The sequence below is a fragment of the Salmo trutta genome, chromosome 31, assembly GCF_901001165.1.
Source record: "Salmo trutta chromosome 31, fSalTru1.1, whole genome shotgun sequence".
Classification (NCBI taxonomy): domain Eukaryota; kingdom Metazoa; phylum Chordata; class Actinopteri; order Salmoniformes; family Salmonidae; genus Salmo; species Salmo trutta.
In genome coordinates this window covers 9712906-9773853 of record NC_042987.1, presented here as the reverse complement: position 1 = coordinate 9773853, position 60948 = coordinate 9712906, and the positions used below count along the sequence as shown (strand labels likewise).

Genomic DNA, 60948 nt, shown 5'->3' with positions numbered 1-60948 from the left:
CCCTCTGTAGTTCAGCTGAATGGCCTGCTATTGCTTCCAAGACCGTTCCTATCTTAACATCGATCTCTTTAGTAATGTTATCCGTCTTCTTTTCAATCACCTTCCTTATTGTCCTATCGAGATTCTGGGAGGGGTGTAGTTTTCCAACCAGCAATGACCTGAGTGAGGATGTTGAGGACCTCTGGGAAGTGGGACCAGTGGTCATCTGGTCTTTTCATGGGTGGCGGATGGCTGGATGTTGGACTTAATCCTGATAGCCTCCCAGCCCTCAGGGAAGAGCTCCATGTGTTTCTTGAAACCATTTTTATCAGCATCATGGTTTTTTAAATCACTACTTGCTGGCTGAGAGGCAGATTCTTTCTGCATCGATGCCACCAAATACCCAGCCCAGCGCACTTTCAACCACCCACTTGAAGGTCTGCTCCTTATAAAGGCCAAACTGCATCTTATGCTGACCCAGCAAATGTGCTCTGCTTGCTGGGTTGCCACCTCTGAGCAGTACAGCCCTCCTGGCTGAATCCACCACTTTGTCTGGAGACAGCCCTGCTCCATGCTCTTTTAGTAGTTTTAGTCCTCTAACTCCTGCAATCCTTACTGTCCTTTAAGACAAGGATTCCATTTGGCAGTTTTCTGAAGCTGGACTCCATGTCTGCTGTGAAAATAAAGGGGAAAGTTTGTATTTAATAAGCATAAACATAAAATAATCACAGTGAGCAGATTAGATTAATATATGGAACAATACGATGAAGTGTATAAACTCTAGCTACCTCTAGCTACTTGCTAAAGGACATTTCTACTACAAACAGACACACCAACATAAGCAAGAGCATAGGATATCGCTCGTGCCTTTTAATTCATAATGAACACGATGACCCTATAAAAACAGTATTTACGCTATATTCGTGACCAAGTAAAGCTTTATTAATGCATTTTTCTCGCGTAAATGTATGGTTTCCCTGGTGGTCTAGTGGTTAGGATTCGGCGCTCTCACCGCCGCGGCCCGGGTTCGATTCCCGGTCAGGGAACAGCTTTTTGATTTTGACCCCCTCAGCTGAAAATACCGTTTTTAAGTGTTTGGGATTATTTAAAAAAGTAATAGGTTTATTCCCCACTGAACAATTTATGGTTACAAGGCTTTTTCATCGTGTTTCACCTTGTTAACTGTGAATGACAATGAACAACTTTGATGGCCATGTTAACTGTTTTTCTTCATGTTAACAAAGTCGGTAGAGCAAAGGTGCAGACGCTCGGAAGTACTACAGCGCTGCTTTGGGCTAATTGCCGACGTGCTGTGAGCTTTCCGGTGCCCTGTTGAAAATGTCAGATACATTAATTTGCTTGACCATGCTGTAGGAAAATGCTTTGTGGACTTCACCAGACAGATGTTGCGTTACATTTATTCTGACACTGTGTCTTGTTATTGTCTCGGATTTAGGCCTATATATCATGGTGGCTAGGCCTATGAGCTAACAGGTTACAGAGCAAACAACGCAATAATCCCAACACATATGGCTTTTTTTTAACGGATTGGCTTCCCCAGTGATTTTACCCTCACACCGATACTGCAGAGTTTTGCTCGCCGTGTGCTCCCCTCGTAAAAGCCAAGTGTGAGTACATTAAGTTAGCCGGTGTTGCTGTCCAATCGGACAAATGTGTACTTTGTGTAATATATGTCATGTCACTTGTTGGCGCTACAAATGTCGTTTCCCTGGTGGTCTAGTGGTTAGGATTCGGCGCTCTCACCGCCGCGGCCCGGGTTCGATTCCCGGTCAGGGAACTACCCTTTTGCGAACTCAATCGAAAGTACTGTTTTTGACTGCTTGGAAGTATTCAAAAGCTCATAGGCTTATTCCCCACTGAACAACTTCTGGTTGCAAGGATCTTGCATAGTTTATTTTTACAGTTACCATGGTGAAAAACAATGAAAAACTTTGATGGTCACCATGGACCTGCCATTCATTAATTGTTTATGGTTCATTGAACAAGCATGGGAAACAGTGTTTAAACCCTTTACAATGAAGATCTGTGAAGTTATTGGGATTTGTACAAATTATCTTTGAAAGACAGGGTTCTGAAAAAGGGACGTTTCTTTTTTTGCTGACACAGCTGTCCATTTTTTGGTCCTTAAATGAAACTGGTATATATTTTATTCATCACAATTTTATTTAACCAATTTTGTTCTTTAATGTAGGGCCGACAGACAAGTTCCTTACTTTTTCCCCCTTCCATTTTTGTGGTAATGCTGCAATTAGTTGGTTGCAATTTTGGTTAGAGCAGACATTTCCATATATTTGTGTTAGCTGCATGTGTGACATAACTCCACCAGTGTCACGTCCTGACCATAGTGAGTGTTATTTTCTATGGTAGATTAGGTCATGGCGTGACGGGGTGTTTGTCTGGTTTTTGTATGTCTATGTTTGGGTTCTAGGTTTGTATTTCTATGTTGGTGTTATTTGGCATGACCTCCAATTAGAGGCAGCAGGTTGTCGTTGTCTCTAATTGGAGGTCCTATTCAAGTTTAGGTTTGTCCCACAGGTGTTTGTGGGTGATTGTTCTTCGTGAGGTTTATGTTCCTCCAGTGTCACGGTTTGTTGTTTTGTATTTACTTAAAGTGTTAATTGTTGCATTCGGTTTCACTGATTTAAAAAAACATGTGGAACTATGAAAACGCTGCATCTTGGTCCGCTCTTTCAAACAGCCGTGACAACCAGTCCTATTTATGATATCATTTACAAAGACTATACTTGATTTTTTTTTAAATGTTATCAAATTTTTATCAATGAGTATATTTGTGTTTAACCACAATATTTGTTGTATTATTTGTTCTGTATTTTCTGGTGGATTAAACTGAAATTGCAACCAACCTTCTATGGCTTGTTTAAAAAATAACGATAATTTGGAGATTATTTCGTTTTCAAATAACCAAAAGTGAGCGTTTGTAGTCTGAATAAAGGGAAAAAGGCCATTCTTGAACATGGGGTGAGACATTCTTACTAGGAGAACCAGTTCGGATAAAAGTACAACTCTGGTATGACTGATGCCTTTAGTGAGAGGTCTGCTTTAATATTTAATCATTTCTGCCCACCGAATTCATATTCATTATATAAATAAACCCTTTTAATTTTGTCTGGCTTGCCATTCCAAATAAAATTGTATATTTTTTGCTCACATAATTTAAAAAACAGGTTGCTAGGTGTAGGCAAAACCATAAGCAAATAGTTCAACTGTGATATGACTACAGAGTTAATTGGGGTGATTTTATTTTTTCTATTTCATCCAACTTTCTATTCAAATGTATTGGAGTGAGATCATTTCTTTCTTTCGGGATATGTATACCGAGTATGTTCACATCCTGTCAGACCATTTTCTTGGTACACTACACGGTAATGTAATTATTTTTTTGTGATCCAATTCATAATAAAGTATCATAAATTTATCATAATTTGGTTTTAATCCAGAGAGGTTAGAAAAAGTATCTAGATCCTCAATGAGGCTGTGGAGGGATTCTAATTGTGGATTTAATTAAAAGAAAACATGAATCATCAGCGTACAATGACACCTTTGTTTTTAAGCCCTAGATTTGTAATCCCTTAATATTGTTGTTGGATCTGATTTTAACAGCTAACAATTCAATGGCAATAATAAATAGATATGCCGATAGTGGACAACCTTGTTTTACTCCTCTTGACAGTTTAAAACTTTCTGAGATGTAGCCATTATTTACTATTTTACACCTAGGGTTACTATACATAACTTTAACCCATTTTATAAGAAATTCTCCAAAATTTGAATATTCAAGGCATTTATATATAAACTCTAGTCGTACTTTATCAAAGGCCTTTTCAAAGTCGGCTATGAATACCAGGCCTGGTTTCCCAGATATTTCATAGTGTTCTATTGTTTCCAGTACTTGTTTTATATTATCTCCAATGTATTGTCCATATAAAAACACCTGTCTGATTAGGATGAATAATATATGAGAAAACATTTTTAATTCCATGCGCTAAGTGTAACCGATGTGAAATGGCTAGTTAGTTAGCGGTGGTGCGCGCTAATAGCGTTTCAATTGGGTGACGTCACTCGCTCTGAGACCTGAAGTAGTTGTTCACTGGTTCAAGCCCAGGTTGGGGCGAGGAGAGGGATGGAAGCTATACTGTTACATAAGCATTTAGCTAGAATTTTTGCATCACGACACTGAAGTGTAATGGACTGGATCTTTATATTTACCACTTGGATCCTGTTTCAGTAAACAAAAATGTATTATAATATCCCACCATAATAAAAGAGTCTTGTGTTGCTTGAAGGGTTGATCAATTATTTTATATATTTTCAAAGAAGCGTGGATCATCATTATTTGGACTGTATAGGTTAATAAGCCATATCTGTTTATGGCCAATAACATATTTAAAATCATCCATCTACCTTGAGGATCTGTTCGGACAATTTGAACATTTGGATCAAAATTCCTTTTAATTAATACCATCAGCCCTTTTGAATTTCTTTGCCCATGGAAGAAATATACACTGCTCAAAAAAATAAAGGGAACACTTAAACAACACAATGTAACTCCAAGTCAATCACACTTCTGTGAAATCAAACTGTCCACTTAGGAAGCAACACTGATTGACAATAAATTTCACATGCTGTTGTGCAAATGGAATAGACAACAGGTGGAAATTATAGGCAATTAGCAAGACACCCCCAATAAAGGAGTGGTTCTGCAGGTGGGGACCACAGACCACTTCTCTTTTCCTATGCTTCCTGGCTGATGTTTTGGTCACTTTTGAATGCTGGCGGTGCTTTCACTCTAGTGGTAGCATGAGACGGAGTCTACAACCCACACAAGTGGCTCAGGTAGTGCAGCTCATCCAGGATGGAACATCAATGCGAGCTGTGGCAAGAAGGTTTGCTGTGTCTGTCAGCGTAGTGTCCAGAGCATGGAGGCGCTACCAGGAGACAGGCCAGTACATCAGGAGACGTGGAGGAGGCCGTAGGAGGGCAACAACCCAGCAGCAGGACCGCTACCTCCGCCTTTGTGCAAGGAGGAGCAGGAGAAGCACTGCCAGAGCCCTGCAAAATGACCTCCAGCAGGCCACAAATGTGCATGTGTCTGCTCAAACGGTCAGAAACAGACTCCATGAGGGTGGTATGAGGGCCCGACGTCCACAGGTGGGGGTTGTGCTTACAGCCCAACACCGTGCAGGACGTTTGGCATTTGCCAGAGAACACCAAGATTGGCAAATTCGCCACGGCGCCCTGTGCTCTTCACAGATGAAAGCAGGTTCACACTGAGCACATGTGACAGACGTGACAGAGTCTGGAGACGCCGTGGAGAACGTTCTGCTGCCTGCAACATCCTCCAGCATGACCGGTTTGGCAGTGGGTCAGTCATGGTGTGGGGTGGCATTTCTTTGGGGGGGCGCACAGCCCTCCATGTGCTCGCCAGAGGTAGCCTGACTGCCATTAGGTACCGAGATGAGATCCTCAGACACCTTGTGAGACCATATGCTGGTGCGGTTGGCCCTGGGTTCCTCCTAATGCAGACAATGCTAGACCTCATGTGGCTGGAGTGTGTCAGCAGTTCCTGCAAGAGGAAGGTATTGATGCTATGGACTGGCCCGCCCGTTCCCCAGACCTGAATCCAATTGAGCACATCTGGGACATCCTGTCTCGCTCCATCCACCAACGCCACGTTGCACCACAGACTGTCCAGGAGTTGGCGGATGCTTTAGTCCAGGTCTGGGAGGAGATCCCTCAGGAGACCATCCGCCACCTCATCAGGAGCATGCCCAGGCGTTGTAGGGAGGTCATACAGGCACGTGGAGGCCACACACACTACTGAGCCTCATTTTGACTTGTTTTAAGGACATTACATCAAAGTTGGATCAGCCTGTAGTGTGGTTTTCCACTTTAATTTTGAGTGTGACTCCAAATCCAGACCTCCATGGGTTGATAAATTGGATTTCCATTGATTATTTTTGTGTGATTTTGTTGTCAGCACATTCAACTATGTAAAGAAAAAAGTATTGAATAAGATTATTTCTTTCATTCAGATCTAGGATGTGTTGTTTAAGTGTTCCCTTTATTTTTTTGAGTAGTATATTTCACCCCCGCCCCCCAGATTGTTTTCAACAAAAATTATAAAAAAATTGTTGAATGAGTTTCTTGTAAACAATATATATTATATTCCTTCTATTGTTGCCAGTTAAATACTGACCGTATTTTCTTATTATCTGCTCAGCCATTACAATTATAACTGGCTATACTTATTTCACCGCTGGTGATTTGCATTCAAAGTTGGGAAAAGTTTATATTTTTTCACCACCTCCCACGCCGCCCAAAGTTGAATGGGAAGTGGGTACCATCTGCAAGTGAACACGGGGCATGAGGAACTTCTTCTTTCTATTGGATACCACCAGTAAATACTGGATTTTCTCTCATGGATCTAGTCTATGTTATAACCCACCCGTTTGTGAAGTGCTAATATTTAGTCTAATTTACCGATATTGAATATTACTTTTTTTTATCTTGAGGTGATCTACAGTGTTCAGTCCGCCATTTTTTCAGAATTCCTTGTGTTGTTTTATTGTTTCCGTGATATTTAGGCCTAAGGCCGAGACAATAAAACAACACAGGGAATTCTGAAAAGATGGCGGAACTAACGGGTTATAGAGCAATTATCACAACATAGGTTGTAATATGGCTTCCCCGGTGATTTTACCCACACTGCTACTGTGATTTGCTCGCCGTGCGCTTCCTTCAGGAAAGCCACCTTTGAGTACCTTAATTTAGGTACAGTCCAATCGGACAAAGTCGTCATCACGCAACCAATAACTTGGCGTACGTAGTGTAAAGATACAGTATATTCTGTCACTTTTCTCCATAATATGCAAGGTTTCCTGGTGGTCTAGTGCAAGTGCTTCCCACCCTTTTTTCGGTTACTGTACCACCAAGTACACTTTGCTTTGCTCGGAATACCCCTGAAGTACCCCCTCGTGAATTTTACCAGTAGGCCTATGGTCTAATGAGTTTTCTCAAGTACCCCTTGTGGAATGTCGTCACGGTATCTCTGTGCATTCAAATTGCCATCATAAAATGCAATTCTGTTCGTTGTCCGTAGCTTATGCTTGCCCATACTATAACCCCACCGCCACCATGGGGTTCTCTGTTTACAATGTTGACATAGGCAAAACGCTCACCCACACAACGCCATACACAGCGGTTGTGAGGCTGGTGGGACGTAGTGCCAAATTCTGAAAAATGACATTGGACGTGGCTTATGGTAGAGAAATGAACATTCAATTCTCTGGCAACTGCTCTGGTGGACATTCCTGCAGTCAGCATGCCAATTGCGAGCTCCCTCAACTTGAGACGTCTGTGGCATTGTGTTGTGACAACTGCACATTTTAGTGACCTTTTATTGCCCCCCGAACAAGGTGCAACTGTGTAATGATTATGCTGTTTAATCAGCTTCTTGATATGCCACACCTGTCAGGTGGATGGATTATCTTGTCAGTGGAGAAATGCTCACTAATTGGGATGTAAACTCATTAATGCACAAAATTTGAGAGAAATAAGCTTTTATGTGCGTACGGAACATTTCTGGGATCTATTATTTCAGCTCATGAAACATGGAAACAAGACTTTACATGTTGAGTTTATATTTTCAATCAGTGTAGATACTAAACCTAATACCTTAGGCCTTGCTGTAGGCCTAATTCAAATAAAAACAAGCATTGTTCATACCCAAATCAAAGTTGATTGGTCGTGTACACAGATTTTGATGTTTTTGCAGGTGCAGTGAAGTGCTTGTGTTTCTACCTCCAACAGTGCTTTAATAATACCTAGAGAACAATACGCACATCATCCAACATTTGAGATCTGACAGAATTTCTATAACGTCCTTTTGTACCCTTCTTCCTCCATTTTTGAAGTAACCACTGACGTGACGTAGTTGGATAGGTGAAAGTAAAAGGCTACATAGGCTACAGTATGGATCTTGGTGAAAAAATAGCTTTCATGGGTCCTGTCACAGAGCAGTTAGTAGGCTAGGCCTACTTCCAGCAGAGGTGCGTGGGTAAAATCACTGGGGAAGCCAATCCAGGAAAAAAATGCTACCTGTGTGTTGTGATAATTGTAATTTGCTCTATAACCTGTTAGTTCATATGCCTTGCCACTGTGATATATACTGCTCAAAAAAATAAAGGGAACACTTAAACAACACATCCTAGATCTGAATGAAAGAAATAATCTTATTCAATACTTTTTTCTTTACATAGTTGAATGTGCTGACAACAAAATCACACAAAAATAATCAATGGAAATCCAATTTATCAACCCATGGAGGTCTGGATTTGGAGTCACACTCAAAATTAAAGTGGAAAACCACACTACAGGCTGATCCAACTTTGATGTAATGTCCTTAAAACAAGTCAAAATGAGGCTCAGTAGTGTGTGTGGCCTCCACGTGCCTGTATGACCTCCCTACAATGCCTGGGCATGCTCCTGATGAGGTGGCGGATGGTCTCCTGAGGGATCTCCTCCCAGACCTGGACTAAAGCATCCGCCAACTCCTGGACAGTCTGTGGTGCAACGCGGCGTTGGTGGATGGAGCGAGACATGATGTCCCAGATGTGCTCAATTGGATTCAGGTCTGGGGAACGGGCGGGCCAGTCCATAGCATCAATGCCTTCCTCTTGCAGGAACTGCTGACACACTCCAGCCACATGAGGTCTAGCATTGTCTTGCATTAGGAGGAACCCAGGGCCAACCGCACCAGCATATGGTCTCACAAGGTGTCTGAGGATCCCATCTCGGTACCTAATGGCAGTCTGGCTACCTCTGGCGAGCACATGGAGGGCTGTGCGGCCCCCCAAAGAAATGCCACCCCACACCATGACTGACCCACCGCCAAACCGGTCATGCTGGAGGATGTTGCAGGCAGCAGAACGTTCTCCACGGCGTCTCCAGACTCTGTCACGTCTGTCACATGTGCTCAGTGTGAACCTGCTTTCATCTGTGAAGAGCACAGGGCGCCAGTGGCGAATTTGCCAATCTTGGTGTTCTCTGGCAAATGCCAAACGTCCTGCACGGTGTTGGGCTGTAAGCACAACCCCCACCTGTGGACGTCGGGCCCTCATACCACCCTCATGGAGTCTGTTTCTCACCGTTTGAGCAGACAAATGCACATTTGTGGCCTGCTGGAGGTCATTTTGCAGGGCTCTGGCAGTGCTTCTCCTGCTCCTTCTTGCACAAAGGCGGAGGTAGCGGTCCTGCTGCTGGGTTGTTGCCCTCCTACGGCCTCCTCCACGTCTCCTGATGTACTGGCCTGTCTCCTGGTAGCGCCTCCATGCTCTGGACACTACGCTGACAGACACAGCAAACCTTCTTGCCACAGCTCGCATTGATGTGCCATCCTGGATGAGCGCCACTACCTGAGCCACTTGTGTGGGTTGTAGACTCCGTCTCATGCTACCACTAGAGTGAAAGCACCGCCAGCATTCAAAAGTGACCAAAACATCAGCCAGGAAGCATAGGAACTGAGAAGTGGTCTATGGTCCCCACCTGCAGAACCACTCCTTTATTGGGGGTGTCTTGCTAATTGCCTATAATTTCCACCTGTTGTCTATTCCATTTGCACAACAGCATGTGAAATTTATTGTCAATCAGTGTTGCTTCCTAAGTGGACAGTTTGATTTCACAGAAGTGTGATTGACTTGGAGTTAGATTGTGTTGTTTAAGTGTTCCCTTTATTTTTTTGAGCAGTGTATACAACTCAGCAAAAAAAGAAACGTCCCTTTTTCAGGACCCTGTCTTTGAAAGATAATTCGTAAAAATCAAAATAACTTCACAGATCTTCATTGTAAAGGGTTTTAACAGTTTCCCATGCTTGTTCAATGAACCATAAACAATTTATGATCATGCACCTGTGGAATGGTCATTAAGACACTAACAGCTTACAAACGGTAGGCAATTAAGGTCACAGTTATGAAAACTTAGGACACTAAAGAGGCCTTTCTACTGACTCTGAAAAACACCAAAAGAAATATGGCCAGGGTCCTTGCTCATCTGCGTGAACGTGCCTTAGGCATGCTGCAAGGAGGCATGAGGACTCCAGATGTGGCCAAGGCAATAAATTGCAATGTCCGTACTGTGAGACACCTAAGACAGAGCTACAGGGAGACAGGACGGACAGCTGATCGTCCTCGCAGTGGCAGACCACGTGTAACAACACCTGCACAGGATCGGTACATCCGAACATCACACCTGCAGGACAGGTACAGGATGGCAACAGCAACTGCCCGAGTTACACCAGGAACGCACAATCCCTCCATCAGTGCTCAGACTGTCCGCAATAGGCTGAGAGAGGCTGGACTGAGGGCTTGTAGGCCTGTTGTAAGGCAGGTCCTCACCAGACATCACCGGCAACAACATCGCCTATGGGCACAAACCCACCGTTGCGTGACCAGACACGACTGGCAAAAAGTGCTCTTCACTGACGAGTCGCGATTTTGTCTCACCAGGGGTGATGGTCGGATTCCCATTTATCGTTGAAGGAATGAGCGTTATACCGAGGCCTGTACTCTGGAGCGGGATCGATTTGGAGGTTGAGGGTCCGTCATGGTCTGGGGCGGTGTGTCACAGCATCATCGGATTGAGCTTGTTGTCATTGCAGGCAATCTCAACACTGTGCGTTACAGGGAAGACATCCTCCTCCCTCATGTGGTACCCTTCCTGCAGGCTCATCCTGACATGACCCTCCAGCATGACAATGCCACCAGCCATACTGCTCGTTCTCTGCATGATTTCCTGCAAGACAAGAATGTCAGTGTTCTTCCATGGCCAGCGAAGAGCCCATATCTCAATCCCATTGAGCACATCTGGGACTGTTACGTGAATTAAGTTATCAATGTTCTTAATCCGAACTTCAATTAAACTACTCAGTCTGCCCCACCCCCAGAGTGTGCAAGATTCTGGTTGAATGAAGCTGACGGAGAACCAGCCTACAATGGTCAAAACGTTTATTTATGAGAGCTCTAAAATCCATACAATGCACAAAGCCTTTTATATTACCACACACACCCAAATGAACTCGCATCAGTAGAGAACTCCACCCCGCTTTAGGCGGCTGTATTTTTCCACAGTACACATACATTCATTATCAAACCTTGCAACCTGTCTTCTAATCTCCTGCCAGCTAAGCCGTTCTCAGGCCGTTGTTTCTCTCCCTAACTTAGGGAGGCCTCTTCTCCTGTTCCTTTCCCAAGGTCGTCTTATCAACTCTACCCTGCTCATTTTGAAGTAGTAACAGTGTCCTTGTCTTAGAAACTCTACTCACACACAGCATTGGATTATAGTCTTTAACACATTATTATAGCCTTATAATTTCTAATACATTTCAACGGGTTATATGGTTTCTGAGTGAAATCATTTAGTCAAACCTTTAATCATATAATTTCCATTACAGGGACCTGTTGGATCGGAGGGTGAGGGCTAGGGCCATTCCCCCCCAGAAATATCCGGGAACTTGCAGGTGCTTTGGTGGAAGAGTGGGGTAACATTTCACAGAAAGAACTGACAGATCTGGTGCAGTCCATGAGGAGGAGACGCACTGCAGTACTTAATGCAGCTGGTGGCCACACCAGATACTGACTGTTACTTTTGATTTTAACCACCTCTTTGTTCAGGGACACATTATTCAATTTCTGTTAGTCGTATGTCTGTGGAACTTGTTCAGTTTATGTCTCAGTTGTTGAATCTTGTTATGTTCATACAAATATTTACACATGTTTACACACAGTTTGCTGAAAATACATTTTGTTTTGAATATACTTAAGTATCAAAAGTATAAACAATTCAAATTCCTTATATTAAGCAAACCAGACTCACAATATTCTATTTTTTTTAATTTACGGATAGCCAGGGGCACACTAACACTTAGACATAATTTACAAACAAAGCATTTGTGTTTGTGAGTCCACCAGATCAGATGCAGTAGGGATGACCAGGGATTTTCTCTTTAAATGCGTGAATTAGACCATTTTCCTGTCCTGCTAAGCATTCAAAATGTAACGAGTACTTTTTTATGTAGTAGAAAGCACATTGTTTTCTTTAGGAATGTAGAGAAGTAAAAGTTGTCAAAAATAGAAATTGTAAAGTACAGATGCCACAAAAAACTACTGAAGTTGTACTTCAAAGTATTTCTACTTAATACACCACTGGTTGTAGTTTCCTGTCTATCAACCTTCCAGTAATGAGTAATGTCACATTTCCCTCCAGAGGCAGTCAGTGTGTGTGTGACAACACTCTTTCTGCTGACACTAGACGGCATCAAGACCAGACGGAGGAAGATACTCAGTGAAACACAACGGTATTTTACTTGTATCTTGATATGAGACCATCATTCTAACCTCTCTACTTTATTAACACTCAAGCCTAACATGTCTTGTGCTGTTTTGAACTTTTGATATGCCCAATGTTAAGGGGACAATTTAGTGTTTTGTGTTTCTCAACTGTCTAAAACCCATGACTGTATATCATCAAGTTTCCCTTAGATGTTGATGCAAAGTCAGTCTGGTTTGTACTGGATAGGGGAAGGATTTCATGTAGTTAAGCTGGTCTTCAAAATCTAATTTTATTTGTTACATGTGCCGAATACAACAGTCATTCCTTAGAATGAAATGCTTACTTACAAGCCCTTAACCAACAATGCGGTTTTAAGAAAGAAAATAATTAAAGAGCAGCAGTAAATAACAACAGCAGGGCTATATACAGGGGGCACTGGTGTCTTACTGTAGATCTATACCTTAGAGAAGCCTCTACCAGAAGCTATAAAGCCCATGGAATGACATGATTAAAGAACGACTCCAGGCGACACTCTTAAACCTGGTAGAAATAAGTAAAACGTGTGACCCTCTGAATTTTGAAGTTCTGATGTGCCTTGAGTTTTTTGGAAATGTTATTAGGATCCCCATTAGCTGTTGCAAAAGCAGCAGCTACTCTTCCTGGGGTCCACATGAAACATAATACAGAATGACATAATACAGAACATAAATGGACAAGAACAGCTCAAGGACAAAACTACATACATTTTTTAAAAGGCACACGTAGCCTACATATCAGTGCATACACACAAACTATCTAGATAAAATGGGGGAGAGGCGTTGTGTTCTGCAAGCTGTTGCTTTATCTGTTTTTTGAAACCAGGTTTGCTGTTTATTTGAGCAATATGAGATGGATGGAAGGAAGTTCTATGCAATAAGGGCTCTATATAATACTGTACGCTTTCTTGAATTTGTTCTGGATTTGGGAGCTGTAAAAGACCCCTGGTGGGATAAGTGTGTGTCAGAGCTGTGTGTAAGTTGACTATGCAAACAATTTGGGATTTTCAACACATTTTTTCTTATAAAAATAAGTGATGCAGTCAGTCTCAACTCTTCGCCAAGAGAGACTGGCATGCACAGTATTTATATCAGCCCTCTGATTACAATTAAGAGCAAAACGTGCCGCTCTGTTCTGGGCCAGCTGCAGCTAAACTAGGTCTTTCCCTGCAGCCCCGGACCACACGACTGGACAATAATCAAGATTAGACAAAACTAAAGCCTGCAGAACTTGCTTTTTGGAGTGTGGTGTCAAAAAAGCAGAGCATCTCTTTAATACGAACAGACCCCTCCCCATCTTTATAACCGTTGAATCTATATGTTTTGACCATGACAGTTTACAATCTAAGGTAACACCAAGTAATTTAGTCTCAACTTGTTCAACAGCCACATCATTCATTACCAGATTTAGCTGAGGTCTTGAACTTAAGGAGTCATTTGTACCAAATACATTTTTTTTTTTTATGTATTTTTAATTTCACTATTATTTAACCAGGTAGGCCAGTTGAGAACAAGTTCTCATTTACAACTGCGAGCTGGCCAAGATAAAGCAAAGCATTGCGACAAAAACAACAACACAGAGTTACACATAAACAAACATGCAGTCAATAACAGAAAAGAAAAATAGAAAAATCTGTGTGCAAATGTAGAAGAGTAGGGAGGTAGGCAGTACATAGGTCCTAGAGGTGAAAATAATTACAGTTTAGCATTAATACTGGAGTGATAGAATGTGCAAATGATGACGTGCAAGTAGAGATACTGGGGTGCAAAAGAGCAAGAGGGTAAGTAATAATATGGGGATGAGGTAGTTGGGTGTGCTATTTACAGATTGGCTGTGTACAGGTACAGTGATCGGTAAGCTGCTCAGACTGCTGATGCTTAAAATTAGAGAGGGAGAAAAAAGACTCTAGCTTCAGAGATTTTTGCAATTCTTTGCTGCAGGGGGTGCTGAGATGTTGGCCAGGGTAGGGGTAGCCAGGTGGAAAGCATGGCCAGCCGTGGAAAAATGCTTATTGAAATGATCGATTATCGTATATTTATCAGTGGTGACAGTTTCCTATCCTCAGTGCCGTGGGCAGCTGGGAGGAGGTGCTCTTATTCTCCATGGACTTTACAGTGTCCAAGAACTTTTTGGAATTAGTGCTACAGGAAACAAATTTCTGTTTGTAAAAGCTAGCCTTAGCTAGTATATTGGTTCCTGACTTCCCTGAAAAGTTGCATATCGCGGGGGCTATTCGATGCTAATGCAGTACGCCACAGGAAGTTTTTGTTTTGGTCAAGGGCAGTCAAGTCTAGGGTGAACCAAGGGCTATATCTGTTCTTAGTTCTACATTTTTTGAATGGGGCATTCTTATTTTAGATGGAGAGGAAAGCACTTTTGAAGCGCAACCAGGCATCCTCTACTGACGGGATGAGGTCAATATCCTTCCAGGATACCCGGGCCAGGTCGATTAGAAAGGCCTGCTCGCTGAAGTGTTTTAGGGAGCGTTTGACAGTGATGAGGGGTGGTCGTTTGACCGCGGACCCATTACGCACGCAGGCAATGAGGCAGTGATTTCTGAGATCCTGGTTGAAGACAGCAGAGGTGTATTTAGAGGGCAGGTTGGTCAGGATGATATCTAAGAGGGTGCCCATGGTTACGGATTTAGGGTTGTACCTGGTAGGTTCCTTGATGATTTGTGTGAGATTGAGGGCATCTATCTTAGGTTGTAGGACGGCTGGGGTGTTAAGCATGTCCCAGTTTAGGTCACCTAACAGTACGAACTCTGAAGATAGATGGGGGGCGATCAATTCACATATGGTGTCCAGGGCACAGCTGGGGGCTGAGGGGGGGTCTATAACAAGCGGCAACGGTGAGAGACTTGTTTCTGGAAAGGTGGATTTTTAAAGTAGAAGCTCGAATTGTTCGGGCACAGACCTGGATAGTATGACAGAACTGTGAAGACTATCTCTGCAGTAGATTGCAATTCCGCCCCCTTTGGCAGTTCTATCTTGTCGGAAAATGTTATAGTTAGGGATGGAAATTACTGGGTTTTTGGTGGCCTTCCTAAGCCAGGATTCAGACACAGCTAGGACATCCGGGTTGGCGGAGTGTGCTAAAGCAGTGAATAAAACAAACTTAGGGAGGAGGCTTCTAATGTTAACATGCATGAAACCAATGCTTTTACGGTTATAGAAGTCAACAAATGAGAGTGCCTTGGGAATGGGAGTGATGCTGGGGGCTGCAGGGCCTGGATTAACCTCTACATCACCAAAGGAAAAAAGTGCGTTCGGAACAGAGAGTAAAGAAGCAGGTTTCTGGGCGCGGAAGAATAGATTCAAGGCATAATGTACAGACGGGGTATGGTAGGATGTGAGTACAGTGGAGGTAAGCCTAGGCATTGAGTGACGATGAGAGGTATTGTCTCTAGAGGCACCATTTAAGCCAGATGCGGTCACCGCATGTGTGGGGGGTGGAACATAAGGGCTAGCTAAGGCATATTGAGCAGGGCTGGAGGCTCTACAGTGAGATAAGATGAAACTTTTCTAACCAAAACAGCAATAGACAAGGCATATTGACAATAGGGAGAAGCATGTGTAGCCGAGTGATCATAGGGTCCAGTGAGTAGCTTGGTGAGCTGGAGGCACGGCAATTCAGACAGCTAGCAGGCCAGGGCTAACAGCAGGCTAGCAGATGGGCCTCAGGGAGATGTCGCAATGGGAGTGAAAAAAAAAGAAAAAAAACCTTGAACGGTTACGTCGGTAGACCAATCGTGATGGATTGGCGGGGCTCTGTGTCGGCAGCAAAGGGTCCAGGCCAATTGGCAAAAGAGGTAATTGAAGCCCAGGAATTGCTTGATGGAATCTCTTCGGCTAGCCGGGAGATGGGCCTAGTTCGAGGCTAGCTCCAGGCTAACTAGTAGCTAGTTAGCTGGCTAGCTGCAGAAGGGGGTTCCTGTTCAAAAGTGTAAAAATAGCAGATCCATACCACATTGGGTGAGGCGGGTTGCAGGAGAGTATGTTCAGTCCGTAAATGGAAAATGAGAATACAAATATATATGAAGAAAAACGATATATACAAGGGACGGGACAAGACAGTCAAAACAGACATCCCCACTGCTACTCCATCTTGGTTCATGCTTTTAGTTTTAGAGATGTTCAGGACCAGTTTATTACTGGCCACCCATTCCAAAACAGACTGCAACTCTTTGTTAAGGGTTTCAGTGACTTCATTAGCTGTGGTTGCTGATGTGTATGAATCATCAGCATACATGCTTTGTTTAATGCCAGGTCATTGGTAACATTTACATTTTAGTCATTTAGCAGACACTCTTATCCAGAGCGACTTACAGTAGTGAATGCATACATTCCATACTTTTTTTTTCTCCGTACTGGTTCCCCATGGGAATCGAACCCACAACCCTGGCATTGCAAACACCATGCACTACCAACTGAGTCACACGGGACCCGTAAAAAACAGAAAAGAGGGCCTACAGAGCTGCCCTGCGGTACACCACACTTTACATGTTTGACATTAGAGAAGCTTCCATTAAAGAAAGCTCTGAATCCACATTATGGCAGAGGTTGAAAAGTCATAGCACAAGTTCTTTCAACAACAGGTTATAGTCAATAATATCAAAGGCTGCACTGAAATCTAACAGTACAGCTCGCACAATCTTATCAGTTTCTTTCAACTAATCATCAGCAGTTTGTCTGTGCAGTACATGTTGAGTGCCCTTCTCTATAAGCATGCTGAAAGTCTTAATTTGTTTACAGAGAAATAGCATTGTATTTGGTCAACAGTTTGCTACGTACAATGCTTTTCCTTCCTTATTTGTATTTTTTATGCATGAATACAATTGCCCACTGTTTGTTGTTTGAAAGTTTGCCCACTTTGCCAATTAAATAATCATTAAAATAATTGGCAACATCAAAATGTTTGTGATGAATAAGCCATCTGATTTGATGAAAGATGGAGTTGAATTTGTCTTTCTGCACATAATTTCATTTAAAGTACTCAAGTTTTTCCATCATTCTTTATATCATTGATCTTGGCTTCATAATACAGTTTCTTCTTTTTGAGTTTATTCACAATTTCTCCATTTGCAGTAAGTCAGCCAGTCAGATGTGCAGCCAGACTTATTAGCCACTCCTTTTGCCCCATCTCTTTCAACCATACAGTTTTTAAATTCCTCATCAATCCATGGAGCCTTAACAGTTCTAACAGTCCATTTCTTAACAGGTGCATGTTTATCAATAATTGGAAGAAGCAATTTCATAAATTCATCAAGTGCAGCGTCTGGATGCTCCTCATTAATCACATCAGACCAACAAATATTAACATCATCCACGTAAGTCACAGCAGAATCTTTTGTATGATCTCTGATATACTATTTTAGGCCCAGCTGTTGGAACTTTGGCTTTCCTTGATATAGCCACTATATTGTGATCAATGGGTACGGATACAGCTTTAGAACAAAGTTCTACAGCATTAGTAAAAATGTGATCGATACATGTGGATGATCTTGTTCCTGTAGTGTTTGTAAACACCCTGGTAGGTTGATATCCTGAACCAGATTACAGGCACAGGTTTCAGTTAGAAGCTTCCTCTTGAGCAGACAGCTTGATGAAAACATTTCTGTCTCTTCTGTAGGTGTTATATCCTTGTATTGCTACTGCTGTATCATCAAATGAATTATCTAATTAACTCTCATAAATGTCTAATATAAATGTTATCTGATGTTAGCAAGTTATTGATTTTCATTAACATAATTTCTAAGGCGACATATATTAATATGGGCTATATTCAGCCCTTTCCTGAGTAGCTTATCAGAGATGGACATAATACTGAAAAGAGCAAATGTAGGAGGACAGTTATGACCATAGTAGTCAGGTTTTTATCATGGTGTGATATCTGTGTGTTTCTCTCCCCCCCCCCCCCCCCAAGGTTTGCAATGGGGCTATATCTGGTGGTCCTCTGGGTCTGTGCTGTGATGCTGCATTCCCTTGGGAGTGCAGAGAAAGGTGAGTGATAATGTGAATGTGTGTGTATCATCATTAAAGCCTATAACATTTCAGATTTAGATATGATCATTTTTTCCCAAAGTAGCTTGGATGTAGTGAACTACTTTTTCAATGTAGCTTTACTTAATTAAACTACACTGAGTGTACAAAACATTAAGAACACCTTCCTAAAATCCTTCTTTAACCTATCTCATCCCCTTCATCTACACTGATTTGAGGTGGATTTAGCAAGTGACATCAAAAAGGGATCATAGCTTTCACCTGGATTCACCTGGTCAGTCTGTCATGTTTATGTTTTGTACAGTCAGTTCCTAAGGGTATCTTTAATGTAGCTTAACTTCTAGTGTGAAGTAATTGGTAATTTGGTCAACTATGATTTCAGAGTAGCTTCCCCAACACTGTTACCCTGTAGTGTGCGACCTTACTGAGCTCTATTTCTGTCTCTGTCTGACAGTAACTCAAATGATTGAAACAAGTTTCACTGAGAGCACAGAAGGGTTGACTGCTGGGACGGTTACTATAGGGCTGGACGAGACCCAAAGCCCTGCTACACACTCACACCAGAGCCTAGAACCTGACCAGAACCAAGAACCGCCTCCCTTATACCCCTGTCAGGATGACGAGACGGATTATAGAGAAGTGAGATAACTATGATAGTCTGTGGTCTCTAAAGGCCCTGTCTCAAACCATTTTAGATTTACAATCTCTTTGTCTCTTAAAAAAAAAAAAATTCTCTCTCGCGCTTTCTTTTTCTGTCTCTGATGCACCAGATAGTGTACCAGAGGGATTCTCATGGTGTTATGCAGCTGGTTCAGAGCGAGGAAAATGAATACACTGACATTGACACCAGCATTGACACCAGCATTCCCTCCTGCAACCTATCACACAGTAAGACAAAACGCACAAAGACCCAAACACACACTCACACACGCATGCACACTCACTGAACCCTGTCTGTAACTCTAGGTGGACTGGCCCACTGTCTTATCTACCCAACCAATCAACTCAACTGCTCCTGGAAATTCCATGGTCTCCCTAATGACAGCCAATCCTCTGCCTCTGTCTCGTAAGCCCCTCCCACAATATCCAAGACACACAGAAAATGAAAGGCTTAACAACAATTATTTAATGTGATAGTACAAGCTTGTCAATTTATTGGTTATTACTGTGCAATTACCATTTTACAGTATAATAAAATTGTAATCTAATTTTAGTACATGACACCCACCTTTAATTAAGGTGTCTGCTTTAAGTGCTGGTGTGTGTGTGTGTGTGTGTGTGTGTGTGTGTGTGTGTGTGTGTGTGTGTGTGTGTGTGTGTGTGTGTGTGTGTGTGTGTATGTGTGTGTGTGTGTGTGTGTGTGTGTGTGTGTGTGTGTATATATCAGTGTGTGTAGGAACAATGAGAGTATGTCCAGTGTGGACTGTGTCTCTGAGGTCATGGGAGCCCAGGGATGGCCTGGCGGTGTGGGTCGAGACGTGTCTGCTGGCTGCCAAGGCAGTGTGGGTGACGGCGTCACCTCTTTGAGTCTGACTTTCAAAGTGTCACTCCCTGACGTGTGCTGCATCTACACCAATAAAATGGACACCATAGATATTGAAGTACTGCGCCCGCCCCCCAACATCACTGCCTGGGTCAGAGAGGAGGGTCTGCTGGTGCAGTGGGGTCTCCCGTCCAGCACCACACCCAGATGCTTCCACTACCAGCTACAGATCAATGACCTGGTAATACTATCAAATCAAATTGTATTTGGCAACAGGTTTAGACCTTAGAGTGAAAAGCTTACTTACAAGCCCTTAACCAACAATGGAGTTTTAAGAAAAATAAGTGTTAAGTAAAAAAATAGATAAGTATACCAGAGAGTTGTTGTCTAACTCAGTGGTGGCCCTGTTTTTATTAACAGGTTATTTGTATATGTGTCTTGTAAGGTGAGGAGCTTTACAGAGGGACTGACATACACTGAGACCAACCTGGACCACACACAATGGTACGATGTGAAGATGAGGGTGAGGAAGAAGGGTGACTGCAGAGGATCTGAACACTGGAGCAGCTGGAGCAACACCATCAGTGAGTCCGCAGTCATCGATATTATAATGACATCTGGATTAGATGTCGACCGATTCTGATTTTTCAACGCCGATACCGATTATTGGAGGACCAAAAAAAAGCCGATACCGATTAATCGGATGATTTATATATATATTTGTAATAATTACAATTACAACAATACTGAATTAACTTTTATTTTAACTTAATATAATATGTAAATAAAATCTATTTAGTCTCAAATAAATAATGAAACGTTCAATTTGGTTTAAATAATGCAAAAACACAGTGTTGGAGAAGAAAGTAAAAGTGCATTATGTGCCAAGTAAAAAAGCTAATGTTTAAGTTCCTTGCTCAGAACATGAGAACATATGAAAGCTGGTGGTTCCTTTTAACATGAGTCTTCAATATTCCCAGGTAAGAAGTTTTAGGTTGTAGTTATTATAGGAATTATAGGACTATTTCTCTCTATACCATTTGTATTTCATATACCTTTGACTATTGGATGTTCTTATAGGCACTATAGTATTGCCAGCCTAATCTCGGGAGCTGATAGGCTTGAAGTCATAAACAGCGCGGTGCTTCAAGCATTGCGAAGAGCTGCTGGCAAACACAGGAAGTGCTGTTTGAATGAATGCTTACGAGCCTGCTGCTGCCTACCACCGCTCAGTCAGACTGCTCTATCAAATCATAGACTTAATTATAATATAATAAACACACAGAAATACGAGCCTTAGGTCATTAATATGGTCAAATCCGGGAACGATCATTTTGAAAACAAAACGTTTATTCTTTCAGTGAAATACGGAACCGTTCCGTATTTTATCGAACGGGTGGCATCCCTAAGTCTAAATATTGCTGTTACATTGCACAACCTTCAATGTTATGTCATAATTATGTAAAATTCTGGCAAATGAATTACGGTCTTTGTTCGGAAGAATTAGTCTTCACACAGTTCGCAATGAGCCAGGCGGCCAAAACTGTTGCATATACCCTGACTCTGCTTGCACTGAACACGAGAAGTGACACAATTTCCCTAGTTAATATTGCCTGCTAACATGAATTTCTTTGAACTAAATATGCAGGTTTAAAAATATATGCATGTGTATTGATTTTAAACATCAATGTCTTTCTTATGGTTAGGTACACTGGTCCAAAGACTGTGCTTTTAAATCATCACCCTTTTGGCGAAGTAGGCTGTGATTCGATGATTAACAGGCACCGCATTGATTATATGCAACGCTGGACAAGCTAGTTAAATTAGTAATATCGTCAACTAGTTAACTAGTGATTATGTTAAGATTGATTGTTTTTTTTATAAGATAAGTTTAATGCTAGCCAGCAACTTACCTTGGCTCCTTGCTGCACTCGTGTAACAGGTGGTCAGCCTGCCACGCAGTCTCCTCGTGGATTGCAATGTAATCTGCCATAATCGGCGTCCAAAAATGCCGATTACCGATTTATTATGAAAACTTGAAATCGGCCCTAATTAATTAATCGGTCGACCTCTAATCTGTTTTTAATCTATTTTTATATTTTATTTAGCATTCTTTTCTGTCGGTTTATATTTACACTGGTGTGTGTGTGTGTGTGTATGTGTGTGTGCAGCGGTGGCCCCGTCTGAATCACACAATCAGCTGAACACTCTAGGGGTTGTTGGCATCACTCTGGGGATACCCATGATCCTCCTGGCTCTGCTGCTGCTGATCAGACTCCAGAGGTATTTATTCTGTTGGGTTCATGGGGAGGGAGGAGACACTGAGAGAGCAAAGAGACACAGACACACAGAGAGTAAAGAGAGCAAAGAGACAGAGAGAGCAAAGAGACAGAGAGAGCAAAGAGACAGAGAGAGCAAAGAGACAGAGAGAGCAAAGAGACAGAGAGAGCAAAGAGACAGAGAGACGCAGAGCCACTGAGAGCAGAGAGACGCAGAGAGACGCAGAGAGACGCAGAGCCACTGAGCAGAGAGACGCAGAGCCACTGAGAGCAGAGAGACGCAGAGAGACGCAGAGCCACTGAGAGCAGAGAGACGCAGAGAGACGCAGAGCCACTGAGAGCAGAGAGACGCAGAGAGACGCAGAGCCACTGAGCAGAGAGACGCAGAGCCACTGAGAGCAGAGAGACACAGAGATAGCACAGTCTCTTTGCTCAGAGGCCGCGAGCGCGCAAAGAGACGCAGAGAGAGCCAAGAGCCGCAGAGGCAGAGAGATCCAAGAGATGCAGAGGCAGAGAGATCCAAGAGGCGCAGAGGCAGAGAGAGCCAAGAGGCGCAGAGGCAGAGAGAGCCAAGAGGCAGAGAGAGCCAAGAGGCGCAGAGGCAGAGAGAGCCAAGAGGCGCAGAGGCAGAGAGAGCCAAGAGGCGCAGAGGCAGACAGAGCCAAGAGGCGCAGAGGCAGAGAGAGCCAAGAGGCGCAGAGGCAGAGAGAGCCGAGACACTGACATTAAGACAACATATTAATAGAGTAAGTGCAGAGGTGTTAGATTTTAGCTTCTGTCTACAGACTGCACACATTTTCACAGTGACACTAAACTTCCTTCTAACGAGAGAGAGCAGAGCGAGCAACTGAGAAAGAGAGCAACTGACAAACTGAGAAAGAGAGCAATTGAGAAAGAGAGCAACTGACAAACTGAGAAAGAGAGCAACTGAGAAAGAGAGCAACTGACAAACTGAGAAAGAGAGCAACTGAGAAAGAGAGCAACTGAGAAAGAGAGCAACTGACAAACTGAGAAAAAGAGCAACTGAGAAAGAGAGCAACTGACAAACTGAGAAAGAGAGCAATTGAGAAAGAGAGCAACTGACAAACTGAGAAAGAGAGCAACTGACACACTGAGAAAGAGAGCAACTGACAAACTGAGAAAGAGAGCAACTGAGAAAGAGAGCAACTGACAAACTGAGAAAGAGAACAACTGACACACTGAGAAAGAGAGCAACTGAGAAAGAGAGCAACTGAGAAAGAGAGCAACTCACAAACGGAGAAAGAGAGCAACTGACAAACTGAGAAAGAGAGCAACTGAGAAAGAGAGCAACTGAGAAAGAGAGCAACTGACAAACTGAGAAAAAGAGCAACTGAGAAAGAGAGCACCTGAGAGAGAGCAACTGACAAACTGAGAAAGAGAGCAACTGAGAAAAAGAGCAACTGACAAACTGAGAAAGAGAGCAACTGAGAAAGAGAGCAACTGAGAAGCTGAGAAAGAGAGCAACTGAGAAAGAGAGCAACTGACAAACTGAGAAAGAGAGCAACTGAGAAACTGAGAAAGAGAGCAGAGCGAAGCGGAGCAGCAGCAGAGAGCGACAGAGAGCAACAGAGCAGCAGAGAAAAACGGAGAGCGACTGAGAGAGAAGGAAACAGAGAGAATGGGAGGGACCAGAGAGAAACGAAACATTTACAAAAAATAGACACCCAGAGAAAGATAGAGAGAAGATGACAACGTATTAATAGAATAAGGACAGAGGTGTTAGATTGTAGCATCTGTCTACAGACCGCACACATTTTCACAGTGAAATGGAACTTCCTTCCAACGAGAGGTGGAAAACACCCATTTATTCTTAGAAAACAACAGAAAGGGGAAGACAAATGCCTGTGTGATTGAACAGTAACTGGCAAGAACAATATGAAAACAGTATAAGGTTTAAATGTAATGATATAACGCTATGGTATTAGTGGTGTGATTCCCTGATTGACTGTGGTGTGTGTGTTCAGGGAACGTCTGTTTCCCCCCATCCCTGGTCCCCCACTGAAGATGAAACACCTCTTGGAGAGAGACGACCTACTTCAGGTGAATAAACACACGCACGGAGCAGAAACATTTATCTTTACTTTTGTAAACTATCATATCATAACCCCTCTCTTGTGGAGCTAACAAAACTTCTCTCCTTCTGGTTTGCACCGTTTGTCCCTCAGGCCCTGCCGTCCAAATGTGTTGAGGAGATCACAGTGGTGGAGGAAGCTGAGGAAACACCTGTCAATATGGCCAGTTAAACAAGATGGCCTGTTTTTAAAGTAGCCTCGTAAATGCCAGACTGAAGCTTGCGGGTTCAGACGGCTTTGCTAGGCTGTAAAAGCCCCATCATCGATAGACCCTAGGCTCGTGGGCCAATCTGTAAGAAGTATCCCCTTAGCCTATCATAGGTCAAGATGCAGTCATTGCCATTTGTTATTACCAATACAGTCCTTTCAGATCTACAAGAAGTAAGACAAGGAAAGTGTGTGCTTGTAGGGCAAGTGTGACCTTCCTGGTCCCGTTCCTCAAGTCCGTGAGTCAACACAGGAAGGAGTAATGGATGGATAGTTATTTTATTTCCAAAGCTGCAATCATAGGACACACACAGTATGGATGAATGATTAGTAGTAGACGGGATATAACAGCACTCCCACAGCAATTCTCCATAAATCTGCTGTATACCGTAATTTCCGGACTATTGAGCGCACCTGAATATAAGCCGCACCCACTGAATTAAAAAATATATATTAGTTTGAACATAAATAAGCCGCACATGTCTATAAGCCGCAGGTGCCTACCGGTACATTGAAACAAATTAACTTTACACAGGCTTTAACGAAACACGGCTTGTAACAAAAATAAATAGGCTTTAACGAAACACGGCTTGTAACAAAAAATTTAAAATTAGCAGTAAACAGTAGCCTACCAAGAACGTCATTAGTCACTATCTTCCTCCTCCTGTGCACTGAAACCACAGAAGTCATCTCCTTTCAAAAATAATTGAAAGTGGGAAAAATCCATATATTAGCCGCGTCATTGTTTAAGCCGCGAGGTTCAAAGCGTGGGAAAAAAGTTGCGGCTTATAGTCCGGAAATTACGGTAATATACAGACAAAAGAGCAATTGAAATGTCTTTCAAAGTCATTGTGATCGTATAGTGGATTTAACTGTTTCTAATAATAACACATTTACTATAATAAAACATATATTGTTTCCATGTGTAATTTCATATTCACAACATCAGAATAAACTATCATCCATTTTAGTATTCAAAAGATATCAAATGAAACTGAAAAATGACTCAAATGTCACACTCTTGTTGTGAAAAATTCAATACACCTATCTTTAAACATTTTATCAGGTATGCACGGTATGTACGTACTGTCACTGTGGGGACAACCCAACAACCCTTACAAGTGCACACTTCAACTGATTGATTGCTTCTGTGGACAGGTGTCTTTTATACAGGTAACAAACTGAGATTAGGAGCACTCCCTTTAAGAGTGTGCTCCTAATCTCAGCTCCTTATCTGTATAAAAGACACCTGTGAGCCAGAAATCTTTCTGATTGAGAGGGGGTCAAATACTTATTACCCTCATTAAAATGCAAATCAATTTATAACGTTTTTGACATGCGTTTTTCTGGATTTTTTTGTTATTCTGTCTCTCACTGTTCAAATAAACCTACCATTAAAATTATAGACTGATCATTTCTTTGTCAGTGGGCAAACGTACAAAATCAGCAGGGGATCAAATACTTTTTTCCCTCACTGTATATGTACCTCAACTAACTGGTGCACCCCTGTATATAGTCTTGCTATTGTTATTTTACTGCTGCTATTTAATTACTTGGTACTTTTATTTCTTATTCTTATCCGTATTCTTTTAAATTGCATGTTGGTTAGGGTCTTGTAAGTAAGCATTTCACTGTAAGGTCTGTTGTATTCGGCGCATGTGACTAATCAAATTTGATTTGATTAGTATGCGAGTGTGTGTATCCTTGTGTACAGTCATGTACAGTGCATTCGGAAAGCATTCCGACCCCTTGACTTTTTACACATTTTGTACGTTACAGCCTTATTCTAAAATGGAATTAAATAAAAAAAATGTCCTTCTCAATCTACGTAGAATAGCCCATAATCAAAAACAGGTTTTAAGATATTTTTGCAAATGTATCATAAAAAAATTATCCCATTTACATAAGTATTCAGAACCTTTACTCAGTACTTTGTTGAAGCACCTTTGGCAGTGATTACAGACTCAAGTCTTCTTGGGTATGACGCTACAAGCTTGGCACACCTGTATTTGGGGAGTTTCTTGCATTCCTCTCTGCAGTTCCTCTCTAGCTCTGTCAGGTTGGATGGGGAGCGTCGTTGCACAGCTATTTTCAGGTCTCTCCAGAGATGTTCAATCAGGTTCAAGTCCGGGCTCTGGCTGGGACACAAGGACATTGAGACTTGTCCCAAAGCCAATCCTGCTTTGTCTTGGCTGTGTGCTTAAGGTTGTTGTCCTGTTGGAAGGTGAACCTTCACCCCAGTCTGAGGTCCTAAGCACACTGGAGCAGGATTTCATCAAGGATCTCTGTACTTTGCTTCATTCATCTTTGCCTCAATCCTGACTAGTCTCCCTGTCCCTGCCGCTGAAAACATCCCCACAGCATGATGCTGCCTCCACCATGCTAGGTTTAACTGATTGGCAAGGTGAAAAATCTATAAATGTGCCCTTGAGCAAGGCATTTAACCCTAATGGCTCCAGGGTTATTGATCATAATGGAGAGTGGGGTCATAGCCAGCCATTATGAACGGTAACCCTGGAGCCATAAGGGTTAAGTGCTTTGCTCAAAGGCACATCCATAGATGTTTCACCTTGTCGGCTCGGGGATTCAAACTAGCAACCTCTCAGTTACTGGCCCAACGCTCAAACCGCTCGGCTACCTGCTTAAACCCCATCATCGTTAACCCCTAGGCTTCTGGGCCGATCTGTAATGAGGATCCCCTTAACCTATCACAGGGCAAGATGCAGTCGTTACCCTTTTGTTAATACCTATCCAATCTTTTCAGAGAGTGGGATATGAAGATTATTTTTTTTAAACATTTCTAATTCTCACGTGTGAAATAGGACAAATATTAGTAAACAACAATAGCATTGTCTCAACGGCTCAATTAAATGCATGCGTATATATATATATATATATATACATACACACACACAAACAAACAAATCGTGCCATCTCTGTTGAAAACATAAAATTGTTAACTATATTACAAGCACTGTGTGTGTGTGTGAGACGACCTACCACTCCCCAGCCTCTCGTCTCTCAGCTGTGTTTTGTCCAGGGGGTGTGTGGTCGGGGGTATGCTGTCAGCAAGGACTATCTGCAGACGTGGACTTAGTGATATGGAGGCTGTTATGTTTGCTGTATTGTGTTGCATTATGGGCTGCTACTTTATTGTGTACTTGTTGATTGCTAATGAAGTGCAGTTATTCTCACAAATGTACAGCTCATAACACTGACTACGAGGCCTTACACGGACTGCTGTAACATGGGAGGTAATAGTGCATGTGTGTAGTGAGGAGTAAGAGTTGAAGTTTATTTTCCATGTGTAATGAATACTTTTGAAATCATATTTATTCGTGTTCTCAGAATAATACAGTGACTCACCTGAAGTCTCCATCCTTCAGATTCATTCTGAAACTGTGGATTTACACTTGGTTTCAGTAGGGTCATATAAATCAAAAGGTAAAACAAACTGGTGACATTAAAACACACTCAAATGTTGAAAACACTCATGTTGAAAACTCATTCTGAAAGTGCTTTTAGTTCTAATTAGGTATTACTAATCATCTCAGTACAATACTTCTTAGAGTCATTTTCAGCAAATGAATAGACCATGCCAAGAGTGTGCAAAGCTACCATCAAGGCAAAGGGTGGCTATTTTGAAGAATCTCAAATATAAAATATATTTTCATTTGTTTAACACTTTTTTGGTTACTACATGATTCCATATGTGTTATTTCATAGTTTTGATGTCTTCACTATTATTCTGCAATGTAGAAAATAGTAAAAATAAAGAAAAACCCTTGAATGAATAGGTGTGTCCAAGCTTTTTAGATACTATAGAGATAACATGATTTGACGTGATTTTATCTGTGGCCAATGACCTTGAGCCTTCTTGGATGGGCACTTCTAATGTAATTCTATGGCAGCACCCAAGGGGCTAGAATTTTAGAGCTCTACCCTTAGACTTGTCAGTGACCTAGTGTCCCCATGAGTGACAGAACACTGAGCCAATCACGGCGCAACGCTACGTATTTTCTGCTGGCTTGCCTTGCCCCACCATCGCAGAAAGCACTGAGCTAGGCTGAAACACCTGCATCTTGGAGCTGCCTTACTCAAGAAAACAAAAAAGAGACCATGTTTGTATACAGCTTTATTAACTGCCCTGAATGACGGGTCGCCACTGAACATGGGAGACAATGACCAAAAATATGGCTTAGTTTTCTTTATTTACTTACCCCACATAGGTTATTTCAAATGTTTGTAAGATTTTTGAGTATTAAACCACTTGAGTTTTTCCCCTGTCATAACAGCATAATTATTCCCTGTATGTAAAGACAGACTTCGTGGCGGGCCAGACAGCGGAGCGAGGTGCTCAGTGTGCTATAGGCTTGGGACATAGCAGCAGCTGACCAAAGAGCGACACACAAGTGGTTTTGGAAAGAGAAAAAGATCCACCGCAATCAGATGCTATGCGAGAGATGGGCCTACCGCAGCTCAAGCATCTGTTTAGGGGTGGTGGGGGTTGGGGATGTGTCAAATTTAAAGGTCTCAAGAGCCTAAAGTGGTTGTCTAGTAGTAGACACACCTAGGACCACTACACACATCACAGCCAGGTGAGTAGCTATTTATAAAAAGGGAGAGGAGTTTCCTTCAAGCAATATTTAAGATCCATGTTCTTATTTTACTTCATTCTCTCTCAACCTTGGTATGAAAATATAACTACGCTACTATGGTCTTGAACACTCCCTCCCTCCTCATCTACCACCAGACACATAATATATATCCACTTCACTTCATCCCCCCACACACACACTCCTATCTCACCCTTCCCTCTCTCCCTCTCCCTGTTTCACTCTCTGTGTGCCTTAACTGCCTGCATCTCATGGGAAACGAACTGTCAGCCTGAACAGGATGTCAACAAACCCAGGTCAGAGTGCAGTAACACCGTCGGCCTGGCATCAGATGGTATGTGTAATAATATGTTCATAGACAGTCACATTATAAGGTGCTGGTGCAGAAATAACAATAATAGCAGCCTAGCAGAATAGTATTCCTGACGCCTGACTCCACTGGCCTCCTGTCTAGGAGTGTCTAAATTGGGATGAGGCAAATCAAGCACCAACATACAGGTACCAGAGCTACAGGGAGAGAGACAGAAACAACTCTTGCTGCAGAGTTATTTATTTCAGGATGTGGTACAGATCCTATTACCAGTCTGTTCAACCTCTCTTTCGTATCGTCCGAGATCCCTAAAGATTGGAAAGCTGCCGCGGTCTTCCCCCCTCTTCAAAGGGGGTGACACCCTAGACCCAAACTGTTACAGACCTATTTCCATCCTGCCCTGCCAATCCAAAGTCTTCGAAAGCCAAGTTAATAAACAGATCACTGACCATTTTGAATCCCACCGTACCTTCTCCGCTGTGCAATCCGGTTTCCGAGCCGGTCACGGGTGCACCTCAGCCACGCTCAAGGTACTAATTGATATCATAACCGCCATCGATAAAAGACAGTACTGTGCAGCCGTCTTCATCGACCTGGCCAAGGCTTTCGACTCTGTCAATCACCGTATTCTTATCGGCAGACTCAATAGCATTGGTTTTTCTAACGACTGCCTCGCCTGGTTCACCAACTACTTTGCAGACAGAGTTCAGTGTGTCAAATCGGAGGGCATGTTGTCCGGACCTCTGGCAGTCTCTATGGGGGTACCACAGGGTTCAATTCTCGGGCCGACTCTTTTCTCTGTATACATCAATGATGTCGCTCTTGCTGCGGGCGATTTCCTGATCCACCTCTATGCAGACGACACCATTCTGTATACTTCTGGCCCTTCCTTGGACACTGTGCTAACTAACCTCCAAACGAGCTTTAATGCCATACAACACTCCTTCCGTGGCCTCCAACTGCTCTTAAACGCTAGTAAAACCAAATGCATGCTTTTCAACCGTTCGCTGCCCGCACCCGCCCGACTAGCATCACCACCATGGACGGTTCCGACCTAGAATATGTGGACCACTACAAATACCTAGGTGTCTGGCTAGACTGTAAACTCTCCTTCCAGACTCATATTAAACATCTCCAATCCAAAATCAAATCTAGAATCGGCTTTCTATTTCGCAACAAAGCCTCCTTCACTCACGCCGCCAAACTTACCCTAGTAAAACTGACTATCCTACCGATCCTCGATTTCGGCGATGTCATCTACAAAATAGCTTCCAATACTCTACTCAGCAAACTGGATGCAGTCTATCACAGTGCCATCCGTTTTGTTACCAAATCACCTTATACCACCCACCACTGCGACCTGTATGCTCTAGTCGCCAGACCCACTGGCTCCAGGTCATCTATAAGTCTGTGCTAGGTAAAGCTCCACCGTATCTCAGTTCACTGGTCACCATAGCAGCACCCACCCGTAGCACACGTTCCAGCAGGTATATCTCACTGATCATCCCCAAAGCCAACACCTCATTTGGCCACCTTTCATTCCAGTTCTCTGCTGCCAGTGACTGGAACAAATTGCAAAAATCGCTGAAGTTGGAGACATTTATTTCCCTTACGAACTTTAAACATCAGCTATCTGAGCAACTAACCGATTGCTGCAGCTGTACATAGCCCATCTATACATTGCCCACCCAATCTACCTACCTCATCCCCATACTGTTTTTATTTTATTGACTATTCTGCTCTTTTTGCACACCAGTATCTCTACATGCACATCTTCATATGCTCATTTATCACTCCAGTGTTAATCTGCTAAATTGTAATTATTTGCTCCTATGGCCTATTTATTGCCTACCTTGCCTTTTGCACACACTGTATATAGACTGTATATAGACTTTCTTTTTTTGTACTGTATCATTGGCTTGTTTGTTTACTCCATGTGTAACTCTGTGTTGTTGTCTGTGTCACACTGCTTTGCTTTATCTTGGCCAGGTCGCAGTTGTAAATGAGAACTTGTTCTCAACTTGCCTACCTGGTTAAATAAAGGTGAAATAAAAATGTTTAAAAAAAAATTGAACAGAGAGACTGTCTGTCTGGCCATGCAATGTGTTTGGAAGTGGTTTCTGGCTCTATACCCTCATTCAACGCGCACACCAATGTATCCTGGGGTAGTGTGGTTAAGAGGAGCTCTGGTGTCCACTGGGTAAAGTATTAGATGACCGTTTCAGCTAAAAAGGAAGTTGGCATCGACTATCATTACTATGAACATGAGTCAAACATGATTTAGGCAAATGTAAAGTTAAGACGGAAAGGTAACGAAGATGAAGTGATGCCATTTAAAAAATATATATGTTTATTGACAAGTGGTCAGACTCTCTTCATAAGACGTTGAGACCAATGACTTCAGAGTACTTACATTCAGGCTGAGACCTCAACATGCTGGTGTATAATGCTTCAACCAACCCACTCCAGGATTCCATACAATTCTCCCGACATCACTCACACTCAGTCAACCACACAAAATACTTTGACCAGTGACAGCTGAACGATTACACCAGTGTTCCCCATTACCCCCTGTTCACACCAGTAAGACCAGTAATTTCAGAGACAGATGAGACAGACAAGTACATCATTCAAAGTAGTGGCTGGTATTTTTTATTATCAGAGAGGAGCCTTTTCATTTAGTGTTAAAATACTTAGGTAATTATTCCAGAGTAAATGGTACTACAACTGGGTTGCACACAAGTGCATTCATTATGTTACTAGACAGCATAAAAACTAAAAGAGCTGCTAAATGTTGGATCATTTCATATCAGGACCATAACCGCTGGTAAAAACAGTGCATGCAAAGAGTGAATTCTAGAGTATTAAAGCCATACTATTACAGACAGACACATCTGTCACCGACACCACTAGCACTGATGAAACGCAGAGGAAAAGAGGGAAAACTTTGAAGAGAGATATCCAGACTGGGAAATAGAGGACATTTTGTCGTTTCATGCAGGAGCCAAGGGTAAGTAAACGATCTTTTATGATTGGTCAGTGGGCCCTCAGTTGGTGCTTCCATCACAAAGGTATTTGACCCGCCTCTGCAGTTCATCGATTAATTTCTTCTTAGCTTTCTCCCGGCTGGCTTGCCACTCTTCAGAAGGACAGAGAGAACAGCCAATCAGAAAATAGCCTGAGAGCGAGAGTGTGTGTGCCCCCTACAGGGGACCAGTATGAAAATATATGCATTTACTACTGTAAGTCACTCTGGATAAGAGCGTCTGCTAAATCACTGAAACGTAAATGTGTGTGTCAGAAGCCTACCTTTGTAGGAGCAGATGAGAGGGGCAGAGAAGGTGACTTTTGTCCCAAACTTGTCATTAGTGTACTCAAATCCAGGTTTCTCCAGACCTCTCTTCGCAAACCACTCATCTAGAACGTTCCTCACCGAGGCTGTGGAGTCTGTGGAGGGATTCACAATATCAACACTAGTGTGTGTGTGTGTGTGTGTGTGTGTGTGTGTGTGTGTGTGGGGTACTGACCCATCTCATCCTCCCCTAGTAGGCCCAGTAAGCGCTGGCTGAGTTGGGCTCTGGTAGCTTTCTTACTGTCCAGTCCTTCAGTCTCCATGCTGTACCTGCCAATCCGATCACAATCATGCACCACCATCAGGCAGTTACTACTACTCACTACAAACAAGTCCATTATATAATTGTGTGGTAAAGGGAGAGTTCACTCAAAATACACATTTTCAACATATAAAAAAGAAAAACACATTCATTGATATTTAGAAATTAAAGTTATATAGATTGTTATCAGTCTTTACCCCGAGAACCTAAGCTGGGTGGAGATTCTGTACTGAGTTTCTGAAAGGGCGGAGTTCGCAGATGTAAGGGCTGTCCCCTCCAACAGAGTGCTGAGCCTTCGCTTCGCATCCTCAGTGCTGCTGGGTGGGGCCACAGGACCACAGCAGCCAATGAAAGGAGCAAGACGAGACAGCGCCCTCTGGTAGGCCGACTGACATGCTGCAGCCTCACTGGACCCTGTCAATCAAATCTGCCTTTAGCAATGCGATACAGTTCATTCAGTACATTCATTTACTAACATTATACTGCACTACGCTCTCATACAGTGCAATCGGAATGTATTCAGACCCCTTGATTTTTTCCCACGTTGTTACGTTACAGCCTTATTCTAAAATGGATTGAATAGTTTTTTCCCCCCTCATCAATCTACCCACAATACCCCATAATGACAAAGCAAAAACAGGTTTTTAGAAATGTTTGAAAATGTATAAAATAAAAAAAATTGAAATATCACATTTACATAAGTATTCAGAACCTTTACTCAGTACTTTAAAGCACCTTGAGTCTTCTTGGCCCACCTGTATTTTGGGAGAATATCCCATTCTTCTCCGCAGATCCTCTCAAGCTGGTTGGATGGGGAGCGTCACTGCACAGATATTTTTACGTTTCTCTAGAGATGTTAGATCGGGTTCAAGTCTGGGCTCTGGCTGGGCCACTCAAGGACATACAGAGACTTGTACAGAAGCCACGCCTGCGTTGTCTTGGCTGCTTAGGGTCATTGTCCTGTTGGAAGGTGAACCTTCGCCTCAGTCTGATGTCCTGAGCGCTCTGGAGAAGGTTTTCATCAAGGATCTCTCTGTACTTTGCTCCGTTTATCTTTCCCTCGATCCTGACTGGTCTCCCAGTCCCTGCCGCTGAAAAACATCCCTACAGCATGATGCTGCTACCTCCATGCTTCACCAAAGGGATGGTGCCAAGTTTCCTCCAGACATGACGCTTGGCATTCAGGACAAAGACTTCAATCTTGGTTTCATCAGACCAGAGAATCTTGTTTCTCATGGTCTGAGAGTCCTTTTGGTGCCTTTTGGCAAACTCCAAGCGGGCTGTCATGTGCCTTTTACTGAGGAGTGGCTTCCATCTGGCCACTCTACCATAAAGGTCTGATTGGGGGTGCTGCAGAGATGGTTGTCCTTCTGGAAGGTTCTCCCATCTCCACAGAGGAACTCTGGAGCTCTGTCAGAGTGACCATCGGGTTCTTGGTCACTTCCCTGACCAAGGCCCTTCTCCCCCGATTGCTCAGTTTGGCTGGGCAGCCAGCTCAAGGAAGAGTCTTGGTGGTTCCAAACTTCTGCCATTTAAGAATGATGGAGTCCACTGTGTTCTTGGGGAACTTCAATGCTGCAGACATTTTTTGGTACCCTTCCCCAGATCTGTGCCTCGACACAATACGGTCTCGGAGCTCTACGGACAATTCCTTCGACCTCATGACCTGGTTTTTGCTCTGACATGCACTGTCAACTGTGGGACCTTATATAGACAGGTGTTCCAAATTATGTCCCATCAATTGAATTTACCACAGGTGGACTACAATCAAGTTGTAGAAACATCTCAAGGATGATCAATGGAAACAGGATGCACCTGAGCTCAATTTCGAGTCTCATAGCAAAGGGTCTGAATACTTATGTAAATAAGGTATTTCTGTTTTTTATTTGTAATAAATTAGCAAACACGTCTAAAAGCCTGTTTTAGCTTCATCATTATGGGGTATTGTGTGGAGATTGAGGATTTATTTTTATTTAATCCTTTTTTAGAATAAGGCTGTAACGTAACAAAATGTTGGAAAAAGGGAAGGGGTCTGAATACTTTCCGAATGCACGGTATATGATAAATAAATCCATTCCAACTAATCGTGGTCTTATATACCCTCTCCACGGTAAGTGAAGACACAGGTGATGTCTTTGAGATTGCAGCAGAACCTTCCCTTCTCTGGTTCTGCTACTTCCTCCACAGGCAACGGGAACGACCGCTGCAGGAAAAAAGTCTTTACCATCACCGTGGACTTATTCTCATCTACAGAGAGGAGAGAGAGACGGGAGGAGAGGAAGAGCGAGAAGGAGTGTGAAGACGGGAGAGGAGGAAGATGAGGAGGATGGTGAGATAGGTATTATGTAGTGTAACCATATATTGAGGAGTGGTGTTTAAAACATTTTTTTTAATAACGATCTGTGGCTCAGCTCTGGCTGATTAATTGATTGAATGACTGATTGATTGCTCACCGGTGCCAGGCTGCCAGATATCCCCTGCTGTACCCAGACTGTGGCAGGCCCAGCGGATAGCCTCTTTCTTAGAGCTAAACAGGGTCTGGTTCCGGAAGGCGTGGCGGTCTAGTCGAACCTCCACCATCCACTCACACAACTGCTCCACAGACACATCCTCACACACCACACACGGGGGCTGCAGACTCCACAGTGCCAGACACCGCCGGATTTCTGAAACACACACACACACACGCGCTAAGTAAAAGGTACTGAGTAAAAGGTTACTGCTAATTGACTGAAATTGAGGCTTAGAATCATTCAGAAAGAGGGTCGGTCCAGGGGTAGGAACCTAAATTATTTTCCAATAGTTTCATTTTGAACCACCATTTTTTTGTTCCGTCCCACTGTTCCGACCAGATAAATAAAGTTCTGAACTGGTTCGGACCCCAAAAAAAGTACTGGTTAATATCGTTCCTGTCGGTTCCTTTTTAAACCTCTTTTTTTACATTTAGCTCGACATTAAATGACCACCAATCATGCAGTGCGGATAGAGCAGCTTGCTATGGAGCGGGCGAGCCATTGTTCAGTGAGTTGTTTACATGTGTGATGGAAAGACAAGTGTAGGGCCGTGAGATGCAACTGACATTTCGCGAGAGAGCGGGTGAGGGTGGAGGAGGAGGCTTGCCTTGAAGCGCTGGGCATCTTGATATAACAGGCATTATCTGAATTAGGCCCACGGTATTACACCTACGGAGAAGCGGTTTCTATGGAGGAACTTTGAATGTTCTTTAACTTCAGAGTTGGCTTAACGTTAGACCAGAGATAGCTAGCTGACATGCTTGTGTGTGCAGACCGTCACCAGAATAAAAAATGTGTCTTTTTGTAGTTAATAAATGCAACGTGAAATGTGATAACTATAGACTCCCCAAAAAGTTAATCCATTCTTCTCTAATTCAAAATCTCTCTCTCCATCTTCTGAATCATGCTTGTAACGTCAGTAAGCTACAGCTATTCTTCGGAGGGGGAAGGGCAGGTAGCCTACACACACACACACACACACACACACACACACACACACACACACACACACACACACACACACACAAAGATGTTCAGCTGGCAGGCAGACACTGGAAGAAGTTTCTGAATGACAGAGGGAGTGCTTTGCATAGGTGCTTTCTTTGTGGGACTGAACATTTTTTTGGTCTGGAATATAAAATAACGTTATTAAACGGTTGCTTTCAAAATAACGGTTCTGTTCCGGAACAGTATAGAACAGTTTCGTTCCCGGTTCTGATTATTTTCCTTGAAAAAGGACATTTTCCGGTTCTTTGAGCAGAGTAACAAAGAGAGGACAGTCACCTTCCATCTCTCCCCCTGCAGATCTCTTAGGCGGAGGCGGGCCGGAATCTTCAGGTGTTGTCTCCATGGTAACTGCATCACTAACTGACAACTTGTCACCCTGTAGAGTAGCGCCAACAGCAGCAGCTTCCCCGGTCATCTGACTTGCAGCTGTGGGGAGAGAGAGAGCAAGAGATAGATAGAAGTCAGGAGAGAGAGCGACAGACACAGACATAGAGAAAGACACAGAGAGAAGACAATGTATTAATAATGGAATAAGTGCTGTGTTACTTTTTAGCCTCTGACCACAGCAGAGGCAGCAGCAGCAGTTCCCCATCACCTGACCTGCAGCTGTGGGGAGATAGAAAGAGGTCCAGACTAACCGGCTCCAGTTCTGATCTTGTTAGCCTCAGTATTCTTGTACTCTGGCTTGGCTCCTCCTCCATGCTTGGCCAGCAACTCCTGGAGTTTACCCTTGTAGTTCGGACCCGCTCCGCCGATGTCTCCGCCCAAAACCCCACTCAGGACCCCATTCAGACGCCTCAGGGCCTCCTTAGCTGCACAATGCTCTGCCTGCTGCTTTTTGGGGGCCGCCTCTTAGAGAGAGAGAGAGAGAGAGAGGGGTGAGGGGGTTACAGGTGATTGTGAGACATCGATCATGTCATGTCCTGGAAAAACTGCAATTACCCTTTATAACCAATGTTTACATCTCATCAGATGTGCCATTGTAATGACATTTGTGTATAAAAAAAGTAACCTGTGCTGTGGAAGGTGAGCTCGCCTACGATTCTTAGAGTGCATCTGTGCTTTCCCTCCATTGTTGTTACACAGTCCTCCACTGGGGGGCCACACTTTGCCCGTCTGAAGAACTCTAGCACACTCTGCTTCTCACCACCTGCAAGGGCAGCACTGAGTTCAGGCTGAGTCACAACAACACCCACTAACCAATTAAGTAGGATGAAGTTGTCCCCCCATATCTAAAGTGTAGTGTACCTGCTGTAGGTGGCGGATCCAGGGACAGGGCCTGGAGCAGACTGCAGTAGGCTGCCTGTAGCGCCTCCTCTCGAGTGGAGGCCTCCTGTGGGGCGAGGTCCTTCTGCACACGTACCGCCACACACATAACGAACCCCCGGCCATCTGAAAAATGGAGGACAGATAAAAGGACCTCACCTTTTTTCATACGTTCTTGTTTTCATTGACTTAAATGTCACACCTCTTTAAAGTGTGTTCTTTCAACAGTGTTGACTGTTGTCTTATTTTTTGTTGTTGTTTCTTCTTCTAGGTACAAAGTTGTCTGTTAATATGAACTTGACAATAAATCTGTGTTTTAATGCGATTCTGTGTACCTGAAGAGACGCTGCTCTCCTCTGGGAGGGTGGGCGTGGCTTGGTGGGGGTCTGACTCTGAGGCCCCTCCCCCCTGGGTCTCCATGGTAATTGTGGTATTTATGGGAACTGTATGCATGGCAACCATGGTGACTGTGGTAGCCATGGGGTCCATAGTAACTAAGGTTTCCATGAGTGACACTGGGACCACCTGACTCTCGGGGGGCTGCACGCTAGGTATCATGGGAGCTGGTGGGAGGTGAGGGCAGCCCTCACCTTCGCTTGACCCCACTCCTTTCTCCTTCTTCCCTACCCCCCCCCCACTTGTCACCCCACGACTCTCCTCCACTCCCCCTCCTCTCTCAGTGACCTCCCCCGCTCCCCTTCCTCTGTCTGTGACGTCATAGGCAGGCTTGTCCAGTTGTGGGGTCTGAGCCTCCAGCAGCTCTTTCAGGGTGCTCACGAAGTTCCCTCCCAACACTTCCTTACTGCCGAGGACTCCGGACAGCCGCTGGAGGGCCACTTTAGCTGCCTGCTGATATGCCTGTTTCTTTTTGCTGAAACCCTCTGGAGTAAACCAGAAACCATATTTTAAACATTATACAATACTTACAGTATATGTCTATATACATTTGACATACACACAATATATTTACATTCAATACACCATGAAACATAACATTGTAAAGTATCCATATGGCCTACTGAATGTGGTGTTACCTTGGACATAGAAGGTGATTGGTCCAGTGAATTGAAGAGTGCATTGGTAGCTCTTCCCCTCTGCATCAGATTGGACGGCCTCCTCTGGGGGTGGGACATCCCGCGTCTGACAGTGCTCCAGGACCACATCCTTATAGGAGGAAGCTGAGGTACAAGAGAAGAGTTTCCATGACAACAAGCATTTTAATGGACATAAGTGAAAACAGTAAAGGTAGATGTACATTACTGTACTGTAGGGGTCTTTAACCTGATTCTGGTAGATCCAACAGGAGAGCTAGTTTCTTGTAGGCAGACTGAACAGCCTCTGTCTTCCCAGAATGCCCCTCTCCAGAGGTGATGTCAGTTTTAAGGACCACAGTGACACTACCAAAGAACACAGGGCCTAAAGACAGAGTTACATGGTAGAGATTAATCAATCAGACACTGATACCGATGTAGGACTATTGGTCATTTGAGAAACAAAACATGATGATATTAGATTTTAACAGATACCATTGATACAATATTTTAACCCATACCATACATTTGATTGGCTGAGGAATACAGCACCTGTGCATGAGAGGCTTTGTGGTTGGTCCGTCTGGCTACTGGATGCCTCTCCCTCCTCTGTGTCATTGGTTAGCTCACTCAGGCTAGCACTGTCCTTGGCTAGCTGGCTCAGGGCCAGTTTAGCCACTTCCTGGTGCGCTGTCTTCAACCTTGGGCACACCTGGACACCTTCAAATGTCTGACCTCTGACCTTCACACGACCCCTGTAACCTGGACAAACCCATTTTGAGAGAAGCCAGAGGGTCAGTCTTCACAGAGACACAGCTGCATGCTTCTCCAACGTTTTCACATAATAATAAATCATTTATACACAACATATTACTTTACAATCAACACATTTCTATAGAGCTGTTTCCTGATATTATAAAGCTATTACATATAATATCAGAAAACAACCCAGCATAACCCACCATAAGACATCTTCTTTACACCACAGATATGGATAAGGGCCAGGAGTTTTTCCTGACCATGTAACCTAGCCAGGATAGTCTGGATGACCGTTATGGGCTACATTTTGGCCATGCTAAGGAAGAACTCCAGGGCCCAGGGCTAGGGTTAAGGTTCTGACCTACCGAGGGCTTCCTTTATCTCTGAGAAGACAGGCTCAGGCCACCCTTGCCTCATGGCCTCCTCATACAGATGGTTCTTATATCTGAGGATGTCAGTACTGAATTCAGGATCTGAAAAACACACAGCTGCCATAGGTCAATATTTTCTGTCTGTGTGAAATTATGTAAATGTGGTGAACACTTAAAGTTGTACACTAGATTCAATTGCAGTCTAAGGCACTGCATCTCAGTGCTCGAGGCGTCACTACAGCCTGGTTCGATTCCAGGCTGTATCACAACTGGATGGGATTGGGAGTCCCATAAGGGCGACACACAATTGCCCAGCGTCGTCGGGTTAGGGTTTGGCCGGGGTAGGCCGTCATTGTAAATAACAATTTGTTCTGAACTGCCTAGTTTTAAATAAAGGTTAGATAAAAATGTGAATCTTTTAAGTCATTTTAACCCTCAAGTCTCTCTCTCTCTCTGAGTAGGGCTGGATTCCTCACTCACTTACTCACTCACCCACTCAGATTCCATTGCAAAATGTTTAGTCTGTTACAAAACCTTTTGCAATGGAAACACTTTACTCCAAATGAAAAATGAGCGTTTCTATTGGACAAATTAAGGTAGGTCCCTTCCCGTTTGGTTCCATTTACTCTGTTTGCTTGTCTGGTTCTTAGAGTAAACGGTTTACGTTAAATCTTTTTGCAACAGACAAAACGTTTTGCAATGGAATTCGACTAATGAATACAGCCCTGCTCTCTCTCTGGAAAACAAATACCAGGAGTGGGATTGAATCCATCTCTCTCTCTATGTTCCTCTTCCTCACTCACCGTGTGTGCGTGTGTTCCTCTCCAGTGTGTCCACTCTGACGGTGAGTGTGTCCACTCTTTCCTGCACCTCTCTCAGTCTCTCCCACTGTGGCGCCAGGCTCACCTGCAGGTCATTGTTCCCCTCCAGAAACACCCTCACACACTGCAACTCCTCCAGCTGGGGGTACACACACACACACACACACACACATTTGAGGTGCCTTACAGTGAGGATGTCTGTGTGTGTGTGTGTGTGTGTGTGTGTGTGTGTGTGTGTGTGTGTGTGTGTGTGTGTGTGTGTGTGTGTGTGTGTTGGTTCTTCTATCCTTGTGAGGACCTAAAATTCCAAAAAGTCCTCCCAAGGATAGTAAAACAATTCTCCCTAGTGAGGACATTTCCCACGTCCCCATGAGGACAAAGGCTATTTTAAGCTTAGGGTTAGAATTAGGGTTAGAATTAGGGTCAGGTTTAGAGTTATAAGTTAGGTTTAGGGTTACTGGTTAAAGTTAGGTTGGAAAAAAGGATTTTGAATGGAAATACATTTTAGGTCCCCACGAGGATAGAATAACATGATGTGTGTGTGTTTGTGTGTGTGTCTTACAGTAAGGGCTGTCTCTCTGTCCTCTTCATAGCGTTGGGACAAACACTCCAACTTTTCCTTCAGTATCTGTTGTTCCAGACTCAGAAAGTTCTGGAGTTTCAGTATGCCCTCTGCGTCCTCATCTGCCGCAAGTGCAATCTTCTTCCCAACCCACTTCACGATAAAACTGAAGTCTGTATTCTGGAGCTGGGAAAAAGATACCGGTCAGGTTCCCAATGTAAAAGTGAGGTATGGACTTAATAGCACACGCACGCACACCTGTTCGATCTCCTCTGCCAGCTCACTGAATTCGGTGGAGTGTGTTTTCAGAGCCTGACCCAGGTCTTTGATTCGCCCTAGGTAAGATTCTAAATCCATCTTCTCCACCCGGAAGTCAGCCGAGTGCATCACCTGGTTCCTCACGTTGGTCACCTGCACACATACACAACGTCATACTTATACACAGGTAAATGTGCACATTTGTGAGTGTGAGAAAGTTTACCTGTGTGATAAGATTTTTGGACTTCACAAACTTGGCAAAGTGGATGCAGTGGGTCATGAGATTGAGGAAGGCTGAGATGTCAAATTGGTCCACAGCGGTGTGGTCCATATTTCCACGGGGCATGTAGACCTAAACACACACACACACACAATGACATACCAACTACCAAGGCAGGATGTAACACACTTATGATAAATACAGCCAGAGCATTACTCCAGATGTAGGTACTTTACCTTGGCTACCTCCCATTTCTTCGTCGGCCACAGGTATGGCTTGGAGTTATTCCAATACACCTGTCCGCCTTTAGATGAATGGTTCGCCCAGATCTCATCTCTCCATGGCTCACACACTTTACACACTGGAGGAACCTTACACAGGAACAACTATAGAATTACTTTTGTGCTTTTAATATCAAGATAACCTTTTGAATTCGAGAACAAATTATTATCGCAAACACAAATAATGATATTGAACGCAAACATTAACCCAAAAGTATTGAGAGCAAAATAAATAATATAGCAAGAAAATCACTTTGAAAGGTAAGAACAAAATAATTGTAAATGAATAAAAAAATATATATAATCTGTGAAACACTTTCAATGATTACGCAATTGCGATTAAACACCTCTGACTGCAATTTTTTACTATATTTGGTTACATTATCCGGCCCTTTGCTTCACTACCTTTTTTTGCGTTTGCAAAGTTTTGCATGTTCATTCCGGGTAGGCGGGGTTTGGAGGGAGGAGGTATATGATGTGTCTCTATTGGTCAACTGGTTTTGGAGTGACAGTTCATCCTCATTTAAAAGAAACTGATGGCCTGTACAACTCACTGAGGTGCAGTTGAAGTCGGAAGTTTGCATACACCATAGCCAAATACATTTAAACTCAGTTTTTCACAATACCTGACATTTAATCCAAGTAAAAATGCCCTGTCTTAGGTCAGTAAGGATCACCACTTTATTTTAAGAATGTGAAATGTCAGAATAATAGTAGAGAAAGATTTATTTTAGCTTTTATTTCTTTCATCACATTCCCAGCGGGTCAGAAGTTTACATACACTCAATTAGTATTTGGTAGCATTAACTTTAAATTGTTTAACTTGGGTCAAATGTTTCGGGCAGCCTTCCACAAGCTTCCCCCAATACATTTGGTACATTTTGGCCCATTCCTCCTGACAGAGCTGGTGTAACTGAGTCAGGTTTGTAGGCCTCCTTGCTCGCACACGCCTTTTCAGTTCTGCCCACACATTTTCTATAGGATTGAGGTCAGGGCTTTGAATGGCCACTCCAATACCCTGACTGTGTGGTCCTTAAGCCATTTTGCCACAACTTTGAAAGTATGTTTGGGGTCACTGTTCATTTGGAAGACCCATTTGGAAGACCCAAGCTTTAACTTCCTGACTGATGTCTTGAGATGTTGCTTCAATATATCCACAGAATTTTCCTACCTCATGATGCCATCTATTTTGTCAAGTGCACCAGTCTCTCCTGCAGCAGAGCACCCCCACAACATGATGCTGCCACCCCTGTGCTTCACGGTTGGGATGGTGTTCTTCGGCTTGCAAGCCTCCCCCTTTTTCCTCCAAACATAATGATGGTCATTATGGCCAAACAGTTCTATTTTTGTTTCATCAGACCAGAGGACATTTCTCAAAAAAGTACCATGTGCAGTTACAAACCGTAGTCTGGCTTTTTTATGGCGGTTTTGGAGCAGTGGCTTCTTCCTTGCAGTGCGGCCTTTCAGGTTATGTCGATATAGGACTCATTTTACTGTGGATACAGATACTTTTGTACCTGTTTCCTCCAGCATTTTCACAAGGTCCTTTGCTGTTGTTCTGGGATTGATTTGCACTTTTCGCACCAAAGTACGTACATCTCTAGAGGACAGAACACATCTCCTTCCTGAGCGGTATGACGGCTGTGTGATCCCATGGTATTTATACTTGCATACTATTGTTTGTACAGATAAACGTGGTACCTTCAGGCGTTTGGAAATTGCTCCCAAGGATGAACCAGACTTGTTGATTTCTTTTGATTTTCCCATGATGTCAAGCAAAGAGGCACTGAGTTTGAAGGTAGGCCTTGAAATACATCCACAGGTAAACCTCCAATTGATTCAAATGATGTCAATTAGCCTATCAAAAGCCATGACATCATTTTCTGGAATTTCCCAAGCTGTTTAAAGGCACAGTCAACTTAGTGTAGGTAAACTTCTGACCCACTGGAATTGTGATACAGTGAATTATATGTGAAATAATCTGTCTGTAAAAAATTGTTGGGAAAATGACTTGTGTCATGCACAAAGTAGATGTCCTAACCGACTTGCCAAAACTATAGTTTGTTAACAAGACATTTGTGGAGTGGTTGAAAAACGAATTTTCATGACTCCAACCTAAGTGTATGTAAACTTCCGACTTCAACTGTATGTTAATGCTGGCAATGCTGAGAGGCAACAGTGTCTTCTGTTAACTAGCCAGCTAGTGTATAAAAAGCTTGACTGGTTCTTTATTTATTTAACTTTTCCATTTCATGAAAAGGCTCAGTAGCTACTAGCTAGCTAGCCCACTGGGCCTGACTAGTTTAACTAAATAACGTCACCTTTACAACAAGGAAGACATCGGGAAACACCCTTTGGTAAGTGTCTTTTGGGTCCTGTAATTTCACATTTAGAAGATGTATTGAAACAATTAGCTAGCATGGTTATATCATTTCTATCATAGCCAACGAGCAAGATATGGTGCACTGAAGTAACTCTGAGGTAACTGAAGTAACTCTAGTGGTATGTGGCTATTCAAGAGGCACTACAAGCCCTTCTCATGAACTCCAGTGCTGTATGGCCTTGGGTTCGAGAGCAAGGGCAGCTTTTCATTACAGTGTGATTGTACTATAGACAATTTTTTTTTGCATTTGTTTCTTTTTTTGTGGCCTGGCTCTCACTGGCTGTGTGTGTGTGTGTGTGTGTGTGTGTGTGTGTGTGTGTGTGTGTGTGTGTGTGTGTGTGTGTGTGTGTGTCCATAAGAAATATGGTAAGCAAAGCATAACCATGGTAGCAATTAAAAAGGGAACAGTTTGGAGATTATGGGAAAATTATTAGACTAAAGGTGAGGACATGACACTTCACCTGACAAGACTGAACGCAAGACTTTACGTGCATTTTACATTTACTGTACTTTTTTACCGCATTTGTTGATAACAAAATCTGAAAATACTCTAAATACATTCAGTAACATGCCAAGAATATTGTTGGATAATGTAGGGTTCTATTGCCAACATGACTAGCTAAATTTTAAAAAATGGCCTTACAGTGTTAGGCTTTCACTACGAAATTCACAGAATCAGATGGTAATTTTGGTGCTCATGGAATGAAGTCATGAGTGCATTCAGATGCGTGGTCCACTGTAAATTTCCTTCACAACACAGCAAGCATAGGCTCATTGTGTTCAGGACAGCCCCAGGGTATGACGCCATGTCATCTTGTAACTGTACATCAAACATAGTGATTATAAACACTGACACTGTATATGACATGAGTTTTATGATGTGGAAATGTGAAGTGTACATTTGGATTCGCGGGTGTTTGGCTTGCTCGTATGACATCAAAGTGGTATTTATTATAAATCCTCAACGTCACATCTTTCAAAATACATAGTCCTCGTAATTTATGGCATTTCCCTCACTCAGACCCACCAAAAATTTGCAGAAGTTGGCCAATTAGCGGGAGGGATGGGGAAACTTTTTTTGCCGTGCGTGCTGCTCAAGTTCCTCACGGTTGTCAGTCAAAACCCAATACAGCGCTATGAAGTGGAGGCCCTGAGCTCTGACGTCATGTGTAGTATGTTACTGTACAGCCACTGCGTCCCAATTTACGTGCTTATCAATGTCCATATCTGCCATTTTCAACCAGTATACGGGTACAAGTGTAAAGGGCTACGCCCAAGAGGGAGATTGTATGAATGCATACTTCCGGCTTAAGGGTAGAGGGTCGGCTTGCGTCCTGATTCTTCACCCTTTCTACCAAAGTGTGCACGAGTTCAGTGTTCCTCATTCTTGGCCCTGAAGGGCAGCAGTGTTTAAATTGCCATCCCTACCTATGCTATAACACCTAATTGAACTACAATAAGACCATACTTGAGTAAATGTAATGAATTTATAGTTGGTTGTGACAACATTGACTAAACCAGAGCGTACAGTTACCATGAACAATCTTTTTTTTTATTATTATTGAATTATGACTAGTGCAATTATCGTTAGTTGTACATTGATAATCTGAGTTAAGTTTCCACCCATGTTAACCTTTTTGCATAATTCCTGTTCCTTTTCCACAGGTAGTTTGGCTGATGATCTGCCTCCGTAGCTGAGAGAAGCCAAAGAGGAACATCACTTCGTTCCCAACAATACTAAACATTTCGAACTGTACCGATGAGAATGAGTAGGGCAGACTTATCCATTGTCGCTGAACTGTGTTCAGTCCAGTTGACAGTACCAATTTGTTACCAGCCACATGTTCAATAAGGTATTCTGCAAATACAATTACAATACAGAGATGTTCTTGCTCTTTAGTTAAGTTCTGCCAATCATATGTTGGAAACCATTATCAAGGAAAACGAGTTGAACACTTTGTGGAAATTGCACAATTCTTGAACATTCTTCTAAGGATAATGTGTCTATCACAGGTCTAAATGTACAGTAAGGGGTATATCCTTAATAAAATCATTTGTGATGGTTAATTGTGCAGACTGATTGCGACGGCGTGGACATGACAAATCAATCAACTACTGTAATTAAACACTGTTATCGGCTTTATGCCTGATTTTCCAGTCGACATTAGTAAAGAAAAACACTCTGTGGTAATGCCCATGTCTTGCAGCTTTAACAGTATTGAGTCAAATAACAGCTTTGTCAACTGTCTCGCCAAGGACTAACTCCGAGATTATCGTAATGAGTGCGCTGAGAGTCGGGAAGCAAGTACAGGGAGTGTGTTTTAATAAATAAATACAAAACAATAAACACGAACCACAAACAACGCGCCGACATGAAAACAGAGTCGATAAAACCTGAGGAACCAAGGGGAGGGACAGATATAGGGAAGATATAGGGAAGGTAATCAAGGAGGTGATGGAGTCCAGGTGAGGGTCATGAGGTGCTGGTGCGCTTGACGACGGTGACAGGTGTGTGGGATAATCAGCAGCCTGATGACCTAGAGGTCGGAGAGGGAGTATACGTGACAAATATGTTTATTACTATGGCTCTTCAAATTTGATAAGTACATAAGGAGCTATCGTCACTGGCCATATATGTAGATTGAGGTGTTTAGAAAAAGTTGGTTTTGGCTTTGGTCATGTTGCACTGCAGCCACCTACAAATGACCACAGTCGTGTGTGAATCAACTTGCTAGCTAGCTTCTTAACCTTTTAGCTACCTAACATAGTTAGGAGCTGAAGATAAGTTAGATGTGTATTGTATCCCCTGAATTCTGGTATTAGCAATCAAGCTACTTTATAGAGTAACACACACGTTTCTAGTAAGTTATCCGGTTTGCATGGTAGCTAAAGTTCAGTGTGTTTCCATTACATTTTCTACTCTACCCATAGTTTTTCACAAAAATGAAATAGCAAATGTGCCTAGTCTGGTTTAAGCACATGTGCTCTAGCCAACAGCTGGCAGATACAGGGTGGGTAGGCTATGAGGGTAGGGTAGGCTCAGGGTTGCCAGGTCAAGTTCAAATTTCTAGCCCAATGACACCTTAACCCACTTACCAGGCCTGAAAACTAGCCCAAAAATGTTTAGTTTTTTTCGCAGCAGGAGAACAGTTGCCACATTTATCCAATAAACCCTTTTCTATGTTAGAGCGAATTAAGAAGGAATATCTGCGGAATTTATAACGATGTAAGCTAAGAAGCAAACTTCAGTTTTCCATTAAAATAATAATTATTGTGAGTTTAAGAATATGTCGCAAGAGAAAGGCTAATTCGCCCTTATTAAATTCGCCAGATCATTTTCCATCAATGGATGTCGATTTAACTTGTTTTGACTGCTATGATTAAGCAATAAGGCCCGAGGAGGTGAGGTACATGGCCAATATTTCACGACTAAGGGCTGTTCTTAGGACACAGCCCTTAGCCGTAGTATAATGGCCATATACCACAAACCCCTGAAGTTCCTTATTGCTATTATAAACTGGTTAAACATATTTAGAACTGTAAAAAAAAATGTTTTGTCATACCGTGGTACACGGTCTGATATACCACAGCTTTCAACCAATCAGCATTCAGTTTATAATTGTAATTAAATCCCTTTTGCACATGTGCATAACTTCATAAATCCGACAGGAGAGTTAGAGGGATGAAAGTTGGACAGAGGATCTGGAAATCTCTGAAAAATAATCACTTGAACGAACTTCAAAAAGAGAATGTTAGGCTATTTTCTGGCAATTGTGCCATTATGTGTTAGATGTTAAGATTAAGACTACAAACCGTTATAAAATGGCCTGTTTGTGAGATTGACTCATTATTTCAATAGGCATAGGCTACTGACTAAAATCTGTGTTTATAATTTCAATTCAACTTTGCCATGGTTTGCTGAGCTAGATGCAGGTAGCCTATCGGCCCTGACAGGCCAACATGCCGAAGTCCACGATGAAACTGACATTAAATGTGGAGAATGATACATTTGCGATAGAGCTGTGACCATGATCACAATTGATCATTTCTAATTGAATTAGCCTAACATGGCCATTAATAATTGCCTAATAACACGAGGCTACAACAACAAATTGAAGTTATAGGCCATTTATTAAAATCTGTTTGTCAGCTCCAGGTAGACTACACAAGTGGCACAAATTGATTTGCAATGACTTCAGTGATATCATTCCAAAATCATGGGCATTAACATGCAGTTGGTGCCCCCATTGCTGCTATAACAGCCTCCACTCTTCTGGGAAGACATTCCATTAGACGTTGGAACATTGCTGCGGGGACTTGCTTCCATTCAGCCACAAGGACATGTGTGAGGTCGGGCACTGATGTTGGGCGATTAGGCCTGGCTCGCAGTCGGCGTTCCAATTTATCCCAAAGTTGTTCGATGGGGTTGAGGTTAGAGCTCTGAAGGCCAGTCAAGTTCTTCCACACAGATCGACAAACCATTTCAGTATGGACCTCGCTTTGTGCACAGGGGCATTGTCATGCTGAAACAGGAAAGGACCTTCCCCAAACTGTTGGCAAAAAGTTGGAAGTACAGAATCGTCTAGAATGTCGCGTTAAGATTTCCCTTCACTGGAACTAAGGGGCCTAGCCCGAACCATGAAAAACAGCCCCAGAACATTATTCCTCCTCCACCAAACTTTACAGTTGGCACTTTGCAGTCAGGCAGGTATTGTTCTCCTGGCTTACGCCAAACCCAGGCTCCCGACTAACAGTTCTTGTGCTGACGTTGCTTCCAGAAGCAGTTTGGAACTCTGTAGTAAGTGTTGAAACCGATTTTTATGCACTACGTGTTCCCAGCACCGTTGTTGCTCCTAGATGTTTCCACTTCACAATAACAGCACTTACAGTTACCTGGGGCAGCTCTAGCTGGGCAGAAATGTGACGAACTGACTTGTTGGAAAGGTGGCATCCTATGACGGTAACACATTCAAAGTCACTGAGCTCTTCAGTAAAGCCATCATACTGCCAATGTTTGTCTACGGAGATTGCATGGCTGTGTGCTCGATTTTATACAACGGGTGTGGTTGAAATAGCCAAATCCACTAATTTGAAGGAGTGTCCACATACTATAAATACTTTTATGTATATAGTGTATCAAACGGTAGGCTACAGTAGCCTACAATGGCATAGAAATTAATAGACTACATGATGGTCAACAAATGCATCATTCTCCACATTTAATGTCAGGTTTATTGTGGACTTTTTCCCATAACAGAAGCACCCATAAATTCAATTTCAAATTTCCACTCACGCAGTGCTCGAGACCAAAGAACTAAGCATGCGTAAAACCCTTTGCTTCATAAAGTTGTCCATAAGAAAAGTCGACGTTTCAAATGCAGTTTACTTTTAAACAACCTCTGAGCGAATTTATCTAAAGCGTACTAGTGAGCCTAAAGTCGTTTTCCAAGTCGTTGTCCAGTGCTTTGTCGCAGTTATATCAGTTATAGCGCATTAATAGGTTTTATGGAAATGGGGTTGTAAAATAGGTGTCTCCATAATGACAATCTAAATAGCCAACCTACAACTGGTAAAAAGTTGTCACGACGTGTGCGTGCTGCTGTCTCCGTGACTCAGCAGCAGCGCTCTAAATACACACACACACACACACACACCCTTCCTGCCATCCCCACCACTCACTCAGTAACAGTCTGCTCACTGCCTGATCATCTGCAGCAACAAGTTACAACAATTTACAGAAAACCGCAGACATGGCAACCCCGGGTAGACTAGTCTACAGGGGGTTAGGGATCAGGGGGCATGTGTTGATCAGTGAGATTATTATGGATAAACGCGAGAATATTTGTACTTGTCAAAAGGAAATCAAGCATCGATCGTCAAGTCACCAGAAATCGAACCCTCGATATATATTGGAAATACGCATCACGATCACCGTGCACTTTCACCACCCTGTGAGGATACCTTTTCATCTGGCAGCCTAATAAACTGCTGTTTCATCGAGTGGTAGTGGAAGGACCACACAACATATCATCACGTGACTGCAAATGTACTTCAGTAGGATGGCTATTATATCAATAGTTACGCATAAAGGCGTTTCCACCGCCATTTCTCGCATAATTCATTTTACCGACACAGAGATCCCACCATTTTCGAACAAACACATTATCTGTCGGCATTTATAAAATTGTACGGAAACTTCCTGTTTCCATCACAACTGAGCGATTTATTTTATACGGTATGACTTCACTCCATACAAACTGTGGATGGAAACGTGCTTCCTGAAGAAAAAAAATCCATTCATTTACAAGTCACTTGTTCTTGCCTTTAAAAAAGATTTCCTTGCGATATTATTTATTTTTCCCCTCAATACTTTTAATGTTTTGCCCTCAATATTATTATTTTGGTTTGCAATACTAAGAATTTGGTTCTCGAATTCAAAAGGTGTGTTTGATATTACAATCGCAAAAGTAATTCCATAAAACAGTGAGAGGCTTGTTAAGTGAGAGGCTTCAAGCAGTGAAACTCATGACATCAGTGCATGGGCAGAACATATTTTACAAGTAGGGACGGAAACTCATATCATGCGAGTTACATTTTAACTCACATATTTTAATCACCTGCTTTGGCCTGTGAGTCCATTTCTTCAGGTTACATCCAGTTTTACATACATCGCCTCCTGTGTTCACTTTGTTTCGGAGGTGATCGTGGTAAACCTCGGTTTCGTTTTCCAGGAACCCTCCTAGTCGCGTTTTAAGACAATTCAGACCCATGGTCGTTTTAATCCAGTTTTTATAGTCGTCATCCTGAAACCGTCTGAATGAGTCCATGGTGAAACAAATGCCGTATCGTTGTGCTGGATAATAATTCCTTCGGTACCACCCGGTTCGATCAGTCCCGTAACTGTTGACCTACCTATGCGCTGGGTTTGACAGGCTGTCTGTGGAGACTGCAGCAGAACTGTCAGGCGCACAGTGTTCCGGTTCAACCAATGAGCAGCGTTCTCGCCACCGTCATAACGTGTACGTAGATCGATTCCTGTACATGTCTTTTGGGGAAAGTTCTCTCACCTCCAAGATACATATTTCACCCGTTTATGCCATATACTTTGCTTCCATTTATTACTACAGCAAAACAAACCTTCTGATGTACGGCATTGCATTCAAACCAATAATGATAGAAACGCAGGACATTTCAGTGATTGTGCATTTATGCAATTTTTTTTCAGAACGTGTTCTTGCTCTTACAGTTCTGGTCACTATTCAATCACAAAGTGTCTCAGTGTGATCTACAGCATAGACATACGTACATCTCATAACGTATTTAACAAATAAAACAAAGTATGGTCATGTGGAGATGGTCATGTTGGAGAGTTGTTTTGGGGGGACAATCAATTTCCCCCTTATTTCCCCTTCTGGCTCTCCATGATTTTAAAACGGAACAGTTAGGGTCTGTTCAATCAAGGTGTGGCTGGATTTACAGAGTAAACATACAACTTCTTGTACATGCACAATTTCAAACATTCGGTCAATAAAACCAAGTTCATATCGATAAAAACATGCTCGCAAGCAAAATCTGAAACGTTTTCAGAATATTTGAATAGTTCCCTGGGTTCTACTGTTCTGTCCTCTGGTAGGTCACTGATCAAGCCATGACCCCTGATCCCTAACCCCTCTCCTGGTATAAAGGCATAATTGGTCAGTGGCTTGATCAAATAAAGATTCAATTAATTAGACTTAGATTAAATAAAGATTAAATTTAAAAAATCTGTGTTCCCCAACTGGCGTCCCACGGGTGGTTTTATCCCCCCATTGTATTTTCTTTGCATTTTCATTGTTGGACATCATTTTTTTATTTCTTTTTTTTTAACACTGGGAAATCAGCTCCAAGTGATTTTAAACTAGGAAATCTGTTCACAAGTATTTCCACGCATAATAGCGAGACACGTGATCATATACAAATGTAAGCAAGGTTTGAAATTATTATGTTTTAGTCAAATACTATATCCGTTTGGACTTCTTGCGGTTAATTTGCTGTCTACTAATTATTTGTAATCATGTTCCGACTCCCCGACCATCCACTCAATACATTATTTTTTTTTATTTTTTAAACGGCCCGCGTCTGAATCTAGTTGATGATCCCTTACTTAGATAGACATTACATCATTGTATCTGTCCCATTATAGACCTATGAGAGCATGGGCAGTGCCATTGAGGCCATCTCCATTTTCTTCTTCTTCTACTTCTTCTATGAGTTGGCAAACAAACTGAGTGCATATGATCACCTGTAGTCTGGCCGGTATACCGTATTTTACTATATACCAGTATTGACGCACGGACCGGTATGGGTTTTTACTTTACCTTCTATAACGGTATTTGAAGGTTTTGCTTGTTCAATGTGATACGCCTTGTGTAATGTTCATTTTTATAGTTTACTCCGCTAATTGAGTCATCTTTCTCCCCTCACTCTGCAGCTTTCCACACAGACCTAGTCCCGCCCCTTCACTCAAGGACCGTAGGTTGTATTTTGACCATGATCAATGGTCAATGTAGCACATGCAACAATGAGAATGACTATGATGCTGTTTCCACTTTACTTCTTATATATATATATATATATATTTTTTTTTTTAAATTATTTTCCAATAAAAAAATTCATTAAAAAAGACAGCAATACAAACATTGACATTCATTGTACTGTTGAATGAGATGGCCAATTTAGAGGACAAAACTTAACTCACACATACACAAAATAAAACAAAATCCTATTAGGTGGTACATGTATAAGACAGCATATAGTCATTACAAGCAGTGTAGTTAAGCCAAAAATAAATATTGAGTGGAGTACAGCACAGAGTAGCAGCAGATCAACCCAGTTATGAAGCGGTACTAGACCATTTATCCAGTATCGGCTGCCATATTTTGTAAAACAATGGACTTGTATTGGAGGTATTGTATCGTATATTTTCCATATGTATTACATTCCCTAAATCCCGTAACCACATTTCAAAGGTAGGTACAGTCTCCAATTTCCAAAATTGCAATATGAGCCTTTTGGCTAATAGGGTACAAAGAGAGATAGCCTTCCCCTCCTGGTTATTCCCATCAACTGTACCAAACAGAGCGATCAATGGGTCTGGGGCTACAACTCTATCGAAGGCTTTAGATAAGTCATCAAAAATGAGAGCCCAGTAAGCATGAAACTTAGGACGTGTCCAAAATAAGTGGGTCAACGTCCCCTCATCCTGCTCGCACCTCTCACACAGTGGTGAGGTGTCCGGGAATATTTTATGCAGTTTCACTTTTGAGTAACATAACCTGTGTATCACCTTAAACTGTACAAGGTTGTGTCTGATTCACTGAACTGTGGTTTATATTCCTGAGAGCTTCTACCTAGTCCTCATCTGAGATTTCTGAACCAAGTTCTTGTTCCCAAGCCCTTTTAATAGTGTCTGTGGATACCTCTATGTGGGCCTGTAGCACATCATACAGTCTAGAGACTGACCCTTTTGAATGGTGCTTGACAAGGATCATGCTATCTAATGTAGGATTATTTGTCTTAACACCACACTGTGGGATATGTGACCTTAAGAAATTCCTGATTTGGAGGTATCTGAAAAAATGTGTTTTTGGCATGTTGAACTTTCCCTGTAATTGTTGAAAGGAAGCTAACTGACCATCAATGTATAAATTACCATTTGTTGTGAGCCCCTTCTCCCTCCACTGTGAAAACACCATATCATCCAACGCAGGGTGGAAAGCATGATTCAGGCAAATCGGGCCGTCAATGTATGTTAAGAAAATTCTTAATCTGTTTCCAGATTCTAAGAGTATGACAAATTACTGGATTAGAGTCATAAGTGGCTTTTTTTCCACAAATGATGGACTTTTAACAAGTCCAGGGAGTGAGGAACGTTGACAGGAGGCCTGCTCAATCAAAAGCCATATCATTCTGTTGCATCCCAGGTAAACTTTCCCTCCAGAAAGACACAATGTTCAGATTAGCAGCCCAATAATACAGTTTAAAGTGAGGAAGGCCAAAGCCCCCCTCTATCTTGTACTTGCATAAATGCTTCTTTGAAATTCTGGCTGCCTTGTTATCCCATAAAAATTGAATTACTATTGAATCGAGTTTCTTAAAATAGGTTTGTGGTATGAAATTGGGTAGACATTGGAAGAGGTAAAGAAACCTGGGGAGGACAACCATTTTAATAGCGTTTATACGACCAACCAAGGAGATAGGCCGAGTTTTCCAAAAATCTATATTTTGCTTAAGCTGATAAATTTTCATGTCCCAATTTGCTTTCAGTAGCTGATCAAGGTCTCTTGTCACTACAATGCCAAGGCTTGTGAACTTGTCCATCACTGTTCTAAATGGGGTAGATTGCAGAAATTGCATATCCACAGGCCGTGATATTGGCATCAATTCGCTTTTTTGGCAGTTTCTTGCAGCCAGAGAAGGAGCCGAATGTATTTATCAAGTTAAGTAAAGGGGAATAGAAGTTTTAGGCTTGGATAAAAACAAAAGAACATTGTCTGCATATAGGGAAATTTTGTGCTGCGTGTCTTTTATTTTAACAGAACCTATATCAGCACATGCCCGAATGCGAGTAGCAAGGGGTTCCATGGCTATAGCGAAGAGTGCAGGCGAAGTAGGGCACCCCTGTCAGCAGCCCTTGAACAGGCGGATTGACTGCGACATTTCCTGATTGGTTACCACGGACGCCATTACGTGTGCATAAATAATTCTTACCCAATTAATAAATTCCTTTCCAAACCCAAAATGCTCCAGAACCGACATCATATACTTCCACTCAATCTGATCGAATGCCTTCTCTGCGTCAAGATCCATTACCACTGCCTCAACTTTATGATCATGATAATTACGTTGAAAAGGTGTCTCAAATTGTAGTATACATGTCGGCCTGGGATAAAAACCTGTCTGGTCAGGGTGTATGATGTCAGAAATATATATTTTTCAATCGGTTTGCCAATATCTTTGTCAACACCTTATTTTGGGGAGCAACGACACGGGGCAATAAGACGACATCTCCATGGAATCTCTATCATGTTTTTTTTTCAAGATCAGTGCTATTGTAGCCTCACAGTGTTTGCGGGAGTTTGGCATTTTCTTTGGATCGTTTAAACATTCGCAACATAAGTGGAGCTAGACTGGCGCAGTACTTCTTATATAATTCTATGACATATCCATCGGGCCCAGGGGCCTTGCTGTTTGTAAATTGTGCTATCGCTGTGTTCATTTCCTCTAAAGTTATCCCAGCATGGAGTGCAGCAGCTGCCCCCCTGTCTAGTTTAGGAAGTTCACATTCCACTTTACTTCTTAATATAAATCCACAAGCATTCTATAATTACACTATTAGTTTGTGTTTCTTACATCTGTAAACAGCTAGTTTATTTTCTTAGCAAGTTGTGGCTAAGTCGTGTTAGCCACTAATGCTAATCGCTAGTCAGCTGGCTAGCCAATAAATGTACTGAGACAGCGCAAATGTAGCTGGCTATACAGCCTGATACCAGTGATGGTGTAGGCCTAAATCAGCATGTTTGTGCAACAGTATCTTCTAAATCAAAGAGGAATAGGCGAAGCATGAATATGTTCGCTACATGAAAAAAACATTTAATGTAGCCAAAGATTATAGGGTTGCTACCCTGTCACAATAACTCCTCCCTGGCATTTTCATGTCAAACACTGTATTCAAAGTGTCCACTCATATTCTAACTATAGAATTATGATAATTATATTTCCCTGATTCCATCAGTTCACCCAAGTGTTCTGATCTAAATCGCAAGTCAAATCACAATTGCAACATTTGGTAAAAAAATTTTTTTTAAAAGCCTACATTTTTTGCCAATATCGTGCAACCCTTAAGTGGCAGTGTGGAAATGATCTCAAACGAGTGCAGGACATTTATGAAAATGATTTGGGATTGAAGTTTAATATAACAGTATAAAAACAATCAGAACAGAGAAAGACCCATTGAAATCAATTAGAATGTATGTGTTGCCACCCTAGGGTCACACACTACTCATACAGCAAATTCAGAACATTTATTACTCAAACCATTAAATACCACATGATATTTTGTCCATATAGCCCAGCCCTACTGTAGTGAATTGTTTGAACAGGTACAATGCCGATTTAATGCCACCTGCAGTTTGCTCACTAGTATAATTCATTGGCTGATCCCTCCTGATGACCCAAATGGAATCATGTGATCCTTCCGTAACCCATAGGAAGTCCCATCCAGTTGACTATTTAAAAATTGTGAAAGTCCTCAATGGCCCTGCCCATGCTAAAACTGGCTTTTGGGCACTAGAGTCATCTATCTCTTCTGGTTTAGTCCTCACCTCTGCTCTCCTCCTCCTGCTCTCTTCCCCTCTCCTCTGATGAGTCAGTAGGTTAACTGGTTACTCGGGTGTCTCCACTTCATTCCCTCCCCCTTCTCTCGCCCCTCCTCCCCTTCTCATCTGTGTCTCCATTGATGTGATGGTCTGGAGTTCAGAGGAGAACTGGTCACTCAAGTCTCTGTTGGCCAGGAGGAAATCCCTCAGTCTCAGCAGCTCCTCAGTGTCCTACAGAATAATACAGCAGGCAGTCAGACAGACAAAGTCAATCAGTCAGACAACTAAATGGTTAGAATTGTGGTTAGAAGTACCTGTGTGTCTGTGTCAGTAAGCAGCTCCTGCAGCCTCTCTCTCAGCAAGTCCATTTCCCATTGGCTGATAGGCTCCAACCCCTCCGGCACGGAACCGTCCACTTGGTCCACACCAGGAACTAACACCGACAAATCAACAGCCAGCATCTGGACAGAAAAACACACACACCGCATTTCCGCTCCATAGATCAGAGGCGATACAACACACAGAGCTGAGAGCTGATAACACACACACACACACACCTCTAGTATCTGTTGTCCGGCTGCTGCCACTTCTGGTATGTGTGTGAATTGCTGTAGGAGCTGCTGTATGCTGACCTGGTAGCGCCTCATCCACTGGTCACACACTCGCATCTCACAGGAGTGCATCAGCTCGTTCCTACACCTGATAACCTAAGACGAGACGCATACACGTTCATAACACACACACACACACACAAACACAGGTGACATGTGTGTTCATACTGTGTGCGTTTGTGTTACCTCTCTGACACAGTGCTGGTCTACGTAGTTGAAGTGGGAGCAGAAGTTGAGGAGGTTGAGCAGTGCGGACGCGTCACACAGCGCCGCCCCCTTAACCCCAGCTTGACCCCGCGGCATGTAGGCCTGAGGGAGACAAAGGAAGAAATAAAGAGAGGGGGGGAGAGAAGTAGTCAATTATCTAATATAACAGATGAAAGTAAGCCCAGTACAATTTCGATAACAGACCCAATAAATCAGTAATATTTTAGTTTGCACACACACACTACCTTGGCCAGTTCCCAGTGGTCCTGGTACCAGAGTGGGGGTCTGCAATTCCCCCAGTTTACCATCCCCCTGGGGTTTGTGTGGTGCCTCAGGATCACGGTCCTCCACTCTGTACACACCACACACAGGGAGTACAGCTGTGGAACACATACGAGAAAGAATCATTCAATCACACGGCATCATGACAGGCCTCTACTGGAGTAGTCTCTAGTGACCACGAATCCAACTCTCGTTTTGTTCACTCGACCAGAGAGGAAGAGGCAAAGCGAGAGGGGTTTACTACCGTCTAAATCTGTCCACGATAAGCACTGATGAGACCGGCTGCCTTCCCGCCTTTGGGTCAACGACTTCCATTGTTCGAGCAGTCACTCGACTATCTTGTCAATATAGTAGAAAATCTGACTCAGTGTAACCGATGTGAAATGGCTAGTTAGTTAGCGGTGGTGTGCGCTAGTAGCAGTTCAATCGGTGACATCACTCGCTCTGAGACTTGAAGTAGGGTTTCCCCTTGCGTCGCAAGGGCCGCGGCTTTTGTGGCGCGATGGGTAACGATGCTTCGTGGGGTGTCAGTTGTTGATGTGTGCAAGGGTCCCTGGTTCGAGCCCGGGTTGGGGCGAAGAGAGGGACGGAACCTACACTGTTACATCCCTGTAGCTCAGTTGGTAGAGCATGGTGTTTGCAACACCAGGGTTGTGGGTTCGATTCCCACGGGGGGCCAGCACAGGAAAAAAATGTATGAAATTGTATGAAATGTATGCATTCACTACTGTAAGTCGCTCTGGATAAGAGCGTCTGCTAAAATGTAAAAATAAAAAATTAACACAAGAGCCGGATAATACGGGTGGGAAAGTGTCTTGGAAGTGCTAAAGATGGTCGAAGCAGATTCCAGGAGTGGTAGAGCACGTCGCCTAAACGTGTAGAAGACGGAAAGGAGGAGGAAAATCAATCAGTGTTACTGATGTTTGAAGAACAGTATCTGCCTATTCATGGGAAGCTGGGATACATAAGATGCACAGTGAGAGTGTTTGTGAATAAACCCTTGTAGTGTCAAAATTGCAAAAAAGGTATGGTCATGTATCAAGTGTGTGTCAACAGAAGCAATATATTGGTGATGATCTACAGAGTTACAATTGTGGTGGAAATCACCTTGCTGAATTCCTGGAGTGCCCTGCTAGGGTGAAGGAGTTTGAAGGATCACGGATCCGGGCTGTACAGGTCTCATACATGGAGGCGCAGGAAATTGTTGAAGGAGTGAGTGGTGCTGAGGAAGCTATGGCAGCCAGTTCAGATTCAGAAGGTTGTTCATGTGTTGAAGGACACCGACACAATGATAGTGAAGGTCGATTGTGGCATTTATTGCACAAGTGATTAATTGTACTTCCCAAATGAAGAAAAAGTCCAAGAAGCTGGGCAACATTGTATCTGCAAGTTTTGGGGTATTCAGGAATTAACAACTGAAATACTGACTGAAGATGATCCCCCCCTCCCAGGCCCCTGAGCCTGTGTAGTGGTGTGAATTGGATTGGACTATGACTGGAGTGAGATCGTTACATTTTTTGTCTTTTGTATGATATTGTTTTTATTATTCCTTTGGGCAATGGTTTTACTTTTTTTTCTTCAGTTCATTACCAGTACGGTTGGTGACAGCATGCACATTAAAGTAGTGCGAACACCATTATATCAGAAGAGGGTACGCTTTGCAACTGTTCGAACTAATAAATACACTCCTAACGTCCAGGCTACTACTGGAGTAAATTGACACATTATCTAGCTAGCCCATAATCAGTTTCCTCTTTAAATGATTCAGGTTATTTGGGGAGGGGTTAAACTCAACTGACATTATGCCAGCAGACAACTTTTGACTCTCACCTGATTCCCTTTGGAGCTGCACCCGCTCCGACACGGCCGCCGCAGACCTGGGTTCCTAGTGACTAGATTTCTGTGGAAGGATCTCATCTCAGTATCGGTGAAAGGGTGCAACCCCTCCCGCAGTTTGAGGAGGCAGTACCCCGCTTTGAGCCAGTTCTTATACCCGCCATCGTTCAGACGAGCGCTCAACTCTTCGTGTACCATGTAAAAATTAAAACAAACACCAACATAAAGAAGAGCTAGATCTTAAAACAAACGGAAGAGTATGCCGACTATATCTCTGGAACACAATATAAGAAAAGGTCAACAAAGAAACAAAAGTGCGTATCATCCGTGATGTCAAGTTTCCGCGTTTGTCTCGAATCGAAACCCGCCCATTTTCTGTCAGTGCAGTATGGGGATTGTAGTAAGCTAGCTAGACTTTTCCAGCTGCCGTCGGTCTGTCCTGAAACATCGAAACTGTCTGTATAGCCCAAATATGATTTATTAAAGTGATACAGGTAAAATACGACAATACAGGTAAAATAATCGAAATTATTCATTAGAAAATCTAAAGATGTATCTATAACTATAGGCTAAGGCCATACATTATTAGTACCCTAACTACCTTGCCTACATAAATCCAACATGTAGCTTACCTACATAGCAATACTCACCTATACAAGTCAGACTTTAGGTCACATAATACTAAAAGCTATAAGAAACTTATGAAAGCACAGTTGTCAGGATGGCCGAGCGGTCTAAGGCGCCAGACTCAAGGTGAAAATCCTTCCTGGGTAAAGGGGTATTCTGGTCTCCGAATGGAGGCGCGGGTTCGAATCCCGCTTCTGACAATGTTTTTCCCTAACAAAATCGGAATGAAAGAGTCCACTCAGTGGATTCTCTCAAGTTGTGAAAAGAAAACACATCATCATTTTACATTTTACCATTGCCGAGTTTTAAATGCGCTCATCTAGGCTATTTCCCGAGTGATCGAGACAGATCAGCGACATTTCAATTCGGAGGAAAAGAGTGTGTGAGTGTTTTCGTCCATGAGGTGGCGCCATCATCATACCAAACGCCAGAGGCAGCCCTGCATGGACGAGTTTTACTGCTGGCTGAAAGGAGAAGTTTCACTGGTCACCCTCCTAGAGATTTATTTACAGGGTATCCACATAACCAAGGTGTGGTTGTGTGTGTGTGTGTGTGTGTGTTAGAAATATAT

The 60948-nt window shown here is 42.8% G+C and overlaps 3 protein-coding genes and 3 non-coding genes across 8 annotated transcripts; 4 read left to right on the top strand and 2 right to left on the bottom strand.

The window, feature by feature from the left end:
• Positions 1-953: 953 nt before the first annotated feature.
• trnae-cuc (transfer RNA glutamic acid (anticodon CUC)) lies at positions 954-1025 on the top strand. Its single transcript has one exon. It is a non-coding gene; the product is annotated as a tRNA-Glu (tRNA).
• A 680-nt stretch (positions 1026-1705) lies between these two features.
• On the top strand, positions 1706-1777 carry trnae-cuc (transfer RNA glutamic acid (anticodon CUC)). The gene has a single exon. It is a non-coding gene; the product is annotated as a tRNA-Glu (tRNA).
• A 15919-nt stretch (positions 1778-17696) lies between these two features.
• On the top strand, positions 17697-24884 carry LOC115169464 (uncharacterized). Its single transcript, XM_029725110.1, has 10 exons — positions 17697-17710; positions 18307-18383; positions 18838-19022; positions 19154-19271; positions 19350-19449; positions 19771-20107; positions 20312-20450; positions 22038-22149; positions 24131-24206; positions 24332-24884. Exons 2-10 carry the CDS (start codon positions 18314-18316, stop codon positions 24407-24409), a joined length of 1215 nt encoding a protein of 404 aa, XP_029580970.1. The 5' UTR covers positions 17697-17710; positions 18307-18313; the 3' UTR covers positions 24410-24884.
• Positions 24885-31997: 7113 nt separating this feature from the next.
• Positions 31998-51425, bottom strand: si:ch211-91p5.3 (uncharacterized). 2 transcript variants are annotated; one of them, XM_029725108.1, is made up of 21 exons: positions 51076-51425; positions 42031-42165; positions 41798-41926; positions 41575-41727; positions 41317-41502; positions 40737-40893; positions 39928-40035; positions 39356-39565; positions 39054-39188; positions 38807-38950; positions 38108-38653; positions 37755-37898; positions 37519-37656; positions 37145-37357; positions 36783-36932; positions 35439-35651; positions 35086-35232; positions 33183-33399; positions 32899-32993; positions 32681-32818; positions 31998-32510 (listed from the first exon to the last, which is right to left on the bottom strand). In XM_029725108.1, exons 1-21 carry the CDS (start codon positions 51283-51285, stop codon positions 32419-32421), a joined length of 3660 nt encoding a protein of 1219 aa, XP_029580968.1. In that variant the 5' UTR covers positions 51286-51425; the 3' UTR covers positions 31998-32418. The 2 variants fall into 2 exon arrangements, with proteins under 2 accessions (XP_029580968.1, XP_029580969.1); XM_029725109.1 differs by having other exon boundaries at positions 51063-51424.
• A 4954-nt stretch (positions 51426-56379) lies between these two features.
• Positions 56380-60123, bottom strand: zgc:153935 (uncharacterized protein CXorf38 homolog). Of its 2 annotated transcripts, none has more exons than XM_029725107.1 (6): positions 59745-60123; positions 57878-58012; positions 57612-57734; positions 57447-57521; positions 57129-57275; positions 56380-57045 (listed from the first exon to the last, which is right to left on the bottom strand). In XM_029725107.1, the coding sequence occupies exons 1-6, from the start codon at positions 59946-59948 to the stop codon at positions 56881-56883; spliced, it is 849 nt and encodes a 282-aa protein (XP_029580967.1). In that variant the 5' UTR covers positions 59949-60123; the 3' UTR covers positions 56380-56880. The 2 variants fall into 2 exon arrangements, with proteins under 2 accessions (XP_029580967.1, XP_029580966.1); XM_029725106.1 differs by having other exon boundaries at positions 57372-57521; positions 59745-60122.
• A 342-nt stretch (positions 60124-60465) lies between these two features.
• trnal-caa (transfer RNA leucine (anticodon CAA)) lies at positions 60466-60577 on the top strand. The gene is made up of 2 exons: positions 60466-60503; positions 60532-60577. It is a non-coding gene; the product is annotated as a tRNA-Leu (tRNA).
• The last annotated feature ends 371 nt before the right edge of the window (positions 60578-60948 follow it).

Coding starts and splice junctions, on each gene's coding strand:
- LOC115169464 (XM_029725110.1), top strand. CDS start 18,314: ATGGGGCTATATCTGGTGGTCCTCTGGGTCTGTGCTGTGATGCTGCAT. Junction 19,450..19,770: donor CAATCCTCTGCCTCTGTCTC/GTAAGCCCCTCC, acceptor TGTATATATCAG/TGTGTGTAGGAACAATGAGA. Junction 22,150..24,130: donor CTGCTGATCAGACTCCAGAG/GTATTTATTCTG, acceptor GTGTGTGTTCAG/GGAACGTCTGTTTCCCCCCA.
- si:ch211-91p5.3 (XM_029725108.1), bottom strand. CDS start 51,285: ATGGACTCATTCAGACGGTTTCAGGATGACGACTATAAAAACTGGATT. Junction 41,927..42,030: donor AGAAATGGGAGGTAGCCAAG/GTAAAGTACCTA, acceptor GTGTGTGTTTAG/GTCTACATGCCCCGTGGAAA. Junction 41,503..41,574: donor TGGCAGAGGAGATCGAACAG/GTGTGCGTGCGT, acceptor TCTTTTTCCCAG/CTCCAGAATACAGACTTCAG.
- zgc:153935 (XM_029725106.1), bottom strand. CDS start 59,948: ATGGTACACGAAGAGTTGAGCGCTCGTCTGAACGATGGCGGGTATAAG. Junction 58,013..59,744: donor GCAGCTCCAAAGGGAATCAG/GTGAGAGTCAAA, acceptor TGTGTTCCACAG/CTGTACTCCCTGTGTGTGGT. Junction 57,522..57,611: donor ACCAGCACTGTGTCAGAGAG/GTAACACAAACG, acceptor GTCTCGTCTTAG/GTTATCAGGTGTAGGAACGA.